This window comes from Rhinatrema bivittatum, chromosome 8 (assembly GCF_901001135.1).
Source record: "Rhinatrema bivittatum chromosome 8, aRhiBiv1.1, whole genome shotgun sequence".
NCBI classification, from domain to species: Eukaryota; Metazoa; Chordata; class Amphibia; order Gymnophiona; family Rhinatrematidae; genus Rhinatrema; species Rhinatrema bivittatum.
This window is the reverse complement of record NC_042622.1, coordinates 155,270,703-155,342,791: the sequence shown is the minus strand read 5'-3', so window position 1 is coordinate 155,342,791 and position 72,089 is coordinate 155,270,703. Positions and strand designations below refer to the sequence as shown.

The 72,089-nt window shown below is 46.5% G+C and overlaps 1 protein-coding gene across 3 annotated transcripts; it reads right to left on the bottom strand.

The window, feature by feature from the left end:
* Positions 1-24,282: 24,282 nt before the first annotated feature.
* On the bottom strand, positions 24,283-70,539 carry LOC115096634 (phosphomethylethanolamine N-methyltransferase-like). 3 transcript variants are annotated; one of them, XM_029611544.1, is made up of 13 exons: positions 70,049-70,539; positions 59,401-59,545; positions 53,420-53,597; positions 52,776-52,931; positions 52,053-52,189; positions 48,828-48,976; positions 39,219-39,407; positions 38,939-39,028; positions 38,425-38,514; positions 36,157-36,279; positions 35,896-36,027; positions 35,565-35,681; positions 24,283-26,946 (listed from the first exon to the last, which is right to left on the bottom strand). In XM_029611544.1, exons 1-13 carry the CDS (start codon positions 70,049-70,051, stop codon positions 26,815-26,817), a joined length of 1,641 nt encoding a protein of 546 aa, XP_029467404.1. In that variant the 5' UTR covers positions 70,052-70,539; the 3' UTR covers positions 24,283-26,814. The 3 variants fall into 3 exon arrangements, with proteins under 3 accessions (XP_029467404.1, XP_029467406.1, XP_029467405.1); XM_029611546.1 differs by lacking the exon at positions 59,401-59,545 and having other exon boundaries at positions 70,049-70,535; XM_029611545.1 differs by lacking the exons at positions 59,401-59,545; positions 70,049-70,539 and adding an exon at positions 56,609-56,996.
* Positions 70,540-72,089: the final 1,550 nt, after the last annotated feature.

Genomic DNA, 72,089 nt, shown 5'->3' with positions numbered 1-72,089 from the left:
GACCCAGGGCAAGGCTTGGGTTTATCTTCTACCTAGCCAGCCTTCTATCCAGCAGATTGAGCCCCTGGGTTTTGGGGGCTAGCAGGGCTTGGCTTCTTCAGCAGAACATCATGTTAAGTCAAGTTGGTTGAGACAGGATAGGCTGGACGAGGCTGGACAAGACAGGGCAGGCACAGGCAGGAACTTATGTTAGGCACAGGCTGGATATTGTGGCAGAGACAGGCTGGAAGCTGAAGACTGTATATTGGAGCAGGCTAGAAGCTGAGGACTAGATACTGGAGCTGGCTGGACAAGGCTGGACAGTCACAGGTTGGAACTGTGGACTGGATACTGGCTATGGGTATTGTGCTCATTGGACTGCGGGACGGGCCCACGACCTGCCGGTCTTATTTCCTGGCAGACCTGTACGTCCTGCCTCCCAACACCGCAGCCAGCCTCCAAGTCTGCCTGAACACCTGCTGGGCTCCCTCGTCAGGCCATCTCATCTAAATACGGTAGGAGGCTGCACCGCGATGTTTCTGCCGGCTGCTCTCTCCTTGTGCAGTAGGATGTCGCGAGACCATGGGGCCCTGCCTTTCTTAGGGTGCACATGCGCCAACTGCACCACTCTTAAAGGGCCAGTGGTGGGAAGACCTCAGAGGCGCAGCCTGATGACATCATCATCTTAGCCCTATAAAAGGATGAGGCAGAGAACTCTCTAACGCCTCGGCAATAGGTCAACTCCATTGGAGAAGTGCTTTGCCTCTGCGTTCTTGATCCTTGCTTCCTGGTTCCTGATTCCACTGTGTGTTGTTCCTGTGTCCAAGTTCCTGGTTCCCAGCTGTCTGGTTTGTTTTATGAGTTCTTATCTTCATGGTCAGTTTTCCCTTCGTCTGTCTTCAACGTCTCGTCTTACTCCTGTGGTCCCTCATCCTCCTCTTCACTCCTCGTCTCATCGAATTGGACTTCTGGCTTTGACTTTAGATTGGACTTCTGGCTTGACCTCGGACTGGACTTTGATGTTGCTTGACTTTCGCCTGCCTCTGACCACTGCCTGCTCTCCGTTACCAATTGAACTCTGCCTACCCTGATCACTGTCTGAACCACGTCACTGAGTGAACTCCATCCACCTTTGACCTCAGCTTGATCCCGGTTCTGTTTGCCTGCCACCTGCCTTGACCGCTGCTCATCCAGATTCTGCCTTCTCCTACTGTGCTGGCCCACACCTTCTTCTTTGCAATAAACCTTCACCCTCACAGAGGCTCATGCCTACGTCCAGCTGCCCGCGACACCAGAGGCTCAACCTAAGGGGAATGAGGGCTGGTACTGGTTAAGTTCCTGTTGGGCCTCTGCTCCAACCAGCTCTGCCTGCCAATGGTGGGGACCTGCAGGGCTCCTCTCTGCAGGTTGCGCCAACTCCCATTCAATCCAAGGGTCCACTTTTGCAACAATGGGCTAGGACTGGATACAGATTCAAGATAGGGATTGGTTACAGGCTCAGGCTGGGGACTGGGAGCAAGCTCAGACTGGGGACCGGATGCAGGTTCAGACTAGGGATTGGATATAGGCTCAGGTTGGGGTCTGGATACAGGCTGAACCAGGGACAAGGACCAGGAAAAAGACAGGGAATTGGACAGGGCAGCACAAAACAGAACAAGGACTGGACTAGATATGGACAGGACTGGACTAAACAAGGACAAAATTCAACTAAACAGAACAGGCAACAATGATCAGGGAAGCCCAACAGGGCACAAGATTGGGTATGAGAATCAAACAGGCCTAGAGTCTGCAAGGTATGGCAGAGAGGCACAGGGGGCTAGAGAGCAAGGCAAGGAGGCCTGTGAGGCCACAGACTGAAGCACGAGGCCAAGAGAGGCCACTGGACAAGGAAGAAAGCCTGAGTAGGCCACAAGGCAAAACAGAAGGCCTGGGTAGGCCAAAGACAAGACAGGAATGAGAAACAAGATGGCCAATTTCAGGGAACTCAATGAAGTGGCAAGGTGACTTGATGAAGTGGCAACTAAGTAATGACAAGGCAAGGTTAAATGGAGCTGAGGCTTGGGTGTAGTGTAACCAGTGAGGAGGTCCTTGGCAAGACTATAGTCAAGGTTGACTGAGGCTTCCTGGTGGAAGGAAGACTGTGCAGCAGGCTGAACGTTGGCATGGAAAGCCACTGTAACATGCCAGACCATGACAAGCGTGACAGACTGGCAAAAGCCATGAGCTCTGCTGAGTCACCAGTGTTCCAGTTTCTTCAGGGACTTGCCTCGCAAGTCCAGCAGCTCAGAGGCTCCGTACAAACCTTGTGTAATGCTTGGATTATCTTCAGTCTGAGAACACTATGGCCCAACCATTGGTCAGTGTTCTGACTTCTCCAGAGCAATAGCTTTCACCTGTAGCCTCTGGCATTCACCTGTCCCTGCCACCAAGCTGTGATGGGAGCCCTAAAGCCTGTAGGGAGTTCCTGAATCAATGTCAGATTTTTTTCAAGCTATAATTTCAAGCTTCTCTGACTGAGTTAAAGTGGCTTACATTATTTCTCTTCTCACTATTTATTTATTTATTGACACATTTATATTCTGCCTGTTTGATGAATCATTCCAAGCAGATTACAATAAAAAAAAAACATAAAACAAAATATAAACAATTCATACAAACAAAATAATAATAAAAATACATGGTTAAAACCCATAGACTAATTAACAACTTCTATGAACAATAAGCCCTTAAGTTTCTTCCTTAACATTTTAGCATCTTGAATGATTTTTCGGTTGCATAATATAGGGTAATGACCAATGATGCTCACTTGGTGTGATGTTGCCAGTGGAATGATTCACAGTGTCAGGGAGGGATGCAGTGATCCTGCATGCTTCCAACATGATGTGATGGCAAAGTGCTTGCGGTCCAATCTAAGCAGTAGTTCTAAGTTCTGGATAAACGTTCTCCAGGTACCATTTAAAAGACTGACATTTCAGACTCTTCCGGAGGGCCAGTCTCTTCTAGATGTCTCTGTAAGACCTGCCCTCTGCTGCAGGCCAGGCTGTGTAGTAATGCTGCTTGAATTCATACATCCACACTTCGGCTGTGCGTTTGGTGTTTCAAATTTTCTTTAGAAAGCCAACTCCCTTGCAGTGTTTTGGTTTTTTTTTGTTCTTTTGTTTTTGGACTAATACAATATCAATTTTCCACTGCCTCCCTCCAAAAAACGATTCCCTGGCTTTCACGAGAGCTTTAAATGTTGGTAGGTGTGCATTGGCCTGGGCTTCTGTGCTATGGGAACAAAACCATGTGTTGAAAAACCTAGATGACTTCCTAGTGCATTTCTGTAGGGTTTTTAAGAACTGGGCCACTCCTCTTCTGCAGCATCCCACCTCTTGTGTAAACGCCAGGGCCCCCAAACCGTAGGTCACTACGCCATTCAGTTCCAGACCCTGGCGGCTGAGCTTCAATGGAACGAAGAAAGCTGGACAGCCATATTCTGGCAGAGTCTGGCCCTCCAATTCAAAGGTGAACTTGAAGGGTGAGAAGTTCCTATCTCCCTGGATGCTCTGATCTCCCTGTGCACTCAGATTGACATCTGGTTCCAGGAAAGGTCCAGGGAGCGGGGACCTTGTCTAGCACCATGTCTGGCTTCTAGGTTCCAGCACAAGGACTTCAACCCAACACCCATTCGGGAGGAGCAAATGCAACTAGGCCGCTCTAAGCTTCTGAATCTCTGCCTCTATTGTGCCAGTTCCGGACACCACATTAGCCTCTGTTCACTGAAGCCAGGAAACTCCCATGCCTAGGACTGACTGGGAAGGCAACCCTAAATTCCCCTGGAAACACTCCCCTTTCTCGAATAATCTTGCCTGTCTATTTCCAAACTGGCACTGAGGCGTTTATGACTGAAGCCTTCCTCGATTCAGGTGCCATAGGAAATTTCATCAAGGAGTCCCTAGTTCGCCAGCATGCCATACCGCTGGATTCATTACCCTGTCCTCTTCTAATCTCCTCAATTTTTGGGGAACGACTTCCCGAAAATTTCACCGCTATTACCCGACCCATGAATCTCAAGGTGGGTCTCGTCCATCATGAGCAAATCTTAATTTACATACTCCTACACTCTGTCAATTCTCTGATTTGGTATACCCTGGCTCCAACAACATGAAACTGTTATAAATTGGGCTATGGGTAACATCCAATCATGGAGCTCCTACTGCGTCCGGCATTGCCTCAGTTCCATTAGCTCACCTACCACTGTAGCATTGTTGGATAGCGCAATACCTCCTAGTCTCCCTCAGGCCTATTCAGCCTTCCAGGATGTATTTAGTAAAAAAAAACCAACAACCAAGCAGAGATCCTGTCTCCTCATCAACTGTATAACTGTCCCATTGGCCTTCAACTGGGGAAGACAGTGGTAGGGTGTATCCACTTTCTGTGACTGATACCCAGGCCATGATGGAGGACGTCATAAAAAACTTGGAATGGGGCTTTATTCATCCATCATCCTCATCTGCTGGAGCAGGATTTTCCTTTGTCACTTATGAGGAAGTGTATAGGAAACTCCCTCAGAACACCTTAAGGGACCAGTAACAGCTATCTGGCCCAGTCCTCCTTAAGGATCAGTCCCATAACGGATTCTGGGTGAAGGGAGGCTCCCCTCACTATACTAATAGGAATCAGGGCCCAGAAGGGTTAGAGAGGCCCCTGGCATCAGGCAGGAACTGAGTGTATGCAAAGACCTGCTACGTTTAGTGTTTGAGTGCTCCCAGAACTGAAAGGTGAGCTGCATTTGAAAATCTTTAAATCTAACCTGAAAACCTGGCTCTATAAACAAGCTTTCGATAAAGACAAAGAGAAGGAGAAAAACAATTGATTAACATGGACGCACCAAACAAACACACGTTAATGTTAATTTTGTACTGCTGATAAAATGTCATACCAAACTGATTAGCTTAACTTAAACAAATAGCTGATTGTACTTTACTGTTACCGTACTATGATGGCACATGATTAATTTGTAATCTATACCACTCATAATTTTTATCGTGCCTATATGTAAACCGTTGTGATGGTTATCCAACTTAACGATGGTATAGAAAAGTTTTTAAATAAATAAATAAATAAATAAACAAACAAACAAACATTATTTTTTGCTTGCTTTTCATTGTAAATAAAATTGAACATAAGGAAAGAGCCAGAGTCTTCCTCCTTTGTCAAACTGGCTGTTTCTCAAGCCACAAATGGCCAAGTTACCACATTGCCAAAAAGGATGGGTCCCTGAGACCCTGCATTGACTACGGTAGCCTAAATTCACTGACCATTAAGAACAAATATCCTTTATTCCTTATTTCTGAGCACTTCAACTGACTCCAAGGAGTCAAGATCCTCACTAAACTAGACCTTCGAAGGGCATATAACCTGATATCAATCAGACAGGAGGATAAATGGAAGACCGCATTTAACACAAGAAAAGGACATTTTGAATATCTCATCATGCCCTTTGGATAAGCCAACATCTTGTGGTAATTCAGAACTTTGTAAATGATATTTTTAGAGATCTCTTGCACAAGTGCTTATTTGTATACCTGGAAGATATCTTAACTTTTTCCCAGACCCTTGCACAGCATCATTCACAATTTAGCATGGTTCTCTAATGACTACATGAAAACAGATTGTATGCAAAATTGGAAAAATGTCCCTCTTAGGGTATCTTATTTCAGCTCAGGAAGATGGATCCTGTTTAAACTGTCGGTCATCAAAGAATGGCCTTGTCCGGTGGGCCTCAAGGCTCTGCAATGCTTTTTGGGGTTCGCAAACTACTACCGTAAATGTATTCCTCACTATTCTAAGTTCAAGGCACCCCTTACGGCCCTCACCCACAAAGGGGTCATCTGAAAGATGCCATCCATGCCTTCGATCAACTCAAGGAGGCCTTTTTGTCCGTGTCCTTCCTCCAACACTCAGTCCACCCCTTCTACCTTAAAGTGGATGCCTCTTCTCTGCTTTTTCTTTTCCAGGAAATTCTCACCAGTCGAGAAAAATTACACCATTGGAGATCGGGAACTCCTGGCCATCAGGCTCACACTTGAAAAGTGACAACATCTCCTAGAAGGAGCCAAACACTGCATCACTGTCATCATGGACCACATAAACCTTCTCTATCTCCAGGAAGCCAAGAGACTCACACTCAGACAGGCTTAATGGTCATTATTTGTTAATAAATTTGACTTTTGCACTTTTCATCTGGTGGAGAAGAATGCCTTGACTCCTCTGATTCTACTACTGAGCCACAATTCATCCTAGATCCAGCTAGGGTGTTCGCTGCCTCTTCCTTCACCATTCCAGTAGGTAAATCTGTCATGCCCACTCACCTTAGAGATAAGGTCCTCAAATGGGGTCACGACTCCAGGTTGGGAGGACACCAGGGGTTCCAGAAGACAATGGATGGATTTCACGTCAATACTGGTGGCCCCAGATGGCTCAAGATGTCCGTGCATATGTAGACTCCTGCTCTAACTGCACCCGCAACAAACCCTCTCACCAAAGACCATGAGCTCTTCTCCAACCCCTATTAGTCTCAGATAGGCCTTGGACTCACATTTCTACTGATTTCATTACTGACCTTCCTGCATCGGAAGATTACACAGACATCTGCGTTGTAGTGATCATTTCTCCAAAATGGAACATTTCATTCTTCTGCTAATGTTGCCTTTGGCAACCAACTTGCCACATCACCTCTTCAAGGAAATCTTTCACCTGCATGGGTTACCCGAGCACATAGTGAGTGACCATGGGGTTCAGTTCACCTCAAAGTTCTGGATGGGATTATACAAGGAACTTAATGTCTCTCTCGACTTGTCCTTGACGTACCACCCCCAATCTAATGGAAAAACATAAAGAACTAATCAGACCCTGAAAGCCTTCCTTCGGGCCTATATCTCCGAACAACAGAGCTACTGGGCCCAATTATTATCTTGGGCAGAATCTTATTATAATAACCATACTTGCAAACCCTCAGAAACATTACCCTTCTTTGTTGTTCATGGGAGACACTCTAAGTCAGACCTGGGCAAGGGGCGGCCTGCGGGCTGAATCCGGCCCGCCTACCATCTGTGACCGGCCCACCCACTGCTGAGAGCAGACGGGGAATGAGGCACGCTGCCTTCCCTTGCAGAGGGAAGGCAGCAGTTCATTCTCCGCTCCCTTGCTCCCCGATTGGCCGGCCAATCGGGGGGCGAGGGAGCGAAGAATGAACTGGTTTTTTTTTTACAGCGTCCGGTGGGGGGGAGGGAGTGACTCGAGCGAAGGCACGCTGCCCAATTGGCCGGTGCTGGGCAAGCACCGGCCAATCGGACAGCGTGCCTTCGCTCGAGTTTCTTTCCTACATACCGTATGTCACAGTTCCGCCTTTCGTGGTCTTTTTTCAGGGGTCCCCAACCACCGGTCCGCAGACCGGGACCGGGCCGTGGGAGTTTTTTGCCGGTCCACGGCGTGCGCTCCCGGTCTCTCCCGCTGCCGTTGCCGCTGGGCTGTCAGCACATTCAAGCCCAGTGGTAACGGCAGCGGTGTTAGAAGCTGTGGCACCTGCAGCTGGCCTTTTCTTCTTCCCGCGCCTGCACCCCTCCTCCCGTGACCCGGAACAGGAAGTGATACACGGAGCGGTGCGCGGGAAGGAGAAAGAGCCGTGCCGCGTCGGCTGTAGCTTCGGTCCCCGAGCAATTGAAGCAGCCGGTAATCGAGAAAGGAGTCAGCAGCATGAGCCTCCCGCGGCCGATGGGATTCTTCTTTCTTGGCCTGCGGGGGCTGCTGCAGCTCCCATTTGTGCTCGGGGGGGGGGGGGAGGGGGAAGAGGAAGTGAGTAAGAGAGAGTGAGAAGCAGCCAGCCAGCCTGTGTGTGATTGACTTGTCAGAGAGCTGATGTGTGTGTGTATGTGAGAGACAATGAAAGTGATTGCTCAGGGAGATGACTGATGTGTATGTGAGAGTGTGAGACATTAGTCAGGGAGGTGACTGATGTGTGTGTGTGTGTGAGAGAAAAAGCATGGAAGTGAGAAGTCTGGGTATGTGGGAAAGCATGAGCGAAGGAAGCCTGGAGTTGTGGGAGTGAGAAACCTGGGTGAATGTGCATGCATGAGAGAGAGAGACTGCTTGGTAAGGTGACTGTGTGTGTGAGAGAAAAAGACCGGTGTGTGTGAATGTGAGAGAATGTGATTCAGGGAATGTGATTCAGAGAATGTGATTCAGGGAATGAGAAGCCTGTGCACTTGGAGAGTGAGCATAGAAATGAGAGAGACTGGTGTGTGTGTAACAGAGAGAAAGTGATTATGGGAATGAGAAGCCTGTGCATGTGAAGAGAGTGAGCATGAGAGTGAGAAACCTGGGTGTGTGTGAGACACAGCATGGGAGGGAGAAGCCTGTATATCTGAAAGAGAACTTGGGAGTGGGAAGCCTGTGTGTGTGTGTATGCATGAGTGAGATCAGGTGACTGGTGTGTGTGTGTGTGAGAGAGAGAGAAATAAAGTGATTATGGGAATGAGAAGCCTGTGCATGTGAAGAGTGAGCATGGAAGTGAGAAACCTGGGTGTGTGTGAGACACATCATGGGAGGGAGAAGCCTGTATATCTGAAAGAGAACATGGGAGTGAGAGACTGGTGTGTGTGTGTGTGAGAGAGAGAAAGAAAGTGATTATGGGAATGAGAAGCCTGTGCATGTGGAGAGAACAAGCATGGGAGTGAGAGACTGGTGAGTGAGTGTGTGTGAGAGAGAGAGAGAGAGACAGAGAAAGTGATTATGAGAGTGAGAAGACCATATATGTAAGTAGAACACGGGAGTGGGAAGCCTGTGTGTGTGTATGGCATGAGAGAAACTGTTCAGGAAGGTGACTGGTGTGTGTGTGCCAAAGACTGTTTGGGAGATGATTGGTGTGTGAGAGACAGAAACTGGTCATGGGGGCATGACTGGTATGGTGTGTGTGTGAGAGACATGGGCACTAAGGAAGAGGACCATAAGTATAGAGCTTAGCTTCTACTGCTGCTTCTGGTGTGTGCCACGGCCTGCAGGGAAGGGGAGTAGGAGAGCTGCTGGAGGGGGTAAGTAAAGGTGGCTTTAAGTTTATTTTTCTTGACTGCCATTTTAATTGTGTGATGTCTGCTTTTTTGAAATATTTTATTGGTGTTTGGAGAATGTTTAATAGTTTTTATGAGTTTTTAATTGTTGGATGTTATTCTGTTCATAGCTGTTTTGAAACATTTATTCTGCTTATTAGTATAGTTTTACAATTATTTCTGTGTGGGGATCTATAGTGCTTGCTAGTTCTGTTTTCCTAATAAGAGGTGTATTGGTTTTTACGACCTGATTTAATATTTGTAGTGTTGCCTTTTCATAGATAGGGTTGCTCCTGTTTGAGTGTATTCCATAATACAGGTGTAACTGTGTACGGATTAGTTTATGTGCATTACTACAGATCCTGGGAGTATGTTAGGTCGGTTCTGTGTCTGTTACCGAGATGAGATATTTTGCTAGCATGTAAGCGTTTGTATCGGTCTTATTTGTTGTGTTTTCTCAGAGGACATGCATTGGTGGTAAACTGCTGTCTTTTCATAAGTAGGGCTATTGAGAACTGAGTTAATTATATTAGTCCGGCCCTCTAAAACCATCCCAATTTCTCATGCGGCCCCATGGGAAAATTAATTGCCCACCCCTGCTCTAAGTTAATTCTTCCATTACCTCTGACCTCAACAGTACCTGCAGCCAACCAAGCACTAACCAACCTCTAAAAGCTTTGGGAAAAGACCCATCAATTTCTTATTAAAACTTCTGAGATCTACCAGAAAATGACTGACAAGAGAAGGCATCCTGCACCTTTGCTTTCACCAGGGACTCTGTTTTGGCTGAGTACGCAGAACCTTCACCTTAATCTTCCCTCCACTAAGTTCGCACCCTATTTCATCAGTCTTTATCCTATCCTGAAACAGGTGGGACCTGTTATATACCAATTAAAGTTGCCTTCTACTCTGCAAATCCACGATGCCTTCCATGTGTCGTTATTAAAACCTGCGGTTCTTAAAAGGAAAGAAAGACATCCACTGGCACCCATGACAGTTTCCACACACTCTGTTACAGAGTTTGAAGTATATGAAATCCTAGATGCCAAAAGGACATGGGGGGGGGGGGGGGAGGGGTGAACTATACTATTTGATTTCATAGAAAGGCTATGGCTCAGAAGAACACATGTGGGAATCAGTCAATGATGTCCACGTTCCTCAACTATCCAAAAGATTCCACAGACTATTTCCTCATAAGCCAAAACCAAAGAACTTTGGGAGGGAGCTTAGAAGGGGAAGTACTGTTACGTTTTGCTTACCATGGTAGCCACCCTCACCCTCTCCTTCCAATGCTCTCACTACTGCTATCTAGGCATGTGTGCACTTGCAATCATGTGCTTCATAGGTCCCATGGTGGGAATCTCCTCTCCAGCGCCTTCTGATGAGATTTAAACACTGACATCTCAACCAGTCCTTGCCTTCATAACAGGTCTCCTTCTTCTCTTCAGTACTAGTTGCTCAGCATTTCTCATTTATTCCCACGTTCCTGTTGTTCCTGTTCCATTTGTGCCTTGATCCTGGTGTCCATCTCATGAGTTCCTATCCTGCTCCTGCCTTGTTCATCCTTGTCTGTCCCCTGGACCTTGCTGCCTTGACCTTGGGCCGGACCTGGACTTTACCTTGCCCTCAGCCTGCTTTGACCTCGACCCAAACCTGGACTTATCCTGCCCTGACCTCAGATTGGACCTTGACTCCGCTTTGCTCTCAGTTTGGCCTTTAAGTCCTGCCGGCCACCAGAACCTGCAGGCTCAACCCAAGGCAGAAGACCTTGTCTTGTGGCAAGTCAGCTGCCGTCTATTAAGGCCTATCTTGTGCTTGCAAACGAGAAGCTGCATCAACTTAACAGTGGTCCACTCAGCAGGACACCTTTTGGGTGATGCCCATGGGTGTATTTCTTCACCTCTTTTCCCTGGTTATGATAAATACCCATTTTTTCTCAGCATGCCCATAACTGCAGTGACAAGAGGCTGCAAAGCTTGGGCTGTTTTCTGTCTGATGAGAACATTTCACCAGACCCTGAGGTGGCATGCAGGAACTGCCTAGGGAAGAGGAAATGGAGAAATTGGCCCCGGGACCCATATTGTGGCCTCACAACTCTTCTAGTAAAACATGCTGGGCCTCAACCTGCTCTTTTTTCAATTTTCACATAAATTCAATCGCAAGACAAATTGTTCAATAATGAAGAGCTAACTATCCCAAATAAACAATCATAGAAAAAAGAAAACATTTTATATAGCCTATAAGACAAAGTCCGCCAAAAGAAGAAGAAAAGTTCCAGGAAAATATTATCAACATAAGAAAGAAACAAATTAATAACCAATGGCTGCTAGAGTTTTATTGAAAGATATTAAAACTGACCTCTGTACTGCTGAGCTGAAAGAGGAAACTGGAAACAGCAGGGAGTGGGGAAGATGATGGCAGAAAACTGGATTTAGCCTTCATCAATGCACCTAGTTGTCTGGGCTCTGTGTGAGAGGGTGCACCCTACAAAATCAGGATGGGCTGAAGATGAGAGTCCTGAGGCATCCTACAGTGTCCAAACAGGCTCCTCTGGTGGCACAGTGGGTGACCTATGAGAGCCTGATGAGTCCACTGGAGGGGCCTGAGGAAAGAAGTTTGGCTAGCAGCGGTCTTTAAGCAAGCAAGGCAGGGCTAGACAGAGGGAACAAGTAAAAAAAATATATATATATAGATCTACATATATAGATATAGATTTTCTATCTATCTATCAATAGACAGATAGATAGATAGATGGATAGATATAATCACTAGATAATTCGGTTTCTTCTGATACTAACTTGGCCAAGAGTATGTACAAAACAGATGTTTGGATTTTTTCCATATGGCTTTGTGTTCTAGCCTTGACTCCGCTGTCCCGGAAAGAGCGGAAGAGCTGACACGTTTCAGTGTCTCGAAGGGACTGAGAACAGATAAACGGTATCCCCCCGCTGACTGTAAAGAGAAGAAATTACAAAAGGGGTGCCCGGAACAATCCATATAACCCCCACCTTCCTCTACACTCCCTTGCCCCTGAAGTAACCCCCAGTAGACACAGGAATGAGAAAGGAGACCGCCCCCCTTTTCCTCAGGCTGAAATCTGGGTGTGAAGTGTGTAAAGGAGACCAGCCTTTTCCTTAGGCTGAAATGACTGTGCAAAGGAGACCTGCACTGTCCTCCCACTAGAATGGGTGTGTGTGGTATTTAAAGGAGACCTGCTCTTTCCTCCAACTGAAATCGGCGTGTGTAGTATGTAAGAGAGCTGTGTTTTTCCCTCTGGCTGGAATCTGTGGATGCAGTATTTAAAGACCTGTCCTTTCCTCAGGCTAAAATGAGTGGGTAAAGGAGACCCACTCTGTCTGCAAGCTGGAAAAACAACATGCGCAGCATTTAATGGAGACCCGTTCTTACTTCAGGCATGAATCAGTATGTGTAGTGTGTAATGGAGACCCGCCCTTTTCTGAGACTGCAATCTGCATGTGTAGTGTTGAAAAGAGACCTACACTGTCAAGCTGGAATCAGCATGTATAGTGCAGAAAGGAGACATGCACAATCCTCACTCTGGAATAAGTGTGTGTAGTTTTTAACGGAGATCTGCCCTTTCCTCCAGACGGAAACAGCATCTGTAGTGTGTAAAGCAGACCTGCCCTTTCCTCAGGCTGGAATCTGTGAGAGTGGCGTGTAAAGGAGAACATAAGAATTGCCATACTGGGTCAAACCGAGGGTCCAGCAAGTCCAACAGCGGCCAATCCAGGTCACAAGTACCTGGTAATCTCCCAAACAGTAAATAGATCCAATGCTGCCATCGTGCAATAAGTAGTGACTATTCCTGAAATCTAACTGGTTAATATATGTATGGGATTTTCTTCTTCCATGGTTGAAGGACACAGAGGCACACCTCTTCCATGACCTCATTCTGGGCTCTAAGGGAGATGTTGTCCTGGCCCATCCCATTAATCTCTGTCTCTGGCAACGCCGGACATGTGAAGAGCAGAATCGGCCTGGATGGTGTCAGCATTCTTAGCTGACCATAGATATAACCTGGTGAGGATGTCCTTCAGGGCTCTGACTTCAGGGGGCCCTCCACAGGTCTTGGCACCTACTCACTACATTGTGTGGTTTCAAAAAATAAAAAAGAAAGACGTTCCTTCCACCCAGTATTGGACCTAAAGCAGTGGCCAACAGATACCTCTATGTGTCCTGTTTCTGGATGGAAAGGCTGCGCTGGCGATATCTTTGGTGAGGTCAGGAGAGTACCTTGCATCATTCTATTCCCCTATTCCCACCTGGAATTCTCATCAGAACCTAGTAAGTTCCCTGTGTGTCGGGCCAACTGTCCAGCGTCAAGTGCAGCTTTCACCCTAGCAGCAGCCTCCAGAACCTTCACAAAGTTCGTAGTGGTGACAGCAGCAGCATTATGGCGCTCCCGTATCCAGATGTCCAGTTTATAAGGACCAAGTTGGCTCAAGACAGCCATCAGGCCTCCAAAACCATACTGGGATGTGAAGGTTCAAAGAGCAGTTTAGAACCTTCACAGGCTCTGGAGCTTCTGGGAGCTTGCTTTGACACACTGCAGGGGCGGGTATTTTCAACAGCAGACCATGTGTCCAATTTAATAGCCACCTACTAGTGCTCAGACTCTGATTGTGCACTGTTCACCTGCCCCTCCCCAGGATGCAGCTTTGGGTGCCCACAAGGGTAAGAAATGGCTCAGTCCCCAAACCTCTAGAGAAGGATGGCCCTGTAGCCCTTTGACAGACTTGAGGACAAAATGGATGCCAGCTGGGGCATTGGCCAGGAGAGAAGATACCCTATTCTATAAACATGTTAGGGACAAGAGCTATCAGGCTAGCTCGGATATGCTGCCTCCCGCTAGTGAAGGGGAAAGCAGTCAGGATCTTCTCAAGACAATGCCACATCAGTAGCATATGCCTACAGGCAAGGAGGGGGAAGGCACTAGCAGCCCCTCGCTAGGGCAGGAAGCAACCTGGCCGCTCTAGGGAGCTGAGGAATATCTCCTCCCAGCAGCCCATATAGCAAGGAAGAAAAACTTGCAAGCTGATTGTCTCAGCAGGAATTGGCTAGACTGAGGCAAATGGACACTGAGTCCAAGAGCATCTCAGATGATAATAAGTCTGTGGCATCCCCCACGTACAGACCCAATGGCAACACATACAAACTCCAAAGCAGTTATGTTTGGCAGTTGCAGGGCAGAGCTAGGGTCCAGAAGCCTAGATGCCCTCATGTGTTTGTGGCCAAGGCTCAACTAGGTGAAAGACATGGCTGTTCTTCCCAGTCCCCTAGCCTCTGGCAGGTTGAGAGAATTGGTAAAGGGTAGGATTAGACATCCTGCAAGCTAGCCTGGACAAACAGCTGGCACTTGGTGCCTGAGGGTCCAAGTAACAGCCACAGCATGCTCTAGGGGTTAAGTTAAAGACACCCCAGTAGCCATGCATCCAGACATAGGGCATTTCCTGATAGGGGTAAGGTGCATTAGGCCATCGTTCTGCCCAGTAGTAACCCAGTAGGATCTCATGTGGATGCTGAAAGCCTTGGGCAGATGGCCCTTTAAGTTAAAACAGGCATCCAAGAAAGGCTTATCTCAGAAAACTTGCTTCCTCGAAGGAAATTGCTCAGTTAGATGCATCTCAGAGCTGCAGCTTCTGACCTACAGAGATCATTAGCTAAGAATTTTACAAGGTCTGGTTCCTTCCCAAACTAGTATCAACATCCGATTCCTGCCCAAACTAGTATCGGCATCCTTTCCAGCCCTCAACAGTAGTGGCTGTCAAGAGAAAATAAAAAACTACTTTTATTAGATGTACATCGGATTCTCTTGACATACTGGAAGGTAATTAACGTTTTAGGAGAACAGACAAGCTGTTCGTGGTATTTGGTGGCACCCAAAAAGGGTAGGCAGCCTCTAAGGCCACCATAGTCAGATGGATCAAGGAGGCAATAACATCAGCTTACCTATTATCAAAGTAGCAGCCTTGGTAGCACTCCAGACTCACTCTACATGGGCACAAGCTTCATCCTGGGAAGAGGCACCTTGGCAAGACAGCAGCCTGGTCTCCTATGCCTCTCGGTGAACACTATAGATTAGTCATACAGACCAAGGCAGATGCTGCCTTCAAGGCAAGGATCAGTAAAACAGCCCTATCTTTCTCCCACCCCAGCAATGGGAAGCTTTTTCAACTCCCATGCATAATGATTAGTCTAGCAGGAAGGTAAGGAAGGTTAAATTATGCTCACCTGATAATTTTCTTTCTTTGAGTCCTGTTAGACCAGTCCAGATCCCGACCAGGAAGTTAGGGGTGATGAGGATCTGTGGGACTATTGGAATCATGTGAGGTGCTCCGGGCAAACACTCCTTCTGCCTCCTTCTATTCTTCCCTTGCCCTACCTCTTGACTCTCTCAAAGCGGCCTCAGGATCCCATAGTAAGTGTTTCAAGAATATGGCATAAAGGGGATTTCCAGTGGTCAGTACTTTGGCTGTAGGCCAGGACCACACTTCCCTTATAGCCCAGAGTAAGGTCATACAAATGGTGTGTCTTCTGTCTCCATGAGCCATGAAGGAAGGAAATCACATACGTAATGATTGGTCTAGCAGGTCTCAAGGAAAGAAAATTATCAGATAAACATAATTTAACCTTATGAACTTTTCTCCAGGAACATGTCCAAACCTTTTTTAAACCCAGCTATCAGGGCTGGTGCAAGGAGATTAGGCACCCTAGGCACCTTCTGCCTTGTGTCTGCCCCCCCCCCCCCCAACCCCCCTGGTGGCGCCACCACCCCTTGTCTTGGCTCCTGACTCCCTCGTTCTCGGTTTTAAGAACATAAGAAATTGCCATATTGGGTCAGACCAAGGGTCCATCAAACCCAGCATCCTGTTTCCAACAGAGGCCAATTCAGGCCATAAGAACCTGGCAAGTACCCAAACACTAAGAAGATCCCATGTTACCGTTGCTAGTAATAGCAGTGGCTATTTTCTAAGACAACTTGATTAATAGCAGGTAATGGACTTCTCCTCCAAGAACTTATCCAATCCTTTTTTAAACCCAGCTACACTTAGTGCACTAACCACATCCTCTGGCAACAAATTCCAGAACTTAAATGTGTGTTGAGTGAGAAAATATTTTTCACCGATTGGTTTTAAATGCGCTACTTGCTAACTTCATGGAGTGCCCCCTAGTCTTTCTATTATCCGAAAGAGTAAATAACCGATTCACATTTACCTGTTCTAGACCTCTCATGATTTTAAACACCTCTATCATATCCCCCCTCAGCCGTCTCTTCTCCAAGCTGAACAGCCCTAACCTCTTTAGCCTTTCCTCATAAAGGAGATATTCCATCCCCTTTATCATTTTGTTCGCCCTTCTCCATCACAACTATGCCCTTTTTTAGATGCGGCGACCAGAATTGTACACAGTATTCAAGGTGCGGTCTCACCATGGAGCGATACAGAGGCATTATGACATTTTCCATTTTATTAACCATTCCCTTCCTAATAATTCCTAACATTCCTTTTGCTTTTTTGACTGCTGCAGCACACTGAGCCGACGATTTCAATGTATTATCTACTATGATGCCTAGATCTTTTTCCTGGGTGGTAGCTCCTAATATGGAACCTAACAATGTGTAACTACAGCAAGGGTTATTTTTCCCTATATGCAACGCCTTGCACTTGTCCACATTAAATTTCATTTGCCATTTGGATGCCCAATCTTCCAGTACAGTTTCTGAGCCACAAGCAGGTTGGCGCTGCCAATCGCAGCCCCAAATGGCTCATGCCCCCTAATAGTTGGAACCCTAGGCCCAGGCCTGGTTCACCTAGTGCTTCCACCAGCCCTGCCAGCTATACTAACTGCCTTAACCATATACTCCAGCAATTAATTCCAGAGCTTAATTGTACACTGAGTGAAAAAACATTTTCTCCGATTTGTTTTGAATGTGCTACTTACTAACATCCTGGCGTGTCCATTAGTCTTTGTATTTTTTTTTAAGAATAAATAACCAATTTACATTTACTTGTTCTATTCCACTCGTGATTTTTTAGGCCTCTATTATAACCCCCTCAGCCATCTTCTCTAAGTTGAACAGCCCTAACCTCTTTAACCTTCTCTCATAAGGGAACTGATCCATCCCCTTTATAATTTTTCTTGCCCTTCTTGAACCCATTTCAATGCAACTATATAATTTTTGAGATGCAGCGACAAGAACTGCACATGGTACTCCAGCTGTGGCCTCTCCATGGAGTGATAAAGAGGTATTATGACATTCTCTGTTTTGTTATCCATTCCTTTCCTAATATTTCCTACCATTCTGGTTGCTTTTTAGACCACTGCCACACACTGAGCCAAGGATTTCAAAATGTTGTCCACTTTGATGCCCAGATCCTTTTCCTGGGTAGTAACTCCTAATTTGGAACCTAACATCATGTAACTATAGTTAGGGTTACTTTTCCCCATGTGTATCATGGGGAAAAGTAACATTAAATTTAATCTACCGTTTGAATGCTTGGTCTTCCAGTCTTTCAAGGTCAGCCTGCAATTTTTCATAATCCACTTGTGATTTAATAACTCAGAATAATTTTGTGTCATCTGCAAATTTGATCACCTTACTCATCATTCCCCTTGCCAGATCATTTATAAATATATTAAAAAGCACTGGTCCCAGTACAAATCTCTAAGGCACTCCACTGTTTACCCTTTTCCACTGACAAAATTGACTATTTAGTCCTACTCTCTGTTTCCTGTCTTTTACATGGAGTGGAGAAGTAGCGTAGTAGTTAGAACAATGGGCTTTCAACCAGGGAGACTGACGATGAAATCCCACTGCTGCTCCTTGTGACCTCGGGCAAGTCACTTTACCCGCTATTGCCTCAGGTACAAACTTAGACTGTGAGCCCTCTGTGAACAGAGAAATAACTACAGTATCTGAATGAAAGCTGCTTTAAAAAGCAGAATATAAATAAATAACATTGCCACTTATCCCTTGACTTTCTGATTTTCTTAGGAGTCTCTCATGGAGCACTTTGACAAACACCTTCTACAAATACACTACATCCACTAGCTCACCATTATCCACGTTTATTAACCCCTTCAAAAAATGTAACAAATTGGTAAGGCAAGATTTCCCTTGAGTAAATCCATGCTGGCTGTGTCCCATTAAACCATTCTTTCAATACGTTCTGTGAATTTGTTCTTTAGAATAGGTTCCATGATTTTTCCTGGCACTGACATCAGACTCACCGGTCAATAGTTTCCCGCATCACCCAACCCTGAAGCCTTTTTTAAAGATCGGGGTTACATTGGCCACCCTATAATCTTCAGGTACAATGGACTACTTTACCCGAAGGTTACAAATTACTAGTAATAGATCTACAGTTTCATTTTTAATTCTTTTAGAACTCTGGAGTGTATACCATCTGGTCCAGGAGATTTGCTACTCTTTAGTTGCCTATCTGCCTTATTGCATCTTCCAGCTTCACCATGATTTATTTCAGTTCTTCTGAATCATCACCACTGCATCCAGTTTCTGGCATGGGTATCTTCCAAATATTCTCTTCAGTAAACACCAAAGCAAATAATTCTTTTAATTTTTCACAATGGCCTTATCTTCCCTAAGTACCCCTTTAACCCCTCGATCATTTAACAGTCCAACCAACTACCTCAAAGGCTTCCTGCTTCAGATATATTTTAAAGAGTTCTTATTATGAGTTTTTGCCTCTATGGCCAGCTTCTTTTCAAATTCTCTTTTAGCCTGCCTTATCAATGTTTTATAGCTAACTTGCCAATACTTATGCTTTTTCCTATTTTCTGCAGATGGATCCTTTTTCCAGTTTTTGAAAGAACCTCTTTTAGCTAAAATAGCCTCTTTCACCTCACCTTTTAACTATGCCAGCAGTCATTTGGCTTCCTTCCACTTTTTTAATGCTTGGAATACATCTGGACTAGGTTTCTAAGATGGTATTTTAAAAATAATGACCATGTCTGATGTAAACACTTTAATCTCTGTAGCTGAACTTTTAAGTTTTTTTCTATTTTCCTCATTTTATCAAAGTCTATCTTTTGTAAGTTTAATGCTAGAATTGTAGAGTTACTCCATAAGAACATAAGATATGCCATACTGGGTCAGACCAAGGGTCCATCAAGGCCAGTATCCTATTTCCAATAGTGGCCAATCCAAGTCACAAATATCTAGCAAGTACCTAAACATTAGATAAATCACAAGCTGCTATTGCTTATTAATTACCGTAATAGCAGTTTTTAGATTTTTCCTCTAGGAAGTTATTCAAATCTTTTTTAAACCCAGTTATTTTAACTGCTATAATCACATCCTCTGGCAATGAATTCCAGAGTTTAACTATGCGCTGAGTGAAAAATAATTTTCTTCAATCTGTTTTAAATGAGCTACTTACTAACTTCATGGAGTGCCCCCTGGTCCTTCTATTATCTGAAAGAGTAAATAACCAATTTCCATTAACTTGTCAAATCCTTTCATGATTTGTAGACTTCTATCATATACCCCCTCAGTTGTCTCGCCTCCAAACTGAACAGCCCTAAATTCATTAGCCTTTCCTCATAGGGCAGCCGTTCCATGCTCCTTTCATTTTGATAGCCCTTCTCTGCATTTTCTCCAGTGGAAGCTATATCCTTTTTGAGATGCGGTGATGAGAATAGCACACAGTATTCAAGGTGCAGTCTCACCATGGAGCGATACAGAGGCATTATGACATCCTCTGTTATATTTGCCATTCCCTTCCTAATAATCCCTAACATTGTTTACTTTTTTTTTTTTTTATCACCACAGCACACTGAGCCAACGATTTCAATATATTATCCACGATGACACCTAGATCTCTTTCTTGTGTGGTAACTCCTAAGTTAGAACCTAACATTGTGTAACTACAGCAAGGGTTATTTTATCCCTACATGCATCACTTTGCACTTGTCCACATTAAATTTAATTTGCCATTTGCAAGCCCATTCTTCCAGTCTCACCAGGTCCTCCTGCAATTCATCACAATCCACTTGAGATTTAACTACTCTGCATAATTTTGTGTCATCCATAAATTTGATTACCTCACTCGTCTTACCCTTTTCCAGATCATTTATAAATATATTAAAAAGCACCGGTCCAAGTACAGATCCCTGAGACACTCCACTGATTATCTTTTTCCACTGTGAAAACAGACCATTTAATCCTACTCTGTTTCCTGTCTTTTAACCAGCTTGTAATCCACAAAAGGACATCGCCTCCTATCCCATGACTTTTTAGTTTTCTTAGAAGCCTCTCATAAGGGACTTTGTTGAACTCCTTCTGAAAATCCAAATACACCACATCTACCGGTTCACCTTTGTCCACAAGTTTATTCACCCCTTCAAAAAAGTGTAGGAGATTTGTGAGGCAAGACTTCCCTTGGATAAATCCATGTTGGCTGTGTCCCATCAAACCATGTCTGTCTACATGTTCTGGGATTTTGTTCTTTGTAATAGTTTCCATGATTTTTCCTCCCGACACTGAAGTCAAGCTCACCGTTCTATAGTTTCCTGGATCACCCCTGGATCCCTTTTTAAATATAGGGGTTACATTGGTCATCTTCCAATCTTCAGGTACATCAGATGATTTTAATAATAGCTTACAAACCGATTGAAATAGGTCTGAAATTTCATATTTTATAGTTCTTTCAGAGACCTGGGGTGTATACCATCCGGGCCAGGTGATTTACTACTCTCCAGTCATTAAGTCAAATTTGATCACTCTATGATCACTGTTGCCGAGTAGTCTCACCACCATTACCCTCAGGATGAAATCAGTAAGTGCAGTGTGTAAAGGAGATTTGCCCTTTCCACTGGTTAGAATGAGTGTGTATAGCAGACCTGCACCATCCGTCTACTGGAACGTGTGTATAGTGTATAAAGGAAACATGCAAATGTGTGATGGAGACCTGTTTACTTCAGATGTGAATTAGTATGTAACTAGCATGTGATGTGTGTAAAGGACACCTGCACTTTTCCTAGGCTGGAATCAGCATATGTAGTGTCTAACGGAGACCTTCTCTTTCCTCAGAGTGTGTAATGTATAAGGAAGACTTTCCCTTCCCTCAGCCTGGAATGATTGTGTAAATGAGACCCGACCATCCTCAGGCTAGAATGTGTGTTGTGTGTATATGAGACCTGTCCTTTCTTCTGGATAGAATCAGCATCGGTAGTGCGTTAAGGAGACCTGCAAAATCCTGAAACTGGAAAAAGGGTATTCATTGCATAAAGGAGACCCGTCCTTTCCTGAGACTGGAATCAACATATGTAGTATGTAAAGGAGACCTGCACCATCCTCAGGCTAGAATGTGTGTGGTGTGTAAACAAGACCCGCCCTTTACTCCAGTTGGAACAGCATCTGTAGTGCATAAAAAAGACCTGCCATTTCCTCTCGGTGGAATCAGAATCTGTCATGTGTTAACGGAGACCTGCCCTTTCCTGAGACTGGAATTAGTGTTTGTAGTGTTTCAAGGAGACCTGCCCTTTCTTGAGACTGGAATTATCATGTTTAATGTCTAAAGGAGATCTGTAATGTCCTCAGGCTAGAATGAGTGTATGCAGTGTGTAAAGGTGACCCGAATTTATCTCAGGCTAGAATCAGCATGGAAACCATTTAAAGAAGACCTGCCCTTTTGTCAGACTGGAATCAGCATGTTTAGGGTGAAAAAGAGACCCATAAATTCCTCAGGCTGAAATCAGTATGTGTAGTGTGTATAAAAGGTCTGCCCAGTCCACAGATTTGAATCAATGTGTGTAATGTAAAAAGAAGAATGGCCCTTTCCTCAGGTTGTAATGTGTGTGTAAAGGAGACCTCCAAATTCACTTCTGTAGTGTATAAAAGAAAGCTGCCCTTTTCTCCTAGTGGAATCAGCAAGTTTAGTGTGAAAAGGAGACCTGTCCTTTCTACAGGCTGGAATTAGTGTGTGTAGTGTATAAAGAGTTGCTCTTTCCTCACACTGGGAGCAGCAGTGTGTAAAAGAGTCCTGCACTGTCCTCAAGCTAGAATCAGCATCTGGTGTGTAAAAAGACAACTGTCATTCCTCTGCTTGGTATAAGTGAGTGTCATGGGTGAAGGAGACGTGCCCTTTCCTCTGGTTAAAATGCATGTGTAAAGGTGACCTGCCCTTTCTTTAGGCTGGAATCAGGATTTATTTGATTTAATTTCACTTTCCGGCACTTCAAAGTGGATTACATTCAGGAACGGTGGGTTTTCCCGTCCCCAGAGGGCTCACAATCTAAGTTACAGCATCTGGAATTGGCGAGTGCACTGGGTACAGGAGACCTGCCCTTTCCTCTGGCTGGGAGCAGCATCTGTAGTACGTACAGGAGACCTGCACTATCCTCAGATTAGAATGTGTGCGTAAAGTTGACCTGACTGAACCTCAGACTTGAATCAGTATGTGAACTATGTAAAGGAGATTTACCCTTTCCTTAGGCTGGAATAAACAGGTGCAGTATTTAAAGGAGACCTACCTTTTTCTCAGACTGGAATCAGCCTGCTTACGTGCTTTTTCCTCAGGCTGGAAACAGCATTGGCAGTACGGAAATGAGAACTGACCTTCCCTCTACCTGAAGTCAGTATATGTGAAGTGTAAAGGAGAACTGCCCCTTCCTCAGGCTGGAACTGGAGAGTGTAGTGTGTAAAGGAGATCGCTACCGTCCATAGGCTGAAATGAATGTGTGCAATATTTAGAGGAAAGCTGCCCTTTCCAACAACTGGAATCAGTACAGTGTGTAAGAGAGATCAGCTCTTTGGCTGCAATCTATGTATGCAGTGTGCAAAGGAGAACTGCTCTTTCCTCAGGCTGGAATAAACATGTGTAATTGTTATTTCTATATCATATATATTTTACCTTTATAACATGTATTTCATGTATCCATTTTTCCTTCATGTATCCGTCATTATAACATGTACATATTGGGCCGGATTTTAAAAGGGGTACGTGCGTAACCCTTTTAAAACCCCCCTGCATGTGCCGAGTGACAGCCTGTATGTGTGTATGTGACAGAGAGCATGGAAGAGTGGAATCCTGTGTGAAAGTCTGTATGTGTGACAGAACATGTGAGAGTCTGTGTGTGTATGAAGGAGGAAAGAAAGAAGACAGGAGGAAAGAGAAGAAACAATAGAATAAAAGAGACCCTGAAAAAGGAATAAATAAAAGGAAGACAAGGGAAAAACAGACTGGTACAACAGATTAGAAACATAAGATCAGATAACAAAGGTAATAAAAATATATTTTGCCTTTCAGCAATTGAAATATGCCATCTTTGGGAATGTGCATCTCTTATATAAGAACATAAGAACATGTCATACTGGGTCAGAGCAAGGGTCCATCAAGCCCAGCATCCTGTTTCCAACAGTGGCCAATCCAGGCCATAAGAACCTGGCAAATACCCAAAAACTAAGTCTATCCCATGTTACTGTTGCTAGTAATAGCAGTGGCTATTTTCTAAGTCAACTTAATTAAATAAGAACATGCTATACTGGGTCAGACCAAGGGTCCATCAAGCCCAGCATTTTGCCTTTTCTTCAGTATTCCAGTGTTCACAGAGTCTGGTTTCTCAGGCTTTCCATGTCAGTTTTGTCTGCATGTTTGTTTCTAATTTGTAGATCCTTATTCTGTATTAGGTAAGGGTCTGTCTGTGTTGCGCATGTATGACAGAGATGCAGTATTTTGGCTAACATCTAGTTTCTCTGTAGGGATTTGTAGCAGTCCTGTTTGTTCACTAAGTTGTGTATTAGTGTTCTTGGGCCTGGTGTAATGTTTGCCTTACTGCCTTTTCATAGATAAGGCTGCTGCTGTTTGAGTCCTGAGAGTTACTGCTGTTATGGTATGGTAAAGGTTTATTTATTTATTTATTTATTTATTTGCAGGGTTTATGTTACTTCACAAAGTGTTTGGCAGTGAAGGGAATTTGTTTTGCTGTCACTGAGATGACACTGAAATTTAAATTTTTTTTTACATGTCCGAATTCTTTTCTGTACCTGTTGCAATCTTTTTATGATGATTATTATGATTATTGGCTGTTTTATGCATTTCTGGAATGAGGATTCATAAAAGAATATATTGATATTTGTTTTATTACACGATTCGATCTGATGTTTCTATCAAGTATTGTTTACTTTTTACATAAAACTGAGTATTCATAAACTGCAATAAATATAAATTAATGCAGATTAATAAGACATTTTTAATGTTGGCAAGTGCTTGAAGTAATAGAATTAAAACATTTTAAAATGTCACTCATTCATGATGACTGTTGCAGGCTACTCAGAAATCCATTGTAGTGTGCATGCTAAGGCATTATTTATCAATTAAGAGTATAACTAGTAGGGTCTAGATCTGTATGTCTGCTGCCCACCCATGTTAACCTTGGGCCCCTCCAAAAAATTCAGTTCTGGCTACGCCACTGTATAGCAGGGTCTGGACTGATCCGGGTACGTACAGGGAATGGAAATCTGACCAGGGACAATATGGACCAGCACCAAATCCCGAGGCATGTCCCTAATGCTGTACTTTCCGTAGCCTGTTCCTTTATTTGACATATTACTTATACTTAGCCTCTAGGACAGGGCTTCCCCAAACTGTGGGTCGGGACCCCAAATGGGAACACACAACATTCAGCTGGGGTCACAAGTGCCTCAAAATGTAGTGCTCTTCAGGCCCCAGCAGCAGTAGTAACACAAGCCAGCTCGGGGGGCCTGTTAGCCAGGCCATACTCACAGGCCCTACAGTGGCCCCCTCCCTCCCAGGAGTTTCTATGGTAACAGGAAGCCCCTGCATGAGACGGGATTGGGGCTGCTGCAGGTCCTGTCAGCGTGCACTGACTTTCAGGGCTGGGGGGTGAAAGAAAGAAGCTGGAGGGGTGTGAGAGAGAAAGGTTGCCAGGGGAGGAGGTGAGGCCAAGAGAGGGGATCGGGGATGAGAGTGAGGAGAGAATGGGGGATGGGGTGAGAGGGAGCAGATAACAGAGGATCGGTTGGGAATTACAATAAGGACTTTGAGTGAGAGGTGATAAGCTGGGGGATGCCAAAAGGGTGAGAGGATAGGCTGGGGAGGTGCCAGGAGCTGGATTTGTATTTTTATTTGGGAGATGTAAGAGGGGGATCAGCTGGAGGGGAGGAGTTTAAGAGAGGGGTAGATGATGAAAAAGGAGATCAGCTGGAGTGTGGGGAGGGGGAGGGTGGAGAGATCTCCCCACCTCCTCTGCTATAATTATTTTGTTCATCACCTGGGGTCAGGTGAATTTTCAAGTGCTAAAATGGGGTCAAGCTGGCTAAAGGTTGGGCAGCTCTGCTCTAGGAGCGCTACGGCATGGAGATTATAGACTGCAGGCAGGGAGAACTAGGCGGGGGCCTAGGGCACCAGGGTCCCAGGGGCAGCAAGAGAGAAGAGGCAGCCGCTGCCACGGCGCCGGCAGTGTCAGCTCAGCAGCTGCCGGCAGGACACTTCACCGACGAGCGACCCGTCCAGCATGCTGCCCCCTAATTTAACTCGAGCCAGTACTCGGGGCAGGTGAGGACAGATGGGTCGCTCATCGGTGAAATATCCTACCGGCACCAACGAGCGACCCATCCGCCCTCACCCAACTCCTCGACTACCGGCTCGAGTTTGACTGGAGCCCGGGGGGGGGGGGGGGGGGGTTGCGCAAAGCAGAAGGTTCACCTAGGGCGTCTAATACCCTTGCACCGGCCCTGACTGCAGGAGGGGGTGGAAGCCATTCTCAATGGAGGGTGAAGAGCTGTCATATAATCGGCTATGAAAGTGACAGCTCATAGGTTAGTGGGAGCACTGCCTCCTTGTAACATCTTGGGAGCCTTATATCCACCAGCGAGAAGAGGCCAGGTAAACTCCATAGCCAGCTCTGTCTATGCACCTTCAGTTCTGTGCCGCAGCAGCCAGTCCTCAGACACCCCACCATCCAAGTCCTTCTTCCACCCATACGCACCCAGCTCCTTCAACACACACACACACACACACCACACACACATATACACACACCTACACACACACACACCCACACACCTACACACACTCTTAACAGGGGAACTGAAAGTAAGAACGGAGCAGTGGTGCCCCCGTGTGGTGAAAGCACGGCTCTGCCCGATTCCCTGTGATACAGAACGGGCTGTGTCGGTGGAGAAAGCATGCTCAGGGAGTCAGGGCTGCCATTGATTCAGCAACAGGGAGGAGTATTCCTACAGGTCCCAGCTCTCCTGTGCCAGGGCCCTTCAGGATGGCAGCAGGGACCTGGAAGGCAGGAAACCTATTGTAAGCTGAAGGCATCCTTTCAGAAAGATATATTTTACTGAAAAAATAGATGAAGGACCCTAATAAAAAAAATCAAATAAAGGCTGTGGGGTAGGTGGCGGCAGAAAACCCAATGACCCTGTCCCAGTTACCTGGCTTCACTCTTCCGCTGTCTTTGTGGTACGAGAGACAACCTCTTAATGTGTTAAGTGTGGCCTCCCATTTTTCAATCCACTCTCATGCTCCCTTCTGATAGCCACAGTGAATTTCTGCTTTATATTATTACAAGTGCCTTCCTAATGTGTCTCATAAGCTTTAATTTCAAGAAATTTAGTAAGGCAGAAATCACAGCCCAACACCTCCTACCATACAGCAGCTTCTCCACCTTCCAAGCTGCTGTATCTGGGATAGGGAGCCGTGGGGGAGGGGGACAGGGGGCCACCTCGCAGTCCTCAGTCAGCAGAGATCACTTCGTGGGGCTTCTCAGCATAGAAGAGTCCCCACCGCTGATCCCCCAGTTTGCAACGATGGAGTTTCTCCTTCCAGCCCTCCACTATGTAAACGAAATCCTCCTCCGAGAATGCCTGCAGAGAGGAGGAAAGAGTAAGGAGAAAACTTACAGAAACAGCTATTAAATGGGGCTCTCCCTCGCAGGCAGACGAGGTGGCAATTGGCCTCTTGGCCCATCCTGTCTGCCCGCTTGTCTGCATTATAATCACAATCCCCCTATGGAGGTCGGCTTCCCTTCCCATCCCATCCTGGGCCTGTGTGGATGGCTGCTCCATCCTCTGCCGGCAAAGGGTCCAAGCATCTGCCACTCCCATAAAGAAGCATTTCCTCTGAGCCTTCCTCCATTCAGTTTCACGTCGGCCTTCAGTTTCTTTTTCTTTGCGACACCCCTGCTTGTGCTTCACTGGAACCTGCCCCATATTTATTCTGCCATAAGGATGTGCTGGTGGCAGGCGAGCATGAGCTGCTGGGCCTCAAATCCCAGCTCCAGGTAGCAAAGATTTCATGGTGTCACAGTCCTTTCCAGGAGAATGAGAGTTAGGGGGGGGGATTCTTTAGCAGCAGAGGGGGGAATACTGATGTCAGGGCCCTTTTCCCAAAGCTGATTTCTTCCATTAGGCGTTACCAGGGGCGGATTGGCCTATCGGGGGATCGGGCATCCCCCCCCGGTGGGCCGATCGCTCCAGTCACGTGGTCTGCCGTGCGCGGCCGTGACAGAGCCGCGCTCGGCAGACCACGTGACGTGTCCTGGGCGGCGAATACCCGGGCCGGACCGACATCGTGAGTCTGCCGCTGGGCGTCACCTACCCACTTTTAAAGCCCAGCACCACAGGAGAAAAGGGAAGGGATGCTGGGGAGATGTGGAGATAGGAAGGAAGCTGGGTGGGCAGACAGCTGTGGAGAGAGGGTGCTGGGCTGATGGAGAGAGAGAGAGGGTGGGGTGGGGTGGAAAGGGGGAGAGAGAGAGGATTCTGGGAAAGTAGGGGGTGGAGAGAGAGAGGCCACTGCAACAAGGGGGCAAAGAGATTGGGGTGATGCTGGTGTACTGAACAAGGAAGAAAGGGGAGAAAGACTATGATGGGGAAGAAGAGAGGGGAGATGCTAGACAGGAGGAGGATGTTGGGCAATGAGGAGGACAGGGGGCAAAGGGAGAGGATGCAGGACTTGGCAGAAGGTGAGAGGTGGATGCTGAGCAGGGTGGAGAGGGGGGTGTTGTGCCAGAACTGCCACAGATAGGCAGGTGTGGGTGTGGGGGGGGCAGAGACACAAGACTGAAGGTTCACAAAAGACACAAAATACACTCGCACCAGCCCTGCCTCCACCTCTGCATAGGCACTCTGAAAGCAGGACCCTCGTTTTCCTGATTCTCCGCCTGCTTTGGGATCCCAGAACATCTCTGGAGAGCCTGTAATGAAGCCTTCTCCAAACCTGGCTCCCCCCCACCCCTCTGAAACCCAGGCTCTCTCCTTTTGGGAGAGCAGAGCTCCCGCTCTCACCTCTTCCCCACTGCTCTCTCCTCAGCCTCCTCCTTCTTCTCTCTCTTTTTCCTGAGGGAGTACTGAGAGCAGAAAGTGATTTTGCTGAGGACTGAAGATGGCTTGTAAGTAATGCTTTGCTTGCAAATTTTGCAATTTAAAGCTTGGGGCAGAAAAGATATTGTGGGGTAAACTTCTATTCTTTGTGTGGATTTAAAAGAGTAAACTAGGTTAACTTTTCATGCGTGTTAGAGGGAAAGCTGGATACATTCTCGTCGTCTCCTTTCCCGCCCACTCAGCCCCAGCACATTCTTTGATCTATAAACTGTTATCCCAATTAAGAGGACAGGAAGAACATTTTTCACAACAAGAAATTAGATAAACAAGGGAGCAACCCAGCTCTTGTCGCTAGATTAACTGTTGTCCCTTTGTAGGTCATTACCAAACTAACATTAATGTTCAAAGATCTACATTAGATAAGGATCCCTGCTCTCTTAGCAATGCTAAATAACTAACAGCGCAAAAGTATTAAGATGAGGGCAGCAGTCCAGCAGCGAGATGGGGGCCTTCCCATCTTTTCTATCAAGTGCAACATCTATGATTATCTACCAGTTGATAAGAGGTTGCAAGTGTGCACTCCATGCAAAGAGCTCCTGGCTCTCAGAGAACGAGTACAATCTCTGGAGGCGAGAGTGGCAGACCTGGACTACCTGAGGCAGACAGAGAGGTAGACAAGAGGAGATCTTCAGGAACTAAGTCATCAAGTCCCACCATCCCTTGGCAGTCCCTGAGTTGCCCTGGAGCAGCATGATCTCCTGGAATGAGAGCATCACCTTGCTGTAGCAGGAAGTGATCCTCTTGCACCGAGGATGGGTCTCCAGGGGCTTGTGCCCAGGAGGGAAGGGTTAGGACAGCTATCAAAGTTGGTGATTTGATCATAAGGAATGTAGATAGCTGGCTGGCTGGTGGACATGAGGATTGCTTGGTAATTTTGCCTTCCTGGTGCACAGCTGACAGATCTCACACTTTACCCAGATATGATTTTAGACAATGCTGGGGAGGAACTGGCTGTCTTGGTACATGTGAGGAACCAACGACTTAGAAGGGGAGGGAGATTCTGGAAGTCAAATTTAGGACTGTAGGTAGAAAGTTGAAATCCAGAACTTCCAGGGTAGTGAAGGACCCCAGAGGCAGGCAGAGCTCTGGAGTCTCAATGCGTGGATGAGACAATGGTGCTGGGAAGAGGGATTCAGATTTGTTAGGAACTAGGCAACATTTTGGGAAAGGGGAGCCTATGCCAAAACAATGGGCTCCACTATAGCCAGGGTGGACCAGGCTACTGGCGCTAATCTTTAAAAACAGAGCAGCTTTTAAACTAGAGCCTGGGGGAAACCCAACACCTGGCTCAGCAGCACATGGTTCAGAGGATGGTATTGTTAGGGGTAGCACAGAGCTGGGCTAGACATGAGAATTTAGCATGTGGCCTAGTCAGTGAGGCTTGCTTACAGTAGGTTAGGTTATGGATTGTCAGCCTATTCCCTGCTTTGAGCCAGTATGCAGTAAAAAAGACTTTTGGATGCCCTCATGAACAGAGTTATACCTTCCTACAGAAGAAAGACATTATGCCCAACAGCTTCAAGGACATTTGGCATGGAACATGGAGATGTAATAACCACCTGCAAAAAGATACTTCCTTCAACATGCTAATGAGCTACACGACTAATTCAAGGGTTGTATATTCTTGAGCAAGAGAGATGGTCTCCCACATCTGACTGCAAAGACAGCTCTGACCTGTTTCTTGAAGGAGCTAACCAAGCAAGGATCAAAGAATCTTTATTGCTAATTGGAAAGATAAGAGGAAAAACTCCATATGATAATATGTGAAAGCAACACCCAGGACAGCAGCATCAGAGCGTGGGGAAGAGGCACCAACAGCATCAAAGTACTGACTGGGACACTGGCATCCTGCTTCCTTTGTTTATGGCCAAAGTGGGAACAGACTGAGTTGGGTGAGAGCTAACGCCTATTTATTTAAGTAGCTAAGCATGGAAATAGGGTTCTGTGTGGAGCTGGCTTGCCGTAGGTTCTAATGTTTGTGTTTTGTTATATTCCAGGATTATAATAAATAGTATAATACCTCTGGTTGGTCTCTCCTGTGTCTATATCTCACCCACGCTTCCTGCTAGTGGCTGTAACAGTATCTTCAAAGGATACTAACAGAACAGGGATGTTAGAGAATCTCAACAGTTTCCAATAAAGGCAAGAGTAACCCAGGTGCTTCAGGTAAAAAGCACATTGAGTTAAAAAAAATTCCAAATTATCCCTGTCAACTGCATGGAAGGTTATAAACACAAACAAAAAGGTAAAATCAAGTTTCTTATCTGCTAATTTTCTTTCCTTGAGTCCTACCTGACCAGTCCAGCATGCAAGGGTTTAGCCCAACTGCCAGCATATGGAGACAGAAGATTCTGATTCACTGACATCACCCCTTATAGAGCACAGTAAAGCCTGCAGCACTTCAGTATAACTATATCAAAGCAATAAACATATTAAACTCACCCTCCAATAAGCAGGGGAGAACAGACTCGGCCCTTTGTCTAACTAGGCCCTTTAAGCATTACAGATCAAAATATCTGGAAGAAAGAACCTATACAGCAGGATTACAGCTAGAATGGGTGACATCCTGGACTGGTCTGGTAAGACTCAATGAAAAACAATTAGCAGGTAAGAAACCTAATTTTACCTTCCTCATCATTCACCAGACCAGTCCAGCACACATGGGATTATCACATTGGGAGGGAGCCAGACAATCCTACCCTCAAAACTCCTGCCCCAAAGGAGGCCAACTCTCTAGCCCGCACATCCAATACTTGGAGAAAGAGTGCAAGGATGCCCATGTGGCCACCTTGCCTATCTACTCGGGTAAAATAGACCACCTTTCCACCCAAGAAGTTGATAAGACTTCGTAGAATGTGCTCGAAATCCCTCTGGGACTAACAATCTCCATGAAACATAAGCTGATAACAATCACCTCCTTGATCCATCTGGCAGTAGTTGTTTTAGAAGCTGCATTCCCTCTATTTCGACCTCCAAACAGAATGAATAAATGCTCAGACCTTCTGCGAGAACTGGTCTCCTTCAAATACCAGAGTAAAGACCTTCTCACACCCAAGGAATGCAAATTCTTATCCTCCACTGCCGAGTCATGTTTCTGAAGTGCTGGAAGGTGAACCGACTGATACAAGTGGAACGGGGAGATCACTTTTAGCAAAAAAGAGGGGAGCATCCAAATAGTTACTCCCACCTGCTGAAGCCTTTAGATATGGATCCCTACATGACAAGGCTTGTAACTTAGAAATACGCCAAGCAGCAAAGCTGACCATCAGAAATACCTTCTTCATCGTCAGTTCCTTAATAGATGCACCCTTAATTGGTTCAAAAAGAGCCTCACCTAAGGCCTGGGGCAGTAAATTAAGGTCCATGAAGGAACATCCTGCCAGGGTGGCAGAAGCAGATGCATAGCCCCTCTTAAAAAAAAAAGCAAGAAAAGTCCGGATGAGCTGTTACAGACAAGTCTCACAACTTTCCTCTATAGAAAGCTCTAACCCTTACTTGAACTTTCAGGGAATTTAAGGGCAAGACTCCTTGCAAACCATTCTGTAAGAATACAAAACCACAGGAATCGAAGCCTCAAAGGGAGAAATCCCTGGCTTCGCACACCAAATCCTGACTCTAACGTATGCCAGAGAAATTGATTTCTTTCTGTCACAGACAGTGAACCCTCTGACGTATGGTGTGGTTGACGCAGTCTAGCAGGCGAACCCACTAGGCCCACGCCAACAGTAGGCGGACCTGCTCTAGAAATGGAGCTGTCCTCACCTTTACCACCCCCTTTCCTTGCAGGTTGAGTCCTTGGTTTCTGGGGCCAGCAGGCCTTAGGTGAAGCTCCGATGAGCAAAGTGCTTTTTAATGTATTTATAAATGATTTGGAAAAAGAAACAACGAGCAAGTTGATAAAATTTGCAGATAATACAAAATTATTCCAAGTTGTTAAATCACAAGCAAATCGCGAGAAATTGCAGGAGGACTGGGCATCCAAATGGCAGATGACATTTAACGTGGACAAGTGCAAAGTGATGTACATGGAGAAAAGTAACTCAAACTGTAGTTACACGATGTTAGGTTCCATACCAGAGTCAAAATCAAGAGGAGAATCTAGGCGTCACTATGGACAATATGTTGAAATCCTCAGCTCAGTATGGGGCGGCAGTCAAAAAAACATAATGAATGTTAGTAATTATTATTAGGAATGGAATGGAGAGTATGGTGTACAATTCTGGTCACCACATCTCAAAAAAGATATAGCAGAACTGGAACATGTTCAGAGAAGGGCAACTAAAATGTTAAAGGGAGTGGAATGGTTCCCTATGAGGAAAGGCCAAAAAGGCTAAGACTCTTCAGCTTGGAGAAGATACAGCTGAGGGGCGATGCAACAGAGGTCTATAAAACCATGAATGGACTAGAAAGGGTAAATGCAAATCAGTTGTTTATTTTTTCAAAAAAATAAAAAGACTACGGGACACTCCATGAAGTTACTAAGTAGCACATTTAATTAAAATCTGAGAAAACACTTTTTCACTCAATGCACAATTAAGCTCTGTAATTGCCAGAGAATGGAATAAAGGCAATTAACACAGTTGGGTTTAATAAAGGTTTGAACAAGTTCCTGGAGGAATAGTCCTGAGGAAAACCACCGCTTATCTCCGGGCATAAGAAACATGGAATCTATCTACTATTTGGGATCCTGCCAGGTACTTGTGACACGATATTGGGCTTGATGGGCCTTTGGTCTGACCCAGTATGGCAATTCTTATGATCCCTCTTAGATCAGTCAATTGCATACTCACCCAATGGGGAGAAAGGAGGGTCTTAGAACTTGGAATGTACCACAATGTAGTTCCTGTACTCGGGTCTGTAACTTTAGTGGGGAACCCAGGGGGGTCCTTATATTTGAATATTTCTAATCACATTCCTCTTCCTTTTTTGCCTCCAGCGAATATGTTTTGAGCGTCTTATGCTCTGTGTGTAGGATCTGTGTGCTGCAGGCACTGCACCTCTGAACAGTAGCCAGTACTGAAGGTAAAACATTTGGAGATCCTGGCGTCCAAAGGAGGACATTTTTTTGTCATCTTGAAAACCAGACCGAGACACAGTATCTGATGGCAGATAAGGATCTTAAGGCCCAACTAGCCTGCCCAATTTCATTCCTGTTGCAATGCCATTGCCTAGAGTGGCCAACTCCAGTCCTTCAAAAGCCACAAACAGGCCTGGTTTTCAGGATATCCACAATGAATGTGCATGAGCTAGACCTGCAGACAATGGAGGCAGTGCATGCACATCTATCTCATGCATATTCATTGTGGAGCTGCTGAAAACCAGGCCCGTCTGTGGCTCTTGAGGACCAGAGTTGGCCATCCCTGCCATAGACCAAAGCTTCTTAACCAGTGTGCAACAGCAAGATCCTTCCTGTGCCTGGCAGTCAGCCTCATCCCCAACTCTCCTCCCTCCACACCCCACCTGCGGGACTGGCACAGCACACCACAGATGCTGCTCCTGTTTACTGAGCGTAGGCGGAGAAGTGCCTGCTGCATAAGGTGGAAGCCACGTGTGCACAGAAGCACACATCAGAGGAGTTGCCAGAGGAAAATAAAAGGGCCCTAGATCAGAGGAGCCACTGCTTCTGAGAAGAGGCCCCAGACTGCCTCTACTGACCAGGGAAATAAGAGGCCCTGGACTGCCTCTGCCACCGACGGAGAGAAGAGGCCCCAGACTGCCTCTACTGACCAGGGAAATAAGAGGCCCTGGACTGCCTCTGCCACCGACGGAGAGAAGAGGCCCCAGACTGCCTCTACTGACCAGGGAAATAAGAGGCCCTGGACTGCCTCTGCCACCGACGGAGAGAAGAGGCCCCAGACTGCCTCTCCTGACCAGGGAAATAAGAGGCCCTGGACTGCCTCTGCCACCGACGGAGAGAAGAGGCCCCAGACTGCCTCTACTGACCAGGGAAATAAGAGGCCCTGGACTGCCTCTGCCACCGACGGAGAGAAGAGGCCCCAGACTGCCTCTACTGACCAGGGAAATAAGAGGCCCCAGACTGCCTCTACTGACCAGGGAAATAAGAGGCCCTGGACTGCCTCTGCCACTGACGGAGAGAAGAGGCCCCAGACTGCCGCTGCTGCAAGGAAGAGGGCAAAGGCCGCTGCAACACCAAAAGACGAAAGTGGAGCCCCCACCCCTGCTCCCCAAAGGAGGGGTGATTAGACCGTTCATTTCCTGGCATTCTCACAGTCATACGATCAGCAAGGTAACGAACATACGACTTTGGACCATTTGGTTTGGTGTTTCATGAGGATCAAGCAAACCTGAAAGTGTGCCCTGAAATTTAAAAAAAGGTTGAGAAACCTGCCATAGACCCTAATCGATGTCTGGCTCTCCCCTCACTTCTTCCCAATGAGGGACCCTCTGTGCTCATCTCAGGCTTTCGTGAATTCCTTTACTGCTTTTGTCTCTGCCACCTTTCCTGGGAGGCTGCTCTACGTATCTTCCACCATTTCTGTGAAGAAATGTTTTCTAATGTTACTCCTGAGTCTATCCCTCTTGTTCTAGAACATTCTTTCCTCAAAAAAAACTGTTTGCTTCTTGTGCCTGATTTAGAGCTGCAATGTATTGTAATGTTTCATCATATCCCCTCTCTCTAGTCTGTGGGGTCTATATATTTAAGTTCTTAAGTCTCATCTTGTAGGTTCCCTGTATCCTTTATCGTTTCATTTGGGGACACGACTTTTGTTTATGTATTTGGTAATGACCACTGATTTCTATCTTACCTAACGAAATTCTGGTTTCCCTGGTGCTTCCGCAAGCTTCGTTTCCCCTCTACTTCCAAGTTATCACCCCTTGTTCATTGTAATTTCTCCTTTGTTAAGGATTTATGTAAACCAATATGATATGACTGTCATGAATGTCGGTATAAAAAAAGGATTAAATAAATAAATAAATAAATGGGGGGGGGGCGGGCCTTCAGAACTGGGAGTTGGGAGTCACTGGGTTAACCACAAGTCTTATGGTTAGCGATGGTCTCTTTTTTCTCCCACCCCTTTCATCCTTTGTGTCAATATAAGGTGCCTTATCCCCAGGACACTCCTGCCCCCTAGTCGTACCTGGATGAATTCTTCCTTCATGTCCTCTGTCCGGCGCAGCTCTATATTCAGGACGTCCATAAACTGAGTGGTGCGATCCTCAGCCCGTACATTGATGAAGCCCACCTGCTCCAGGAACTAGGAGGGAATGAGATGGGGGGGCAGAAATGGAATCGGACTGTATCAGCATGGGCAAGCGAGTCAGGCTCATGTAAGACAGATGTCAGCAGGGTCAGCTTGAACAAGTGCATCAGTGCCAGCATCAGTGCTCATGTAGGCAGGGGTCAGCGGCATGGTAGAAATTCTGTCCACTCACTCCACCCAGGCTATGAATTCAGACATTTATACGCACCTTCCCATACTCCTGGGGGGTGTACAGGATGTAGCCTCTCTGCTTCACATAGTCGGCAAAGACCAGAGACCAGGGCTTCTCCCCACAGCAGTAATCTGTGATCAGCACCTTCCCACCTGGCTTTAGCCAGGCCTGAAGATCACAGGGAGGGGAGAGAAAAATCCTTTGTTACTTCTAGTGGCTGAGGTTCTCCCTCCCCATGGTTTTAACTCTCCACTCCCAAAATCCCAATCTCCTCCCCTTCCCCCGCCTGGCACTCACGTAGAAGCGCTGGAAGACAGCCACCTTGTCAGCGATGTGCAGGATGGTATCACGACTGTAGACCACGTCAAAGGATGCCTCGGGGAAGATACGCCTGGTGGCATCTGCAATCTCAAACTGCACCTGCAGAAGCAAGCAGGAAACTGGGAGATTAGGGCCAGAGCTGGACCCTGGCCAGCAACGTCAGACGGCCATTGTGAGAGCAGATCAGGAAGACAGACACAGGAGCAGCTCAGCCCATCCCACAACCCAAGCCTGATTCTGGTCATGGGATAGGCAGAGCTGCCCCTGGTTTTACTTTCCCATTGTATCTATGGCTGTGTAGTTTGTTAAAGAAATTGCACAGAAAAATCAGTGCACATATATCAGACACATAGTAACTGATGCAAAAAGGGGTTGAATTAGCACAAGTTTGAAGCTTGCAAGCACTTGCACCAATCAAGGCTTCAAGCCAGGACCATCACATCCACCTACAATCCTATTCACTTAGGTGACATTTTCATTTTCCAAGGAAACTCCTTTACATTTTGCAGCCTCAATGCTGCTCAGCCATTTCTGATTCCAGCATGACGTTAAAAAAAAAAAAATGTGAGATACACTCTCCATTCTAGAGAGCTCTTTAGGAGTGCACCCACTGTCACATGTGCACCTCCTGACAACAGGCACTTTTGCTACAGCAACACATGGAAGTCCCAGGATGCCGCAAAGTCTAAAGGAAAATTGGTTCTTACCTGATAATTTTCGTTCCTGTAGTACCACGGATCAGTCCAGACACCTGGGTTCTGCCTCCCCTCCAGCAGATGGAGACAGAGAAGTTTTAAAATAACTCTGCCCTATATACCAAGGTGCCGCGAAAACAGCGGCGCAGTGCAGCAGGAAACAAAAGTAAAGTACCGGAGAGTCGGCGTGCTAACAAAATAAAAGGCTTTTTTTTTTTATGGTAAAAAACTTGCCCGATCGCTGTCCCTGTTTCTGGAACAGCTATGCTCCTGCTGGGGTGAGTGAGCCGGGCTCCCCGGTATCACCCCAGGGCTGCTTCCAGATGGGTACAAGGTCCTCGACCCTTAAGAACATAAGAAAATGCCATACTGGGTCAGACCAAGGGTCCATCAAGCCCAGCATCCTGTTTCCAACAGTGGCCAATCCAGGCCACAAGAACCTGGCAATTACCCAAACACTAAGTCTATTCCATGTTACTGTTGCTAATGGCAGTGGCTATTCTCTAAGTGAACTTAATAGCAGGTAATGGACTTCTCCTCCAAGAACTTATCCAATCCTTTTTTAAACACAGCTATACTAACTGCACTAACCACATCCTTTGGCAACAAATTCCAGAGTTTAATTGTGCGTTGAGTAAAAAAGAACTTTCTCCGATTAGTTTTAATAAGAACCCTTAGTAGCAGCTCTCTCAACCTGGGGGGATGGTCCCCTCAGGACCTAGCAACCCCCTGGGAGACTGACAGATCCTTTGTCGTCGGGAGCTTTTTCTGTCTTTTTTTTTTACCTAAAGAAAATTAAAGGAATACAACCCCCTAACTTTCTAATTCTACAATCCTGATTCTATAACTCTCTCCAATCAGGCAATCAGAAGAGACTGTGGGTTTTGCACCTCCACCATCTGGAGACAGAGAAAGACTGAGGGACTGTGGGTGGCACCTTGGCATATATGCCAGGGTTGTTTGAAAAAACTTCTCTGTCTCCATCTGCTGGAGGGGAGGCAAAACCCAGGTGTCTGGACTGATCCGGGTACGTACAGGGAATGGGTTCTGCAGTTCTCTTTGTCTGCTTCCTTTCTTCTTCAGCAGATTTTGGGGCAGGAGTCACCCTCTTCTCCAGGTCCACTTACACCAGGGAAATAGCTGATGCTGGCTCCTCACTGTGTGATGGCCTGGCACAACTTTCCTTCACCAAGAGGCAGAGAAACACCCCTCTGTGTCATGCTTCTGGTGTTACTTTCCAACTTCTTTTAAGATGAGTGAATTAGGAACGTTTACATAAGATGCGTGAATGGACAGCAGCTAGGTCTGAAGTCTTGATTGTGATTACTGCTTACAGGTTTCAAATCTGTGCTAATTCAACCCTTTTTTCTGTCTGTTAAAGAAAATTGGAACTACAAGTCCCAGCAAGCAGTGGGAGTAACCCCAGAATTGGCTCAGCCCAATTCCGAATGATCTGCAGCTACCTGGGTCCCCCAGTGCAATCACAGGTTGTGCCTTCTGAGGTGGAAGATGGAGAAGGGGGAGGTTGTGGGAGAAGTCAAAGAGTTACCAGGGATGTGTTCTCCTGAATGGTGCGCTCCATCGCAATTTCCACCATGTTGGAGGATAAGTCCACGCCGAGAACCTCTACACCGTACTCCTGCATCCAAAACATGAGGAGAGAGGAGGTGTGAGCAAATCCCTCCGCACAGCTCCTACCCCTACTCCACCCCATGACACTTCCCTCACCTGCTACTTGTTTCACATGGGAAGCAGCAGCAACTGCAGACTTTCTGACAAAGTGGACCTTTGCCCTTTAAAGCTTAGGTCTCAATAAATCCATTAGTGCAAAAAGTGCCAAAAGCCCCTGCTTCTTCAAATGAAATAGCCACCACTCTGGGAAGTTTATAATTATAAATATCACAATATACTGGGCCAAAACCAGGACATGACCTGCATACTCCCTTTGGACACCAAGATCTTAGTTCAAGGGGCTAGAAGTGGACTTGTGGCACCTTAGGAGTGGTGCTGAGCACACCCTGGTGTGACAGAAACCCAGAGGTTTCAGTTCCCCCCTCAAACACCTTTGCCATGTAGAAATCTCCGCCGCCAATTCCACAGCCCACATCGATGACTTTCTGGCTGGCCTGCAGGTTAAGCATTGCCACAAACTCCTGTACCAGGGGAGAGAGAGAAAGACAAGGGGGTGAGTAGAGAGAGCAAAAGCTGACACAACAGGTTATACTGTGTGTCGAATGACAAGCTGAAGAATGGAGGGTGACTGGAACGTCCAGTAATCCCATCTTGTGCTCTCGCAGGCTCACTGGTGTTGGCCCCATGACCTGACTAAAGCGGCCCACATACCTTGGTGGTCTGCAGCCCTCCAGTGCTGACAAAGCCATCCCCGAAGATCTTCTCGTATCGCAGGATCCCATGCCGGGAGTACTGTTTGTTATCCAGGAACTGCTGGAAAGTCTCATAGCCCTGGTTGGCCAAGTGGTTGCGAGGAACCTTCTGCAGCAGCCAACATAGCTGATTCTGATTCTTCTTCATCTGCCAGCGAAAGGGAAAATGGCAATGCACGTCAGTCCTAATCAGAGTCACCCTCTCATCCTAGGTCAGCCCAACAGGCTGCTCCAGTCCTGGGTTTGCCGCATTGATATTCTATTATTTTTTTATTTATATGATTTAAATTCTGATTTTTGGACACTTCAAAGCAGATTACATTCAGGTACTGCAGGTATTTTCCTGTTCCTAGAAGGCTTTACAACCTAACAGGCCGATTCAATAAAAGGTGCGGGAGAGCCAGCGCTCCAAGTTGAGCACCCGCTCTCCAACACGTGCCCAGGCACCTCTCTTGGGCGCGAGATTCTGTATTTAAATAAGACTTGGCACTAATAAGGAGGTGCTAGGGTCAAGAGCACGTCCCTAGCGCCTCCTTATTTGCAGAAAGGTGGCTGTGAGCAAGTCCGACATCCGCCGCTTAATTTTACCGGCGTCAGTTTTCAAACCCGTTGACAGCCATGGGCTAGAAAAATGGACGTTGGCAAAATTGAGCATCCATTTTTCTAAGCCGCTGACCGGCAGGCAGATTTAAAAAAATTTTTTTTTTGTATCTTGGCTGCACATTTTACTTTCAGTATTCCAGGGGAATAACTAATAGGCTCATCAAAGGAAAATTGGTTCTTACCTGCTAATTTTCGTTCCTGTAGTATGGATCAGTCCAGACAGCTGGGTTTTGCCTCCCATCCAGCAGATGGAGCCAGAGAAATTTTGACTGACTCTGCCACTTAACCCGAAGTGCCACCTGCAGTCTGCCAGTATTGAACTGTACCCAAGCCAGATACAAAAACCATACAAAAATCTTTAAAAGCCAATTAACTATCTTACAAGAAAAACAAGCATTGCCTGCACCAAATCCTGTGTAGGATTAACGAGAACCTGAGCCATTATTCATAGGAACAACAAGTGGTCAAGCAGGCTCTGCAGGGAAAAACAGGCAACCAAGCGGACTCTCCAATACCCCCCCTTCCCAAACTGGGTGGGACTCTGGACTGATCCATGGTACTACAGAAACGAAAATTAGCAGGTAAAAACTAATTTTCCTTTCCCTGTATGCACCCGGATCAGTTCAGAGAGCTGGTATGTACCAAAGCTTCCCTACTGTGGGTGGGACTGCGAGAGTCCCGCTTGGTGTACACTTTTGCCAAAACCGCCAGGCTCTGGAACCTGGACATCCAAAAGGTAATGCCTGGCAGAAGTGTGCAAAGACTTCCAAGTAACCGCTCTACAGATTTCTTGCGGCAATACTTGCTGAAATTCGGCCAAGAGGCCGCTTGCAAACGGGAAGAATGCACTCAAAGACCGGCCAGCACTGGACGCCCCTGAGTAATGTATGCTGAGGTAATGACCTCCTTCAACCACCACACAATAATAGCCCTGGAGGCTTTCTGCCCCCGTCTAGGGCCACTCCACAGAACATAAAGATGATCAGACAAGCAGAAACTATTCAGCACCTCTAAGTAATGCAAGAGAGCCCTTTTTCTATCCAATTTGATAAATTGCAGGAGGACCTTGTGAGGCTGGAAAATTGGGCATCAAAATGGCAGATGAAATTTAATGTGGACAAGTGCAAGGTGATGCATATAGGGAAAAATAACCCATGCTATCGTTACACTTACAGGTCGATACAGTAAGGTCGAGGTAGAAACAGTGAGGTAGTGTCAGGCGCACCCTTCCTCCCCACACGCACAGTTCTCTTCACTAACTCCCCGATACTCTCCTCTAATCGCATGCAAATGCATGCCGCGGCTTTAAAGCGGTAGGGAAGGGTTATGCCCGCGTAACCCATTTTACTGTATAGGCGCTTAATACAGCGCCTATACAGTAACCTGGGTGCGCTGGTACCTGTCATTTCAAATGACATTTGAAATGACAGGTACCAGGAAGTGTAAAAATCAAAATTTTTAAATACCTGTCGGAGGGCTGCGTGGGTCCAGGCGGCCGGCGGGATCCGGGGGGCCGGTGGTCGCGTGTTAAATCTAGGCCGCGGGCAGGTGGGCGCCTGTTCCGGGCGGCGGGGGGGGGGGCGGGCGGACGCGCGTTAGTTTCAGACGGCCGCGTGGGTCCAGGCGGCCGGCGGCGTTGGTCGCGTGTTAAATCTAGGCCGCGGGCGGGCGGGCGCCTGTTCCAGGCGGCAGCAGCGGCGGGGGGACACGCGTTAGTTCGAGACGGCCGGCGGGCGGCGGGTGGTCGCGTGTTAAATCTATGCCGGGTCCGCACAGGCGCGCATTCATTCACTGCCGGTGGGGGCTGCCGGAGAGGCAACCCCCACCGGCAGTGAATGAATTCATTCATCCAGGCGGAGGAGCCGGCTGCTTTCGCCACCGGCTCCTCCGCCTGGATGAATGAATGCGCGCCTGTGCGATCCCTGCGATTCGGCGCTCAAGGCAGTCACATGCCGTGACGTCACGCCTTGAGCACCGAATCGCAGGGGTCGCACAGGCGCGCATTCATTCACTGCCGGTGGGGGCTGCCTCCGGCAGCCCCCACCGGCAGTGAATGAATGCGCGCCGTGCGGACCCGGCCTAGATTTAACACGCGACCACCCGCCGCCCGCCGGCCGTCTCGAACTAACGCGTGTCCCCCCGCCGCCGCTGCCGCCTGGAACAGGCGCCCACCCGCCCGCGGCCTAGATTTAACACGTGACCACCCGGCTCCCGCCGCCGCCGGCCGCCTGGACCCACGCGGCCCTCCGACAGGTATTTAAAATTTTTTATTTTTTCTTCTGACAGGTTTTATGTGTCCCACATCATTACATTTTCTCGATCATCTCTGTATCGCTTTTTTTTTAAATTGTGTTTTATTGTTTTTGAGTATCTTAAGCGGTGTCGATGGATTTGTTACTAGACTCACAGTCCTAACTCCTACTAGGGGGAGGCGGTAAACTAACACGTTACGGCCGCGGCAAAACAGTACGTTACTAATGAGAGAACCTGAGTGCCCGTTACGGTATCGGAGGGGAATAGCTAATTCCTTCATTATACAGCTAATTCGTTCATTTACATGCCGGGTGCGGGAAGGGTTACGCGTCTGTTTTAAGAAGCGCTACGGTCGCGCAAAACTGGAGACTGTATCGCTGGTTTGCCTTACGCGTCCGAATTGTGCGCAGCGAGCTCGTTACAGACGAGAAATCTTCAACTGAACTTTACTGTATCGAGCTGAATGTTAGGTTCCATATTAGGTGCTACTACCCAAGAAAGAGATCTAGGTGTCATAGTGGATAACACATTGAAATTGTCGGTTCAGTGTGCTGCGGCAGTCAAAAAAGCAAACAGAATGTTGGGAATTATTAGAAAGGGAACGGTGAATAAAACGGAAAATGTCATAATGCCTCTGTATTGCTCCATGGTGAGACCGCACCTTGAATACTGTGTACAATTCTGGTCGCCACATCTCAAAAAAGATATAATTGCGATGAAGAAGGTACCGAGGAGGGCTACCAAAATGATAAGGGGAATGGAACAGCTCCCCTATGAGGAAAGACTAAAGAGGTTACGACTTGTCAGCTTGGAGAAGAGACGGCTGAGGGGGGATATGATAGAGATGTTTAAAATCATGAGAGGTCTAGAACGGGTAGTTGTGAATCAGTTATTTAGTCTTTCAGATAATAGAAAGACTAGGGGGCTCTCCATGAAGTTAGCATGGGGCACATTTAAAACTAATCGGAGAAAGTTCTTTTTCACTCAACGCACAATTAATCTCTGGAATTTGTTACCAGAAGATGTGGTTAGTGCAGTTAGTATAGCTGTGTTTAAAAAAGGATTGGATAAGTTCTTGGAGGAGAAGTCCATTACCTGCTATTAAGTTGACTTAGATAATAACCACTGCTATTACTAGCAACGGTAGCATGAAATAGAGTTAGTGTTTGGGTACTTGCCAGGTTCTTATGGTCTGGATTGGCCACTGTTGGAAACAGGATGCTGGGCTTGATGGACCCTTGGTCTGACCCAGTATGGCATGTTCTTTAAGTAACTCTTAGGACTGAGGAGTGGAAGGGCCCAAGTCCGGAAAGGTTGGCAGTTCCACCGACTGATTTAAATGAAAAGACAATGCCTCCTTAGGCACAAAAAGAGGGGACAGTTCTTAAGGACACTCCTGAGTCCATAATTCGCATAAAGGGATCCCTACAGGATAAGGCCTGAAGCTCCAACACCCGTCTGGCAGAAGATATCGCTACCAGAAAGATCACCTTCAAAGTAAGGTCTTTCAAGGTCGCCCACTTCAAAGGCTCAAAAGGAGCTTTCAAGAAGACATTAAGACTCCAGGACTGACAAGGATTCCGAACGGAGGCTGCAAATGTTTCGCTCTCTGGAGAAACTGCAGTATATCTGGATGTGCTGACAAGGTAACTCCTCGCACTTTGCCACGAAAACAGCCTAGGGCTGCCACCTGAACTCTTAGGGAATTATTTATTTTATTTATTTATTTTTGGCTTTTCTATACCGGAAGTTCCTGTATAATATACATATCACTCCGGTTTACAAGGAACTGACTAACTATCGCCTGGATGGCGGTTTACATAGAACATATAGAACAATTAATAACCATTAGAAAAACAAAATAAAACAATTGGTAATTACATTACATTATTGCTGTAAACAGAAACAACAGCATGAAGTCGCAAAAAGGGCATTCGTGCAACTCCAGAGAACAGAATATATACGTTAAGTTAAATTTCAGTAAATGAATTCTTCAGGAACTTGTATGCAGGGGTGTTAAACCCTTAACGAGGCCGTCCTGCAAAAAGGACAAGACATGCCCCACAGAGTCCTGAAGCGGATCCATTTAGTGCTCAAGACACCAAAACTCAAAAATCCCCCACACTCTGACATACGCCAATGAAGTGGAGGTCTTCCTGGACTGGAGCAGGGGAGCTATCACCCCATCCGAATAACCCTTATTCCTCAAACGCTCCATCTCAAAAGCCAAGCTGCTAGACAAAAGCAATTGGCCTGATCGAATTAAATGGGGCCTTGATGCAAGAGATTCGGCAGGTGCCCTAACTTCAGGGGACCGTCCACCACTAGGTTGACCAGATCTGCAAACCACGGATGTCTCAGCTACTCCGGAGCTACAACAACCACCTTACCCGGGTGAATTTCTATGCGGCGCACGACTTTGCCTATTAATGGCCATGGAGAGAAGACATACAGGAGAACATGCACCGGCCAGGCAGAAATAAGTATCCTCCACTTCTGCGCCTGTCTCCCTCCATCTGCTGAAGAACCGAGGAGCCTTGGAATTGCGAAATGTCGTCATCAGGTCCTTGCAAGGAGTGGAACACTTGAGACAAATGAGGTGAAACACTTCGTCCAACAACTCCTACTCCCCGGGATCCAACTAATGATGGCTCAAAAAATCCGCCTCCGAATTGTTGACACCTGAGATGTATGATGCCACCAAACTCTCCAGATGTAGCTCAGCCCAAGAGACCAACTCCCGGGCTTCCTGGGCCACTGCCCGGCTCTTGGTCCCACCTTGGCGATTGATGTAAGTCACCGCAGTTGCATTGTCGGATAACATCCTCACTGTTCTTCCCCTGATCAGTGGTAGGAGGGCCAGGAGAGCCAGGCGCACCGCTCTGGTCTCCAATCGGTTGATCGACCATGAGGCCTCCTCCGGAGACCACCGGCCCTGCACTGATCTCTCCTGACAGACTGCTCCCCAACCAGAGAGACTGGCATCTGTGGAAACAATTGCCCAAGACGGGATATCTAAGTCTACTCCCCTCTGCAACTTGTCCAGCTGAAGCCACCACTTCAGGCTTGTTCTTGCTGAATCCAGAAGGGGGAGAGGCAAATGAAAACGTTCCATCATCGGATCCCAACAGGATAGTAAAGTAGACTATAGAAGCCTCATATGAGCAAACGCCCATGGCACCAACTCCAAGGTGGAAGCCATAGATCCGAGCACTTGCAAGTGGTCCCATACTCTGGGTAGCATCTTGTCCAACAGCGATCGAACCTGAGCTTGCAATTTGACAATCCTTTCCTTGGTGAGAAAGACCTTCCCCATGCTCGTTTCAAACCATGCCCCCAGGAACACCAACGTCTGAGAAGGAATCAAGTGACTTTTGGCCAGGTTGACTATCCAACCCAACGCTTCCAGGTGCTGGAGGACTCAAGCCACCGCTCCCTGATCAAAATGGGATCAGCTCCCAGCACGCCCAGTTATCTTCAATGTCTGAAAATTCAGAGCCAGTAGCTCATCTCGATGAAAGAAACACAACATAGTTCTATACAGCTCCAATCCTGGAGGAATTTCCTCATCCTCCAGGGAGTAAAGATCGGCTTCATCATCCGTGCCATCTGGGTCCTACTGGAATGACCCGCAGCAGTTCTAGACGTACTCAGATGCTTATCTGCAGCACCAGACGCACGGGAAACTGCAGCCTGTCATCCTGATCTGTTAAGATTGGCCAGGGCCAATGACTGCCCCTGAAGAAAGGACTGCAGCCTTTGAGAAATTCCACCCAAGAAAAGGTAGAGGGGTCCATGCCAAAACCACTGAACTACCTTCCCCCGCTGACGAACCAGTTAGGGGAGCCCCATATACTGATGAAACCTCTGGCAGCAATTTTTCCATTCCCACATCATGCTGGGAAGGACCGGGCTTAGCAAAATCAGATGGAGACAATTCTCCCTGAGCCTCCCAACAGTGCTGACACAAGTTAGAGGGAACATCAGGCTGAGATGCCCGAATATGGCATGCAGCTCTAGAGTTTTCAGTACGCTCTAGAGTTTTCAGTACGCTCCAAGAAGCGTCCGAGAACTGTGTGTCCAGCTGTGCTCACAATAGGCACTGAAAAAAAATTAGATGCTCAAAAGATAGGCACCTAATACACTATTCAGGTACATGCACAAACTGAGCGCCCACCCGAGCGTTCACTGTCCGTATGCAACTTGAGCGTCCACCTAGGCGCCCCTATGCGCACAAATGAGCGCCCAGCTAGGTGCACAACCAGACACACAGCCGGGTGTGTAAGCTTGAACCGATTTACCGAATAGGGCAGCCTTATGCACAGAAAAAAATGCGCGAATGCTGCCACAGCCTACCACACGGAGAACAATCTAAGCCTGAGAGCAGGGCCTAGCTCAGAAGGCTGCTCAACCCGCCAAGCTGCCCGACTCCCCAAGCTTGCCCGGAGGCAGGAACAGATGTCAGATTGGTGCATCGAGCACAGAGACCGGAAGGGAGAGGAATCCCTAAAATCAACTCCCCCTTACCTCTTTTCTTTTTTTTTTTTTTAACCTGAGCTCAGCCCAACCCGGCCGAGCACAACATCGGTCTCCAGCTGTGGGGGGAGAGGTTATAGACCTTTACCGCCATGCTCGGCTTCCTGCACCCGCTTCCCTTTCAGCTGTTATTTTATTTATTTATTTTTACAGCTAAGTCCACGCCAGCAGAAACCAGCTACTGGACCAAGGCACTCATCTGAGGGAGGGATCAAAATATATCACCTCAGGAAAACTCGACTGAGGGAGGGACCATAAAGTATCACCACAGGAGAGCGGGGCAATAAACTTCTTTTTCGACACACACAAATTAAATCTTTCTTTTTTTTTTTTTCAAAAAACACTGGAAATAAATTACTACTTGCTTGATCTTTTAGAGACAAAAGTACCCAACAGGAAAAAAGTGACTGACTAGCCGAGATCAGGGAACCGCAGGATGAGCTGATCCATCTGCTGGAGACAGACAAATACTGAGGGGCTGCAGGGTAGGCTCTGTCCTGATATAGGATACTCTTTCAGTTTTGGTCTGTCTCAATCTGCTGGACAGGAGGCTCAACCCATGGTCTGGACTGATCCGGGTACGTACAGGGAAACTTCTTTTTTCTTTTCTCCTTCTACAAAACACTTTTAATGCAGTCCCAGTAGGGAGATGCACATCTACCATCTGCTGGAGACAGAGAATACTGGAGGGCTAATGTCACTGCAGGGGTACATATACTGTGATGTCAGCTTTGCTCTGTCTCCATCTGCTGGTAGAGTTGCATAACCCACTGGTCGTGGCTCCACCTACCTGAATGCTAAGAAAGTAAATATTTTCTTTATAAAGAAACTGGAATTACCCTGCATTGTAGGATTATAATGGTGTTCCTGAGGTGGTACCCTGTGCTCCCTCTCTGGCCATATTCAAATCCCACCTCAAAATCTACCTTTTTGAGGCTGATTTTAAATTGTATACACTGGAAGGTAGATATTCAGCGGGAAGGCATATTTGGTGGTACCTTTCCGGTAAAATCTGCCACTGAATATACCCAGCTAAAATTACCTGTGGAATAGCCACCTAGGGTTCAAATCCCACTGCTACTTCTTGTGATCTTGAGCAAGTTTCTTTACCCTCCATTGCCTCAGGTACGACTTTGATTGTGAGTATTCTAGAGTCAGGGACATATTTACCTGAATGTAATCTGCTTTGAAGTGGCTGACCAGTCATGAAAGGTAGAATAGAAAAATACAATTAAATAATCGGGTAACTTTAGGGCAGCTCTTTTTCTCACCAGACTCAGTCAACTAAGTTTAGTCACATAGCGCTGAATTTCTACACTCGCTGGATAAAATTAAGCCCCGCCTCCAGAAAACCAGACAAAATTCAGCCAGGGAGCGGGGGGATTTTGAAATCTTGTTTTTCATTCAGGTATCCCCCAGCTTGTCTCTATAATAAGAACATTTCCTGAAGCCTCCTGTTTAACTTTACTTTAAGCTCCCTGCAGCAGGAACACTCTCTCATGTGTATTTTTACAGCACTGCATGCATCTGGTAGCACCTCAGAAATGATAAGTAGTGGCACCATGGACCCCTCCCCGACATACACTCTGCTAATGTAACTCACCTCTGCCCTCCAGCACCCCCTCCTATTCTAATACTAAGACCCCACACAGCTCTGCCAATGCACCTCACTCCTGCCTATAGCACACTCCCCGCTATTCCAGTACTGAGACACACATACACAGCTCTACCAATGCACCTCACTCCTGCCCTGCAGCACCCCACGCTATTCCAATACTGAAACCCTCACACACATCTCTACCAATGCACCTCACTCCTGCCCTGCACACCCCCTCCTATTCCAGTAACTAAGACCCCACACACAGCTCTGCCAATGTACCTCACTCCTGCCTGCAGCACACTCCCTCCGATTCCAGTAACTAAGACCCCACACACAGCTCTGCCAATGTACCTCACTCCTGCCTGCAGCACACTCCCTCCTATTCCAGTAACTAAGACCCCACACACAGCTCTGCCAATGTACCTCACTCCTGCCTGCAGCACACTCCCTGCTATTCCAGTTCTGGGAACCCCTTTCTTCCCCCCCCCCCCCCCCCCCCCGCATACAGAGCTCCACCAATGCACCTCACTCCTGCATGCCCTGTTATCACAGCACTCCTGCAGCACAGGTCTTTACCTTGATGTATGTCTGAATGGATCTAGACATGACAATCTCAAAGCCATTACTGTGTCCTGTGTCAGCCGTATGCCCCACAGAGGTGAGCAGGTGGTTGTAGTCAGCAGGTGCACGGTACAGTGTGGGATTGAAGACTCGCTTACAGTCCCCTGTTCCAGAGATAAGAAAAACACACAGCCCACTCGTTAAGAGCAAGCCTACTGCTTCTGAGTATAGAGCCCGTGGTGCACACAGCACCGTAGATTACAAGGTTTTACACATCTCAGAGAATAAAAGGCATTCATCTTTTATTGTGGCCTCAACCCCTGTTTTTAAAAACCTCCTTCCATAAGTTAATTAGTTTATTTATTTATAGTTTTTTAAACCACTTTCTCAGCCTTTAACAAAACAATTACCCAAAGTGGTATACAAAAGGGGTGAGCTACAAGGTCTCTGACCCTCTTCTCGAGTGCCTCTACTACCAATGGGGATGGGTCGACCAGGACCTAGCTGCCTCCTGGGAGGCTGTAGAGTCTTCTTTCTAAATCTGACTGGTTTCTTTTTCTTTATTTCAGACTGCAGGAGTTTGCACCTCCACCATCTGCTGGAGACAGAGATATACTGAGGGACTGCAGGTGGCACCTCAACTTAACTGGCAGTGTCAGTCAAAAACTTCTCCGTCTCCATCTGCTGGAGGGGAGGCAAAACCCAGGAGTCTGGACTGATCCAGGTACGTACAGGGAATTTAAAATTACCAACCAAAAGACAAAACCAATGTAATGAATGGATACACCACAAAAAAAACAAACAAAAAACATGAATACAGTAACAAATATTAAAAAACACCTGCTAAAAATTAAATTACAACCAAAGCCTGAATCAACCACCCTGAAACAAGCTCAAACTTTCTCTCTGTCAGCCACACAAACCATCTGGGATCTCACTCGTTCCAAAAATATCACCACAACCCAAGAGCTCAACCAGAGGTGAACAGGCCCCTCCGAAGATCAGAAACCAGGACCAAGGGTACTTCCCCAAATTCCCCTCCATTTCTTCAGCTGACATATTTACAAGATATCTGCTGGAAATTTTAAAAAGATATTCCACTGATATCTAAGCATATTATTTGCTCCAACTTAAAAACAGCGACTGAATCCTTCCCAAGATATGGATACTTTGGATTTGACTGTTTTTTTCTAAAGAAAAATCAGACTCTGAACAGGTGGTACCTTCTACTTTACTGATTTGCTTGGCGCTGGATTCAGATGGAGGCTGGCTCCTACAGCTTTTATTCAAGTACAGACATGTTAACTTTCTTTATTTGTGAAATGAGGATATTTCCAGATGTTGCTAAGAAGGTGGCAGTTTTTGCTGTTGTGACCAGCTTTTCCTTTTGAAATTTCCCGGAAAACGTGTGATTAAATATCAGTTTCTTAGGTACACCTTTTCTGAACCATCTCGGCTTACGGCTCTTTTGAGCACCAAAGAACAGTCTGAGTCTTCTGCCAGTAGGACAGTGGATTTAGATCTGCTTAGGAAGTGCAATAGGCTAGATGTGAGCTATCATCCCTTCCCCTTTTTTTACCGCTTTGTATTGAATTACCTTTTTGATTATGTAGTTTTGATCTTCTTAAGATTATTGTGGACTTGTTTTTGTTTTGTTTTGGGGGGGGGGGGGTTTAAGATTTGGAACATGGTTTTGTTTTTTCTTTGCTCTGCTTAATTTCTGTAGTATTCACTTGAACTGTTTATGCTGAAAGGATAAATAAACTACAAGCTTTATCATGCAGGGAACCCTACCTCCTTTTCACCGACTCCGGTGTTTCCTTGTGCACAGTGCCTTCATTCCTGCCCATGGTGGTTTCGGCTTTTCACTTGAATCAGACGGTAGAATTACCCTCCTTCTCCGCGGATGACGCACGGGATCTTCGAAAAATTGATGGTAAGCGCATATTGATTCGGTACCTGGAGGTCACCAATGATTTTTGTCTTTCAGATCATTTCTTTGTCCTCTGGTCGGAACCAAAGAGAGGTTCCAAAGCGACAAAGACAACCATCGCTCGCTGGCTCAAGGAGACGATTGGGGTGGGTAGACAACCCCCCGCTGGAGGTCAAGGCTCATTCTCTCCGATCCCAGGCGGCGACCTGGGCGGAAAGCCAGGCTGTCTCTGCTCAGGAGATATGTCGTGCGGCGACCTGGAAATCCTTACATACATTCGCACAGCACTATCACTTACAGCTCCGGTTACTTTGGCGACAGTGTCATTCGAGCAGGGCTTTTAGGGGCCTACCCTCTGTAAGGAAGCTTGGGTACATCCCACCATCTGGACTGATCCTGGTACGTACAAGGAAAAGAAAATTATTCCTTACCTGCTAATTTTCGTTCCTGTAGTACCATGGATCAGTCCAGATGCCCTCCCTAAGAAATTTGGAGATTGGGGTTTACTGCTCGACTTCCCTATGACTTTGCGAATCTGTTTCACTCTATTCAGCTGTTAACCTCTATGTTTTAAGGGGCTGTTTCTCAGAGTGCTGTTTGCAAGTTTCACTCTTGACACCAGTTTTGGTTATCTGTTACGTATAGATTTCTATTCATAGACATCAGTGGTTTTGTAGCTTGATCTATCCTTCTTTCTATATAGCTTTGATATTCTCGATACTGAGACTTCTCTGAGGGTGCACTGGCTTATGAGGCAGCACCCTCCGAAGCTTTGTTCTGACTCCATCTGCTGGACGGGGGACATAACCCATCGTCTGGACTGATCCTGGTAAGTACAGGGAAGGTGCTTGATCATAGCTGGCAGTTGGGAGTATGCCATTCCAATTTTTTTTTTTTTTTTTTTTTAGATATACAGGACCATGTATCAGCTGTTTGTGCTGTATTCATGCTTTACATGTATCGGTGCAATGCCTGCATAAGGCTCTGAAGAAGATCTGTTGTATTCATGCTTTACGTGTATCAGTGACCCTGCATGGAAGGCGGGAACACCGATGATGATCAGCACTGCAGCACCCCAGATTTATCCAGTGTCATGATAGCGGAGATGTCTAAGCAGAAGGAACTTTCGTAAAACATGTAACATCTCCCCATGAATGATATAAGAATCAGGATGGGAGAGGAAGGAGGGGGACCTTAGCATTTGCTTTGAAGTTTGTGCATGGATATAGCCTAAGACCCCCTTCCTCTCAACACCTGCCTGTGGTCAGCTGTGGTTATCCACCGGCCTAGGTCTCAGAGGTACTCACCAGACTGGAAGAAGCAGGACTCCCGGAAGAAGAGGTACCCCCCGGGTCGCAGCCACCCCAGGATCCTTTCTGCCAGCTGCAGGATCTCCCCATCCGTCAGGTACATGAAGAGCCAATTAGAGAAGACAAAATCGAAGCTAGAAATGGGACACAAGAAAAACACACAGCGAGATGCAGCATTCAGCATTAGGACAAAATCTTCTTAAGGGTGTAGAAAGCAAAATATCATAGACTCAATCTCTAGAGAAATCTGAGGTTAGCCAGCAGTTAGAATCATCTCTGCTACTAATCCTGAGACATGGGATCCACTCCTGGCTTATGCTTCTGTAAAATGCTGCTTTTACGATGACACCTTGTTTCTAAATATGGAGCAGGGCTGGAGGGATTAGCGGCCTTCACTCAGTCACAAGGGGGCACCAAAGTGCCTGGCCTGGGTGAGGCCAAGAAAAAGAAGCTGGGAAAAAGGGGAGAATGCCTGATGACAGTCAGATGGGGTGCAGTAAGGAGCAAGGTCATGGGGGGAGGGTGGAGAGGCAGGGATCCCTCAGGAAAATCAGATGGGGTGCAGTAAGTGGCTAGGGGGTGGGGGGAGGAAAGGAGAGGTGGGGGGGATCTCTGATGAAAGCCAGATGGAAGAGTAAGGAGAGAGGTCTCGCAGGGGCAGAATCCTCAGTAACAGAAGACGAAAGAGCCTGCGTAGCTGAGAGCTGGACCCTTTTTCACCTGTGGCTGGGCAGCTCCAGGGTAGCCACATCGCTCTGCAGGAACGTGATGTTGCCCCGGTGGCCGTTCACCTCCCTGTTCTTCTCCAGGAAGCTATGCATGAAGTCCACGGCCGTCACGTGGCTGGCCAGCTTGGCAAGGTGTCCCGTGAAGCGACTGCCATGGCACAAGGGGGTCAAAGAGAGAGAAACAAGCAATAAGAACCCTGGCGGGTGCCACCCTCATGCTGATGCCGTGGACAGTACATGTGACCTTCCCAGGAGCCCCCTCGCCCATCATGTGAGAAATAACCAAAAACCACTGAATGCTGGAAGTGAACCCACAGAGAGGAAAACAGAGAAAACCCAGTGTACGTTCCCTCCCCTGCCAAAGCGACCCGACCTGGGACAGCTTTACAGTTGGTTACTCTTGCAAGTCAACTGCCTTATGATTGACTCCTTTGCAAGGCTGATACTCTTCTGCTGGTTCCCTTCTTACCTTCCCACAATCCAAAACCTCCCAGCTTTTCAGGAAATTTTTGTTGCCTGGGAAAAAAATCTGCTCGCTCTCTCTCTCTCTCTCTTGATTGCTTTTTGCACACCCATTAATTCCTCCACCTCAAGCCCACCCCAAACAACCAATGAAAAGCCAGTGTGGGTTTTTACCCGATGCCAGCCCCCAGCTCCAGCACATCCTTTCCATCAACCTGGGGCAGAAGAGAGATGATCTCGGGCTTGTCCTCCTGTGACAGGGTCCAGGCACTGGAGTCCAGCATCATCTCCTCCACTGTGGCATGGCGAGAGTGCTCCTCCCAGAAGCGGGTCATCGTCTGGCGGACGTGTGCTGCACGGGACGAGAGAGAAAGCACAGGCACAGGATCCTCAATCCTCCAGAAACTGACTGACATTCCCTTCTCGTCCAGCCTGCCTCGTCCTCGCCCCGTTCAACCTCCTGCCTTGCCCTGCTTCCCCAGTCTGCCCTCCTCGTCTCCTTCCTGCATTTGCTTCGGACTAACTTCTTGGATCTGACCTCTGCCTGGACCTGGACTACCCTTCTGCCTTCCCCTGATCCTTGCTATGGAACCGGATTATACTTTGCTTGCTGTCTGCCCCGTCCCTTGGCCTGTACCCGGTGTCTCTCTGATTGTTCCCGGTGCCCAGACCTCAGCTTGGCACCGGATTCTCTCTTACTCCTTGCCCTATGGGACCAATCGCTTACGTCCTGCTGGCCCCCTGAGCCCAAGGGCTCAACCTACGGGGAAAGGCGCTGATAAAGGTGAAGTCCCTGCCCAGTCCTGTCCCAGGGCACGTTCGCCAGCTGTCAGGGTGGGCCTAGGAGGTTCGCCCACTAGGCTGCACTAACCACAAACAAGGTTCACGTTCCTCACAGTCATTTATCTCCCTGTATAGGTAACACTTCTGCTCTAAACTATCAAAACAAGACTATAGATGATATTTCAAGTCCTATTATCAACACTGCCAATAAAACAGGTTTAGGTGGCTCAACTCAGTGGAAAGCCTTTAATCCAGTTGTTATTGTTAGTATGGAAAAATTCCTTGCTACTTCTATGAGCAAGTCATATTCCAAATTAGATCCAATGCCCTCAATTTTAGTCAAAGTAAGGATTTAGGTCATTCTGGACCGCCTATGTACTGTATATTATTAATGCCTCTCTCTCTCTCTCTCTCTCTCTCAAGGGCTTGTCCCATCAATATTAAAGCTATCCTTGGTTCATCCGATTTTAAATAAAAATTCCTTAGATCCTTCTGACCCTAAGAATTATTGGCCTCTCGAATTTACAGCACCTTTTCTCATGAAAGCACCTGAGAAAGTCTTATTTGCACAACTTAATGATTTTGCTGAAAAGACTATTGCCCATCTTCCAAGGCAATCTGGATTTCGGAAAGGTTACAGTACAGAGACTGCCTTATTATCTAGGACTAATGGCATTAGACTGAATTTGGACAAAGGAAAAGATGCGATTTTAGTTTCAATTGACATGAACGCAGCTTTTGGCACGGTTAAGCCACGGACTATTTTATCATGGCTTCCGGATCCTGGAATCTGGGGGTTTTGCTTTTAAAATGGTTTACATCATTGTTATGCTCCCCAAGGTTCTATTTCATTCCCTTTGCTTTTCAACTTCTTTTTCAACCCTCTCCCAAAATTGATCCAAGGCCTAGGTTTTCATGGTTATGTACAGGCAGATGGTGTTCAGGGAACTGCCGCTTCTGATTCAGATTCAACATCCAATATGGATAATTTCAACCTTGGCTTAAACAAAACAGGAGGTTGGCTGCATGATCATGAGCTTCCGGTTAACCCCCAAAACTGGTCTGGGAAATGTAAGTCTAATATTCAGTTAGCTCCCTCAGTGAACAAGGTTCCTGTACCTTTAGTTCAAGAGATTCAAATTCTTGGGATGAAGCTGGATGATTCTTTAACCACGTCTAAGCCAGTATCTAAAACAGGTTTCTAACTATGTGCTGCAAATGATTCGTACACTGGCCCCTTTTCTGACGAGGTCCGATTTAAACATGTTATCTAGTGCTTCTGAGTTATCTAGACTACTGCAATTCCCTCAGTGGCGAGGTGAGGAGGGCCCAAAGCCCCCGGGGCGCCAGGCTGTAGGTGGAGCCCATCCTGCCCAGCGGCAGAAGAGGCAGCGGCCCACATCCGCCTACAGCAGCGCTTCTCAACCAACGTGTCGCCCACACTTCCCAGTCCTCTGCTGGCCCCAAACTCTTCCTCCGCCTGGGCTTGAAATGCTGATAGCCCGGGTGGAACGCAGCGGGGGGGGGGGGGGGGGCTGGAAGATGCACGCTCTCAGTGGCACTAGCGGCATGATCTCTTCTTCCCACACCCACGGCCCGGAAGAGGAAGTGGTGTGCAGTGGCCACACGCGCGCGGGAAGAAGAGATCAAGTGCGTGGAACATCGGCCCGAAGGAGAAGAGCATCACAGCCCGGAGCCAAAAGAGGAGCAACGTCAGCCCCTGCAGCCGATGGGACTCCTTTCTTGAGGCCGCAAGGGTTGGAAGGGGAGGAGGCTGCTGCTGGGGAGAGAGAGTGAGTGAGCATGTGTGTGAAAGAGAGCATGGATATGTGTGATTGAGAGCAACAGCATGTATGCAAGTGTGTAACTGAAAGCCTGTGTGTATGAGAGAGAGCATGTGTGTAAATGTGTAATTGAAAGCCTGTATGTGTGTGTGTGTGTGTGTGTGAGAGAGAGAGCATGTGTGTAAATGTGTAATTGAAAGCCTGTATATGTATATGTGTGTGTGTGTGTGCGTGAGAGAGAGAGCATGTGTATATGTGTGCGATTGAGAGCCTGCGTGAGACAGAGTGCTCGTGTGTGTGACAGAGAAGAAAGTTGCACGCAAAGTCCCCCGTCCCCCCCTGTTAATTCACAACATTTCAGGGCACCTGGAAATCAAACATTTCCAGCTATGGAAAGCAGAGCATTTTTTTATTCTTATTATTTTATTTTATTTATTTATTTAGGGTTTTTATATACTGACTTTCTTGATACAGATCAAATCAACTCAGTTTACATAGAACAAAAGCTCTTAACAACAACAAGTCAAAACATCAAATAGAGGAGACAGAGTAGGAGAAGTAAAAGTAAAAGTTACATTATAACAAGGGCGAGCAACTGGGGACTGGAAATGAAGAATGGGAGAAACCAAGGTGGAAAGGTATATACAGAGAATAGGGGGCTTGGAAGCCAACCTCTGGAGATTATCTCTAGCATTATAACATGATTATGTGACGCCATGCTAGTTTATGTATTAATATGAAATAACGGAAGAACAGCGTTTGATGGGCCATGCGCTTTGAGTCTTCGTCCACTGACCTTGTGCAGATCTCATCTGACAGACTGCCCCCCCAGCCGGACAGGCTGGCATCCGTGGTGACTACTACCCACTCTCGCACGTCGAGGGGCATGCCCTGCGCCTGATGACGCAGGTCCAGCCACCAGAGAAAGCTGTCCCTGGCAAACTGGAGGAGTGGAAGGACAAGCTGGTAATCCTGTGAGACCGGCTTCCAGCGCGAGAGCAGAGCCCTTTGTAAGGGGCGTAGATGGGCAAAGGCCCAGGGTACGAGATCCACAGAAAAGAGAACAAACGGACAGAAAGAGAGCCAAAGAAAGACTGTCAAATCCGAAGGGGAGCTAAGGCTCCCCTACTCACATCTGCTGGAGTCAGAAAGATACTGAGACTTCTCTGAGGGTGCACTGGCTTATGTGGCAGCACTCTCCGAAGCTTTGTTCTGACTCCATCTGCTGGACGGGAGACATAACCCACCGTCTGGACTGATCCTGGTACATACAGGGAACTGTGTGACTATGTTTGCATGTTAGAGCATGTCTGTGTGCATGTATGTCTGTGTATATGTGTGTGAGAGCATATCTGTCTCTATGTTTGTTGACAGCATGTTTGTCTCTGTGTGTGAGAGTATGTCTGTGTGTCTACATGTGTGTGAGAGCATGACTGTGTGTGTGTATATGATTGTGAGAGTATATCTGTCTGTGTATGTGTGTGAGTGAAATTTTGTGATTCAACATGCGTGTATATATGAGAGAGAGAGAGAAGAAAGACTGAGCAACAATCCCTCTCCTCTTCCCTGCTAATCCCCAACAATTTCAGGGCATCTGGAAATCAAAGGATCCCAGGTATGGACAGCAGGGGTTTTATCTTTTTTTTTTTTTTAAGTTTTAAGTATTGGGTGGTATATATGTCTGCTGTTTTGAAATATTTTATTGGTCTTATATGAGTTTTATATTGTTGCATGGTATTCTTTTTGTCAGCTGTTTTGAAATATTCTTTTTAATAGTATGGTTTTACTTCTATTGATTTTATTGTTTGATGCTTTATGAGGAATTACGTACAATGTTTCTGATTCTCCTTTGTTGTACTGTATACATAGTCTGGCCTGTTATGGTTTACAGTTCAGTTTTTATCTGCACATTTGTATTACTACTTTATGATCACTTTATTCTGTACTTAGTGAGGGTCTGTCTGTGTTCTGCATGTGTGATTGAGGTTAAGTATTCTGCTGATGTGTCATTTCTATGTAGTGATCTATAGAAGCATAATTTGAAATTGTGTGTGGGGAAGGCTGGGCACAAAGCTGTTAGATTCACTTAGGGTGCCTAATACCCTTGCACTGACCCTGATTAGTAAAAGAATACAAATTAAATGTAAAAAAAAAAAAAAAAAAATGAATGAGGAGGGGCCAGCCCAGTAAATGTTTGCACAGGGCTGTAGAAATGCTAGCACTGGCCCTGCATGGCGGCGCCCTGTGGTGACACGCCGTCGGGGGTTCTCATCCCTCCCCCGTGAAGAGACCCTGCGTGGTGGTGCCGTGTGGTGATGCCTGGCGGATGATGGGGGAGGGGAAACAACACTGATCTCTTTGTTCAAGGAAGTTGCGGAATATAAGATTTTAATAAACAAACAGAAATTGACCCCCGGGCACAGGAGAGCCCAGCTATGCCTCTGAATTCCCTGTATCTAGATATTACAGAGGCCAACTTAAAACAAATCCAACTATTGCAAAATAGTTACCACAGCACGAGTTGTGCTTGGGGTTCCTAAATTTCCTGGTGTCTCTCTACGTCCTGCGGAACTTCATTGGCTTCCAGCATGGTCTCGAATACGTTTTAAAATGCTACGCTTGATATTTCAAGCTCTGTCAAGAGGCAAACCTGTTTATCTCGCTAACTCACTTGTGCCTTGCGAGCCAACGAGAATTTTACGATCTCAAAAAGAACCTTTAAGGCTACCTTCACCGGAGGAAGGATATCTGGAGGACACCTTTCAGCATCAGGCTCTATTAATGTGCAACGTGCCACCTCTTAATCTTCACACACGGAGTCTGACCCACAGACCTTATGACAGTAACTTCGTTGGCGAGAGTGCTCTAGTAATTTGTGGTGGGAAGGAGGATGGTACCAATGCAGCCTTGTGCTTGGATGGCACCAATTAAGTCTTGAGCATTAACAATGCCTAAGATGTCAACGAGGCTTTTTTGTCGATGGTACTGAAGGAGTTCAATTTTATGGACTATCGCTGTACGAGAAGACCTGAAGAACTAAGTCTAACCATGCTGCAGTGAAACGCACAGCCATCTTGATTTACTAACATTTGCAACGCAAACGGAACCTAATACGTAATGACGTACTTACGCACTAACGTTTAGTGAACGTGACTCCATTTTGGATTCATATTTTGTATTGTATTAATACGAACGCCGCCGCAAAATGTCTAACCCGTCAATTAAATGACGAAACAATAGTCTGATCATAAGCTACACCTACTAGAGGACCACGCTAGCTAATGCTTGTTCAGCAGTTTGTAAAATGTTTGCTCAGCAAAACCAGAACGCATGTGTGAAAGATAAGAGTTGTAAAGGGCATAAAAGTTTGCTCCGGAGGGGGCGTGGTATGCAGTTGTACTGAGCCTTTGTCTTAGCTGCATCTTGCTAGCAATAAAAGTCTATCTTTGCGGATCAGTTGTCTGGACCTCCTTACTGATTAAAAACAGACGGTTACATTTGGCGAGCCAGCCAGGAGGTGCCGGGGACGCTATTTTAGCCCCCCAGCTGGTCCGGTGGTTTGGTGGCGGAGCGATCCCCCAGACTTACTTGGTGAGTGGCCACCGCTGAGTTCAGCGATCAGGTTTCTGAGGGGACCGTTCCACAAGAAACTTCTTGAGACCTCTGGGCTGGTGATTCGGAAAGAAGGCTTTCTTCGCGATCGAGAGAACGTTTCAGGCAAGTATACTTTTATCTGCACGGGAATAAGAAACAGGGGAACCTGAATTAGAAACCAGATACAGCTAAATTACCAGCCGATCTTGAAATGGATCGAGGGGGCGTTGATCAAACCCCGCAGCGTGGTTAGTAGGAGCTCCCCCTCCGAAGACCTCGTTACTGAAAACCTGAATTGGAATTTCGGAAATTTTTGAATTTTGGGAATCAGAAAGAAATCTTGGGAATAGGTTTCTTGTTGTGTGAAAGAGAGTGAATGGCCTCGCAGTTCTAGACCGGGCGACCGCGTTCTAGTCGGGGCAAGTGTGACCCTTTTGTGTCTGGCAGATACGGACCCCTTACCTATCTGCTATCCCTTCCCCTCTTTGTCTGTACCTCTATCCTAAATGGGTGGGGGAGGGTCGACCCCGTTAAAAGTCATGACGGAGCACTTTAGCGAAGTATTTGATAAACATACCTGTACTAAACCTGGTATGATCCAACGCTGTGCCTATCGGTGGCCGAGCTTGTGCGTCAACTGGCCCCCGAAAGGAACTTTCGATTTTGTCACGGCCTCTAGAGTCCGAATAATAGTCACAAAAGAGGATCAGCCAGGTTTTCCTGAAGATGTCCCATATATTAATGCCTGGATTGAAGTTATTCTCAATCCCCCGTCCTGGGCACAAAAGTTAGTAGAGAGAGCTGCCCTCATCATGGTGGCGCAGATGAAGAAGGCGGGCCACCGGAAGTCACCCAACCGGAAAAGAAAGGAGAAGTCGGCCATATTGGACGCAGACGGCATGACGTCACCGGAGGCGGCCATATTGGTAGTCCAGAAGAATGAAGAAACTACAGAAAAAAAAATTAAACCACTGCCGGCAGCGGAGACCATATTAATTGACGAACCAGAAGTTCCAGCACCGCCGCCTTACATCCCACTTTACCCACCGCTGCTTAATCTGCCACCGATTCCTTCTTATGAACAAGCGGACCCCTTGCCTAGTACTTCACAGGAAACTAAAAGAGAGTTAGAATCGGTAAGAGCAGAGGACGAACCGGAACCTCCTGTCTCAGCCCATACTCGTCAGAGAACACAAGCGGCTGCCAGTCTCCAACTCCCAATCAGAGAAACTGCAACTGTCGTACCTGCGGTCCCTAGTGAGGAAAATGCTTTCCAAACTACACAGACTATTAGACTATATACCTATGTCCCTTTTTCATCAAGCGATCTCTTTAACTGGAAACAGCTCGGCCCTTCCTACGCTGAAAAACCAGATCAAATGATTGATTTTTTAAACGGAATTTTCTCCTCACATAATCCCAACTGGGCTGACATCCGCCATCTGGCTTCTTTCCTGTTCACCACTGAGCAGCGAAGACAAATACAACAAAACATGGACGAAGCAGCCAGAAGTGGAGCCGGGTCAGACGGTGATCCTGATGCCGCTGCAAGGGAACTTGCTCCGACAACAGACCCTCACTGGGACTACCAATCTCCCAGTGGACGAGACCGCATCGCGGCTTATCAGAGAGCCTTCCTAGAAGCCTTGAGGAAGGGAAAAAGAAAAATTATGAACATGACTAAAATCCAGGATATAGTACAAAAGAAGGACGAAACTCCGGGAGACTTCCTCGAACGACTAATGGATGCGTACCGGAGATACAGCCCTTTTGATCCAGAAGATCAAAAGAACCACCCTATAATAGTCATGAGTTTCGTAGGACAGTCATGCCCCGATATACGCCGAAAACTCCAGAAAACAGAGGGATTTGAAGCAATGAACATCAGCCAGCTCAAAATTATGGCAGACAAAGTCTATGGAAATAGAGAGCTGGAAGATGAGAAAAAGGAGAAAAAAGAAAGTAGCAGAAGGATGAGAGAAAGTGTTAACTTGTTAGCGGCAGCAATGGAAGAAACTAATTTCGGAGAGCAGGCCAGAAAGTATCGAGGATACCCTGGGCAGAGAGGAAGATGGCAGAGAGGAAGATCAGGAAGAGGCGGATCCTTCAGAGGAGGAAGAGCGCCTGTAGGGGTCAATCAATGTGCATATTGTAAACAAGAAGGACATTGGAAGGCTGAGTGCCCTGAGAAACCACGGGAGGGCGAAGGAGGGAACAGTTCAAAACCCTCAAAATCTAAAGAAAATGAATGGCAAATGGCGTTGGACGAATTGTCAGACGAGTCTAGTGACGATATCGGGCGAAACTCATGACTAAACAAGGAAGCCCTGCCCTCCGACCCGTTGGTAGAAATAAAGGTTGGGGCTAAAACCTTCAGAGGATTACTAGATTCTGGAGCACAACGATCTGTGATGACTACTGCAATCGCTATTCCCACAGCACAAAGCATCTCCATTGTAGGGGCCTCCGGGAAACCACTGGCAGCCCCTATTCTTCAGAATCGACAGGTTCGAGTGGGAGGACAACTAGTATCCCACCGATTCCTCTATGTCCCTGGATGTCCAGTTCCACTAATTGGTAGAGATCTCCTTTGCAAATTAAGGGCCACTCTACAGTTTGAATCAAATGGTGAAATCAAAGCTTCCTTTGCAGACAATCCTGTTTCCCTTATTTGTCCTCTCCAAGAGGAATGGAGACTACATCTTCCCATAGTTGAACGAACCATCGAGCACCGATATGAGGAAGATACCCCTCTCAATGCAAAACGAAGGTACCTGATGGATAGCGTACCTTCAGTATGGTCTGAAAACAATCCAGGAGGACTAGCAACCGAGGCTGAACCCGTCTGGATAGAACTGAAAGAGAAGGCACAAGTCATTAACCAAGCCCAATATCCTATTCCCTACGTGGCCAGACAGGGAATACAAGTACATCTTCAAAGACTATTTGACTTGGGCATCCTGCGACAAGTCCGGTCTGCCTGGAACACTCCCTTGCTACCAGTAAAGAAACCTGGTACTAACGACTATCGACCTGTACAAGATCTACGAAAAGTAAATAGCCAAGTAGCGGACTTGGTGGCCCTGGTACCCAACCCGTACTCCATTCTAGCTCAAGTCAATCCCAAATCAAAGTGGTACAGTGTAATCGATCTCAAAGATGCTTTCTTCTCCGTTCCGGTAGCAGAAGAATGTCAGAAGATCTTTGCCTTCACATGGGAAAATGCACACACTGGAATAAAACAACAGTACACCTGGACTCGGTTGCCTCAAGGATTCAAACACTCTCCCACGCTCTTCGGGGAACAGCTGGCAAAAGATTTGAAAACTTACCAGAAAAAACATGGGCCAGTAATACAGTATGTTGATGACTTACTGTTGTTCAGAGACACATATCTTGACTGTGCGAAAGCTACCCTTCACCTGTTACAGACATTGTATTCAAAAGGGTACCGGGCAAGCAAAAAGAAAGCCCAGATCTGTGAATTAGAAGTAGAGTATTTAGGTTTCCGAATTCGTGAAGGCACTCGATGCCTTGGAATCTCTCGTACAAATTCAATAAGACATCAGCCTACACCAACCTGCAAAAAAGAACTGCGAGCATTTCTGGGAGCCACCGGATACTGCCGGCTTTGGATTGCTAACTATGCAGTTATTGCCCAACCCCTATACGACAAGCTACGGGGTAAAGAAGCAGAATCTCAACCCTTCCAGTGGGAAGGACATGAACTAGTACACTTACAACAACTAAAAGAAGCCCTGATCTCACCCCCTGCTCTGGGGCTACCTGACGTAACTAAACCATTTCATCTGTTTGTAGATGAGAAAAAAGGAATGGCCATTGGGGTCCTGACTCAAACCTTCGGATCATGGGAGAGACCCGTTGCCTATCTGTCAAAAGGAATGGACAATGTTGCCAAAGGATGGCCGGGGTGTCTTCGAAGCATCGCGGCTGCATGCATATTAATTCCAGAAGCAGTCAAGTTGACATTTGGACAAACTTTGCAAGTAACAACTCCTCATACCATTCAGGGACTGCTCGAAACACATGGACCAAAGTGGATGACCAACTCACGTCTTGTAAAGTACCAAGCCTTACTATGTGAAACTCCTGAAATTCAAATACAAGACAGTAAAAACTTAAACCCAGCCACTCTAATGCCAGCACCTGAACCAGTAAGCCATGATTGTGAAGAAGTCATGGCTACAGTACACTCCAGTCGACCTGACTTAAGGGATCAGCCTTGGCAAGGCGCATGGACTTTATTTACAGACGGAAGTAGTCAGGTAAAGAATGGAGTACGAGTGGCTGGCTATGCAGTAGTAACTGAAGATGATATCATTGAAGCTGGACCCTTGCCTTCAGGAACGTCTGCACAAAAAGCTGAATTAATTGCCCTTACTCGAGCTCTTCAGTTGGCAGAAGGGAAAACTGTAAATATCTATACAGACTCTAAATATGCCTTCTTAACCATCCAAGTCCACGGAGCATTGTACAAGGAACGAGGGTTTCTCAATGCCGAAGGAAAACAATTGGCAAATGCGCCAGAGATCCATGAACTGTTAAAGTCCGTATGGCTACCACACAAAGTGGCCGTAATGCATTGCAAAGCACACACCGGAAAATCTGATCCTATCGCTCGGGGAAACCAGAAAGCTGATTCTGCCGCCAAAGCAGGAGCCCAAGACCATTATCAAACAAGAATGACCATATGCCCCCTCTTGCAGTTTCCAACTGAAATACCCACCTACTCAGCCGAAGAAAACGACTGGGCAAAAGCTGAAAATTTCCATCAACAGAATGGGTGGTGGATCATCTCAGACGGACGGATATGGATACCTGATACTATTGCATGGACAATAGTAAGAGAAGCACACTGTCATACACACCTGGGACGTGATTCATTGGCAAAACTACTGGCAAAAACATACTATATAAACCGAATCACACAATTGACTAAACATGCAATTAATCAATGTGTTACATGTGCAAGAAATAATCCTCGCAATGGACCTGGTCCTGCACCGGGACATGTTCTCCGGGGAACTATACCATTTCAAGTCTGTCAAATTGATTTCACCCACATGACCCCTGCACTAGGTTATAAAGCCATGCTGGTAGCAGTATGCACCTACACCGGATGGATTGAAGCTGTGCCTACGCGAACAGAAACTGCAAAGGAAGTCGTTTCCCTCTTATTGAACCAAATCTTACCACGATATGGATTACCACGGCAGATCAATTCAGACAACGGCCCAGCTTTTACCAGCGAGGCAACTCAACACCTCACCAAAATTTTGGGCCTCAAATGGCATCTCCATTGCGCATGGAGACCTCAAAGTAGTGGGACTGTTGAACGAGCTAACAGAACTTTGAAAAGTCAATTAGCCAAGCTCTGTCAAGAAACAAGAACCAAATGGCCCAAAATGCTACCATTGGCATTGCTTAACATCAGATGCACTCCACGACAATCAGGACTAACCCCTTATGAAATGATGTACGCAAGGCCGCCACCGTTGCCCTCCTTCCCCGAATCCTTACAAGTCCAAGGGGAAATGTCACTCAGCAACCAAATGAAAGGACTCTACAATACTGTGGAAGCAATTCGCAAATATACCTGTGAGACAGAGCCACTAATCTTAATCAATCCTATCCATAAATTCCAGGTGAACGACTCTGTGTGGATCAAGGAATGGGATGAATCAGACTTCCTTAAACCTCGATGGAAGGGACCATTCACTGTGCTGTTAACCACACCTACCGCTCTCAAAGTATCCGGTTGTCCCACATGGATCCACTGGAGCCGAGTCAAACCAGCCACCGAAACTTGGCAGGTCTCCAAGACCGGTGACAGCACCCTGCGCTTTACTAGAAATACAACAAAGGTCAACCTGCTATAGAAACTAATGCAGTCACAAAATACTAATAACCTGTTTGTTTCTTCCTTCTCCCGCAGGCATCAAAAGCATATGATATCAATACTTTGGAAATGGGTTATCAGTACCCTCCTGGTAACCGCTCTAACTATCATATGCCCTTCCAGCAGCGATTGGAAATGGTTCATCAGCATCCTCTATATCATCATTTCTGCTCAACTATGGCTCATCTTTGCCATAATCCGAGAATCCTATGGCTACTAATGATCTTCATAGCTATAGTACCAATATCAGTTCAATCTTCGCTCAGCCTAAACTGTACAGAATGCATCAAGCAAGTTCGCACTACAACTGAAGACGGATACCAGTTGGTATTCACAATCATTCATCAATCTCAGCCACCACCATTATGTATAAAAAAGCCTGCTTGTGCCTTAAACACCACTCAAGGACAACAGTCTTTCCATCGATGTATCCTTAACGGCAAGCTCATCTGTCATTCGCCTACCACACCCAAGTACTACAATATAACGCTCACCACCGGATTGCCAAAAGCTTATACTTCTGACATCGTACCAGCTGGAAAGGGAATTCTATACTACATCAACTCAACAAAGGTCCTAATTGGAGGACCACCCATTGTCTCCATTGACTTCAACGCCTGTGATGCCATCGACAAACATCCAAGCGCAGTGCATTGTGGTTCTCCAGCATGGAAGAGAGCCTATACTTTCAATCACAAATATCTCTGTCCCTATGACCGTTCCAGTAATCCCTCCCGGTGGCTACCGTGTGCCGGGGATAAAGAACTTTCTGGATGGAACCTGGTCTGTGACTATACTGGAGGAGGATATTCAGGATGCCCTGGAATGGGTCGACTAAGTAAGGGAGCAGGAAACCTCATTACTCTAAAATGGCCAGTCCGGTCTGAGGGATCCCCATGGCAAGATACTTGGGGCTTTGGGATTGATGGCACAGGAGGAGATCCCATGACATACCTTACTATCACTCAGCGACGAGAAAAACCGCTCCCTATCATTCATCAAACCACTGTGGTAGGATACCAGTCCTTCTTCGATGAAATTTCTCAAATCAATGAGGAGTTGAAAAAGCATGCTATCTCCAACCAAGCAAAAAATATGTTCATCAACTTAGCTGAGAACATAGCCTTATCCCTGAAAGTACAAAATTGCTTTGTATGTGGTGGCACTAATATCGGAGAACAATGGCCATGGGAGGCCAGGGAGATTTTTCAAGCTGACTTGAACACTATGAACATATCCACCACGTATAATCGAAATCACAATCCTTATGAATGGGCTCTACAGACGGATGTCATCGGAAGACAATGTTTGTCACGGCACGTCTCCAAGTTGTACACAGTACCTGTCGGTAACTCCCCATGCACAGGAGTTCTCACAGTTGCCAGTAATACTCAATCATGGTGGCAAACAGAAAACCATACCATACCCACACCATTCTGGACCGAGCCTACCTTAAATGCTACGTGGAAAGCAGCTGGCCAATTAACCGCGTCATTCATAGCCCCAGACGGCTATTACTTCGTATGTGGACGACGGGCTTATGAACAACTACCTCCTCAATGGTACGGTACCTGCTTCCTAGCTACTATCCGTCCTAGCTTCTTCCTGCTACCAGTCACAGCAGGAGAAACGCTAGGGGTGCCTGTCTATAGTCCAATGAAGCCAAGTAGGCGACGAAGACAAAAGGTCTCTATCGGGGACTGGTCCGATCAAGAATGGCCACCCGAACGGATTATCGAATATTATGGTCCAGGAACATGGGCGGAGGATGGCTCTTTTGGATACAGAACGCCTGTATACATGAACAACCGTATAATCAGACTTCAAGCTGTTCTCGAGTTCCTCACCAATGATTCTGCTCTAGCACTTAACATTCTTGCCAAACAAAATACCAAATTAATTACTGCTGTATACCAGAATCGATTAGCCCTGGATTACCTCCTTGCTCAGGAAGGTGGTGTTTGTGGGAAATTTAACCTTTCCAATTGTTGTTTGCAGATCGATGATAAGAGTAAAGTCATCGAGGAAATCACAGACCGTATGGTGCGGTTGGCGCATGTTCCGGTACAATCCTGGTCTGGAGCCTTGGATTGGACAGCTTCATTACCTTCCTGGCTTACATCTATTCCTGGGTTCAAAGAACTCTTATTCCCTTTATTATTTTTCTTACTATCCTGTGCACTCCTCCCTATGTGTTTCCCTCTTTTCCTCAGGAGCCTTTCATCTATGATGGAGAAGATCGCTGATCGACGTGCAGCCGCCCAAATTATGATGCTGAACCAGTACGCTTCAATTTCTTCGCTACCTTTCAGTGATTCTTCAGAGTCAGAAGATGAATCTTCAGTCTACTATGACACTAATTTTTAATTTAACACGTACGGCCACCTTGTTTGCTCAGGTGAAGTCCGGCTACAAAGGGGGGTGAAGCCAATAGGGCCCATCCGTCTCAAACCGGTGAAGACACCATCGACCTGGCTAACAATTTAGGGCCTCACTCAGAGTTATGGTACTAATTATTTTTCTTGTCATTTCAGTTAGTTCACCAATGAAGGTGATACTTACGCCTTCTTATCGAAGTTGAAGTATCAAAGGGGGGAATGAAGGAGTTCAATTTTATGGACTATCGCTGTACGAGAAGACCTGAAGAACTAAGTCTAACCATGCTGCAGTGAAACGCACAGCCATCTTGATTTACTAACATTTGCAACGCAAACGGAACCTAATACGTAATGACGTACTTACGCACTAACGTTTAGTGAACGTGACTCCATTTTGGATTCATATTTTGTATTGTATTAATACGAACGCCGCCGCAAAATGTCTAACCCGTCAATTAAATGACGAAACAATAGTCTGATCATAAGCTACACCTACTAGAGGACCACGCTAGCTAATGCTTGTTCAGCAGTTTGTAAAATGTTTGCTCAGCAAAACCAGAACGCATGTGTGAAAGATAAGAGTTGTAAAGGGCATAAAAGTTTGCTCCGGAGGGGGCGTGGTATGCAGTTGTACTGAGCCTTTGTCTTAGCTGCATCTTGCTAGCAATAAAAGTCTATCTTTGCGGATCAGTTGTCTGGACCTCCTTACTGATTAAAAACAGACGGTTACAGTACCACTTCCACTCAAGCCTCCATGCTTCTTTGGTGCCCAATGCTCCATTGGTTCCGTGGAGTAGCATTTCTTTTTCTTCAGTGCATGAAGGCTAGGTTTACTCAACCCCCAAGGATTCAGCCTGTTCTACTGGCGAAGGAGATATTTTAGAGGAGCTGGAGCTCAACTCTATTCTGAGTGAAGCATATGAGGCTGTGCTTCAAAAAGAGGACTTACTGCAGCTTCTGTGAAACTTATGCAGTTCCTCCATTTTCCAGGGTCTGGACTTTTGAGTTCATTGGGACATCCGTCTACAATTGTAACAATTTGTTTGGCTGTGGTCTGGACCCAGGGATGATGCAAGGATAGTAGGCACCCTAAGCTCTCATACACACACAAGATCCCTCTCATTCACACACAGAGGCGCCGCTCTTGCCCCACCAAGATTCTGCTTCTCTCGGCCACGAGTGGGTTAGACTCCGTGCACGGCCCCACAAGGCTGCTCTTTGCTGCCCCCTAATGGCTGGCGCCCTAGGTGAAAATTGAACCTTGGTTGTCATAACCCGCAGACAGCCACCTCTACACTAATAAGGAGGTGCTAGGGATGCGCTATTGTCACTAGCGCCTCCTTATTAGTGCGACCCCTCATTTAAATAAAGAATCACGCACCCAGGAAAGGTTGCTGGGCGCGCGATGGGAAAGCAGGCACTAAACATGGAGCATCCGCTCTCCCGTGATTTTTACAGTATCGGCTTGATTGAGTATAGAGTAGCTACCAAAGCAACCATGGTATTTTACAATCACAGGGGAGCACTGGATGCTAACCTGCTGCCAGAGGGCTAAAATCAGGACATTTCAGAACATTTTAACTCTTCCTCTGTTTTTTAAACAGTATACCAAAAATGTGGACAGTCCAGAAAAATTCAAGACAGTTGGCAACCTTACCTTCACAGCACCCATTAACTTCTGCTATACAACCAAAGGTGTATTCCTAATAGTGCTGAAGTGAGATCACTGGGTTTTCATTTTTTCCTATTTACTTTCCATAAGACAACTACCTCAGATTACAAGCAGGTACATCCCTCTCCCCAGAGGAAGGGTAAAGTGACTTGCCAAGGTGACAAGAACAAGCAGCAGTGGGATTTGAATTCTCCCTTGTTCTCAACCAGCTGGTCTAATCACTAAGCTACTTCTCCCTGCCTCAAAGAGCTGCAGATCGTGTATCTGTATCAACCCCCTTAATTACACTACTTTGCAGTAACTGATAATGAAAAAAAGAAATACAATAAAACTGGAACTAGGAGATGACAAGAGACATGGTACTCCAAGCCTTAAGTAATTGCAGGGTTTACAGCAGAGCTTCACAAACTTACCCCGAGGACCCCACACCCAATCAGGTTTCAGGATATCCACTATGAATATGCAGGAGCTAAATTTGCATATACAGAGTCTCCTTGATATGCAAATTTATGTCATGCATATTCACTGTGGATCTTGAAAACCCGACGAGCTCTGGGGTCCCCAGGGCAGGTTTGAGAAGCCCTGGTGTACAGGTACTGGAAATGATATAATGGTATTAAAAGCACTAGGAGGCGCGGGAACGCGGGCAATGCTCGTCCACCAAATACCTACCATCCGTTGCGTTGCCTGGTGTCTGTGACATCTTAAGTCTTCCTCCTTGAAAGGTTCCTTAGTACGGAATTTAAAAAAAAGGACCTTCCCCACCCCCCAAAAAATTAAAATGATCCTCTTTAATAATCAGTAGCACAAACACATGTAAAAGTAAAAGAAAGCGATGTCTTAAATTATATAGGGAGAAATTAATAATAAAGTTTAAAGAGTGGTATATTAAAATTTTCTTATCACAGTGTGGATAGCCACTCTGGTCCTACTGAAGCTTCGACTGTATTTGTTGTGGCTCCTGCCCCGCGGCCTCATTCGAAATAAATAAAATAGTTCTAAAAGAAAAAATCAATATATAGCTATTTAATCTCAGCCATGAAGCAACGCTTTAAATGGCCCCTACTGACGTAGCTGCTGGGCTTTGTTGACACAGCGGTCGTCCGATGCTCGCTACCCTCCCCCAGCAAGGGAAGAGGCTGGTGGTGCTGAACATCCTAGCCCACCCCCAGAGGTTTCCGATTGGCAGGGACGATTCTGAGCACGCGGCGCTGGGCGGGGCATGTAAGTAGGCAGCCGGGAGGGCGGCTGCCGATTGGCTCAATAGAAGGCCCATTGGAGGCGGGGCCGGCAGGGAGTGGGTTCGCGGAAGGGAGGTGGCCTGCGGCGCCACATAACGTTGAACCGGTCGTAGTTAAAGGGCCAAAGTCTTAAAATGGTTGATGTACGTGGCTTTAGGGGCAGAGAGTCCACGGAAGGGGCCGAGCTAGTTTAATTCCAAGGATCTGTACCTTTTTTTTTTTTGTTTTAACCCTCTTCCCTGGTTAATAGAACATTTCTGACTCCCCCCGGAGCCTAATATGAAACTGCGTGCGTGGTGTAAATGGGGTAGCAGGGGCTCAGCAAGAAGGGCTGAGAAGCTGACCAGAAATAGGTGGAGCCGTGACGATTTCTTTTAGATATAGGGGTATGGCCAAACCTGCTTCTAGCATTAGCAAGTCTCTCATACCATACCTCCCCTTCCAAGGTTATATTGCAGCATCAGCAGTAGCAGAAGCGTTGGCGTCCCTTGCGCTCATTCAGATTCCTACAACGAAATTAATTTGTGAATTCTGCGACTTTTGTCCCCACTGACTTGTGACGCGACACGAAGAGAGAATAATATTAACAGAAAATATTGATAATTCAGCTACAAGATGGCCAACAAAAAGTATTACAGTTCCCCTTCACCACCACCATGCTTTTAACATTTTCTTTTAAATTCCAAAAGAAATATTTTTAATTTTTTTTTTTAATGTTTGCTTCATTGACCCCACCCATCTAAGGTAGTGGGGGAGGACACTAGTCTGCTTATCCCCAAAATAAATAAATAAGAGCACATCATTTAGGACTATATCAGGAAAAGTGATTTTTAATTGGTTTACTTGTGTTTTCAGGGCCAGAGAACTCTAATAGGGTGGAGTTTGTTGGGCTTTTTTTTCAGAACCACATGCACACTTGGGCGTCCTGGAAAGTATGCTTCTTTAGTGCTAGGTGGAACTTTTTGTTTAAAATAACCGTTTGGGTCTAGTCAAAGGTACACATCTTTTTAAAAGAGAGAGATACTGTGGATCGGGGAAAAATGCCTGAATACCCTCTCCCAAAAGTGGTCTTTGGAGGAACAACTCTCACACTTGGCACGGGTCTCTTTACAGGGGAGGGATGAGAACCAGGGCTAGTATTAACGTTTCAACAGCCCTTTGGAAACAATTACAGTGCTGGCCTGTCCTCATTCTGTTTTTTTTGTTTGTTTGTTTTTTAATTTAATTTGTATTCTGCCATCTCGGACTATTAGTGGGCAATGTTGCCTTCGCTATTGCTATTCATGCTGCCATCATTTCATGTCTCAACTACTGTAATGCATTGCATGTAAAAATCCCTAACACCCTTAAACCAGTGGTTCTCAGCAGGTGTGTCACAGGGCTAGCAGGAGACTGCTGTCTCCTTACAGCCCAGGTGGGAGTTGCTTGACTTCTCTTATATTAGGCCTGATGGGAAACTACTCTCACTCCCT

Excerpts from the sequence above, each read along its gene's own strand:
- LOC115096634 (XM_029611544.1), bottom strand. Across the intron at positions 38,515-38,938 it reads GAGATTTCTACATGGCAAAG|GAGTACGGTGTAGAGGTTCT; the intron begins GTGTTTGAGGGG and ends TTTTGGATGCAG. Across the intron at positions 36,280-38,424 it reads TTCAGGAGAACACATCCCTG|GTGCAGTTTGAGATTGCAGA; the intron begins GTAACTCTTTGA and ends TTGCTTCTGCAG.